Source organism: Ctenocephalides felis, unplaced genomic scaffold (assembly GCF_003426905.1).
Source record: "Ctenocephalides felis isolate EL2017-DRISC unplaced genomic scaffold, ASM342690v1 CF-g0.4_SCAFFOLD_01886, whole genome shotgun sequence".
Taxonomy (NCBI): Eukaryota; Metazoa; Arthropoda; class Insecta; order Siphonaptera; family Pulicidae; genus Ctenocephalides; species Ctenocephalides felis.
Window position 1 is genome coordinate 369,979 of NW_020538040.1, and position 65,933 is coordinate 435,911.

A 65,933-nucleotide genomic window follows, 5' to 3' on the forward strand; every position below is an offset into this window, starting at 1 on the left:
TCATTTTTAATATCCTGTTCTGATAATCTACTCATTTATTTTTATCATTTTCATTTTGATCATATTATCATATTTCTGTACATTATTATTTGTTACAATTAATTTATTATTTAAGAAAAATCTATTTTCTATTCCTAAACATATTGTTTGCTTAAATCTCATCAAGATCATGTTTCTTGACAGATGTCCTGAAGATGGAACGTACTTAGTTCCGAAACGTCAACAGTAAATAAAGAAATAGTTTATTTAAAAAACTTTTTATGTTTGTTTTTTATTACTTTTTGGATTCTTGTTTGAAACTCTACAAAATATGTATATATGTATGTATATGTATATATGTATGTGTATGTATGTATGTATGTGTATGAAATGATTCTCGTTTTACAAAAGATGGACACTGCCCTAAAATCAATTCTGTTAAAAAAAGCTCTACTAACCTCCAAACAAAAATTTATCAGTAAAAAAGTTGAGAACATGATTTATCAAAAATGAACTCTACTGACGAGCAAACTACCTTGGCATATAACTCCTGCAGAAAATTTTAAATATTCTGCAGGCATTTTGGAAATGGAACTTTACTGACGAGCAAACTACCTTGACATCTAATTTAGTAATATATTAAATTAGCACGTAGCCATTCTAGAAAAAAAACTCTACTGACCAGAAAACTATATCTTGATATAAAGAAGTTTCAGTGATAAAATTGAAAACATCAATATTCAAAAATGAACTCTACTGACGAGCAAACTTATTGAACGAAAACATTTTTAATCAGATCGCTGAATGACATCCTAGAAAACTCTACTGACAAGCAAACAAATTTCACATAACTATTAAGAAAATTCTAAATTAGCATTCGACCATTTTAAAAAGGAACTCTACTGACCAGCAAAACATACCTTGATTTAAAAAAACCAACCCAGTTTAAAAAAAATGTAATAAAATTCAGAAAACAATATTTAAATTTAACAATTTAAAAACATTTTAGGAAAGAAACTCAACTGAAGAGCAAATTAACTTGACATCTAATTCAGTAAAATTTCAAATTGGCACAAGTCATTCTAGAAAAAGAACTCTACTGACCAGCAAACTATATTTAAATTAAGGGGGTATTCTAGTGTAGAGCAATGAATTTTAAGTCATTTTTAAAGTGTCGTAAAAGAAAGCAATTAATGTTTTTACCATCCATTTTTTAACCACTTGTTTATTAATATTATTCTCGTTTTACAACAAATGAATGAGTTTCTGACTCAATTTGCATTACCATAAGGGTCATTATTTTTAAAATCGGAAATGAATATGTTTCGGCGCGAAAATCCAAATCAACGAGTTTAGAGATTCATTATTGTTCTGAGTCTCTGAACCTATCGAATTAATAATTCATCTGACGATAATTTGTCTTAAATTGGTCTAATGATTTTCTAATACCTTTTGTCCGATTAGACCCTGCTGAATCAGTTTCAAGACCGGGTTAATAAAATGCCTATATCTTTCTCCTTATCCTTCTCATACCCATATTTTTATATAGTTAAACTTTGCAATTTTTTTTTTTATACTTAGAACTGCGATCAGATCTTATGGGTTCTGTGAGCTGTTGTGACTAATATCTTACAAACTACGTTTGTTTTATTCCAGATGGCAACCCAAACAGTTGTCACATCTCTGTATGATAAATTTTTATTACAATCTCTGTGATATATCACAGAGTTGCCCTATAGGGCAAGTATGGTGCAACAATGCCGGGTGAGGGCTATTTTCACTTGGAAACATATTGCTATTTATATTTTCAAGTGAAAATTGTTGTCACTCCTACCTGACAACAGGCTGATCGAAGTGGGTATCGAACCCGGGACCTCTGAAACAAGTCCCACCGCTTACCTACGAGCGAGCCCTTTGAAAATATGAAACAAAAAAAAAGATTTTTTTGAATTTCTAAACTAGAATGCTCCCTTTAGATAATTAATACTGCATTTAATCCAATTGCTACAACATTATGTTGCTGTGTGATTTTTAAACTAAGAAAATAATCCGTTCGTCCGTCAGTCATCTTATGTACAAGACAACGAAGTAAAATCTTTAATGGATTTCCTTGTTTGTTCAACGTGACGTCTCGAACAAGGATTATCTATTATCTATTATCTAATAGGGTTTACTCATTTTTTCACCGTCAGTGACAAAGTGACAAGATGACACCTAATAGACACGATGCTGGTGATGGCAAACATTGACGATAAATTGCACTTTAAAGTAACTCTTAGAACTATGCAGTATTTTTAACTTCCCGAAGAACAAGTTGAAAATACTTTATATTTTTATCAACAAATCCGATTCGCTAATTTTATGTTTTCTCTTAGACGTCTCAAGCCATTCTGAATCGAATGAGACCAATAATTGGACTTAAAGTGTTTGTGTATATGTGTGTGTGTGAACAGATTTTTTGCCGTAAATCGATTTTTACTCAAAAACGACTGGACCGATTTCTAGAATTTGAAAGTCATTCGGTGTATCTCGATGAGGACTTGGGTTTGTCAATTTTGCGCGACGATCAGCCAAGCCGCTTCTTTGTAAATAGCAGAAAAGTGAAAAAATTTCGTCCACGTGTTTAGCCCGCAAATCGATTTTAAAAATTAAAAAAAGCATCGGAATTGTGCTGATTAGTTTTTGGTAACGATTCGCTGGCACACGTTTTTGAAATTAACTGAAATTTTTTTTTGGTTTTCTAGATCATACCAAAATATTACTGCCCTACGACATGCCGTTTAATTTTAAAAATTCCTCACAGTTTGAAGTAATTTGTAGAGTTATTTTGACAATAAAGTTCATACATTAAACAGATCTACAAAAATTGGTTAAATTATATAAATTAATCAAAGTTTAGATTAATAATCTGCAATTTTAGGACATATAAGCACTAACTTTGTCATTAATATAATTACGGAAAATATAAATGTGTTTGTAAAAACATATAGAAATAGCAATGTTTAGATTTAATTAAAGCGATAACTTTATTTGTAAAATAAACTGTTGAAAATTGTATTAAAATAATTAGGTTAATAAAGTCAATTACTATCACATATTTCGGGATGTTTGTCTGGCAGTAGAGTCCTTTTTTACCTTTTTATGTCCTGCTTGCTCGTCACTAGTGTTTATTTTTAATTTTTTAAATGCATTTTGGTCATCAGTAGAGTCCTTTTTCGATGTTTCAAATCGAGTTTGACCGTCAGTAGCAAATTTTGAGACTTTTCTATTTTTGACGATGTATAATACTTTATCGTCAACGATGAAATATTTATCTTACATTAAGATAACAAAGCAATGTTATCTTAATGCAAAATCTATGAATTTAGTTTTTCAAATGTTTTTGTATAGAAGTATTTATGTGTCAAATGTAACATTCTAAGTCCACTTCATCCTAATACCTATGATCTCCTTATTGAATGGCAGCATTAGTATTAGTATTAGTATTAGTATTAGTATTATTCAGTGGATATATTCAATTATTCTCACTAATTGACTATTAACCCGCCGTACTGTATGTAGTGTACTGTAATCTTAGATCAAATAGTAGTTTAGTTCAGTTCAGTTCCGTTGTCGGACGTTTTGACAAGTGGACATTACAAAGGATATCGAATTATTATATTGTATTGCGATATACATACATACATATGTATACATACATACATACATACCAAAGAGAGAGATAGAGAGCCAAGTTCATCTACCTGTACTTAACTTAAGGGCTACTGTTTATGACATGTCCAGTTAATTGCTTGTCTATATATCTCTACTAAAACGGATTTATGTCGGTATGTATGTATGTATGTATGCATGTGTATGTATGTATGTATGTAATGTAAAATACCAAATTTACGACGTTCACCATATTACCCAATTTAATCTTACAGAAGTAGTAATATTGATAATAAAACAAAAATTAATGCTTAATTTTAATTTCACAAATTTTATATTAAAACTTAATATAATTAGTTGAAAATGGCATTTAGCCTTAATGCAAACCTCAGAATCGATTCAAGATTGCCATATTTAATAATAGAAATATTTATTGAATTAAAAAAAAGTTGTTTTTACAATTTGCTCTTTAGTGAAGTCTTTACACTTTCTTATCAGTAGAGTCCCCTTATTATTATTATTAACTTTCCGTAGGGTAGAGCCAGAAATTAAAAATGAATATTTTTGCATTTTCGACGTTTTGAAGGTTTCTGAACATTTTGGCATACTTCAAAAAACTAATGGATGTGTGTGTATGTGTGTTTTGTATGTCCGCATTTTTTCGTCCATTTTCGGACGCACGGATCAACCAATTTGAATGGTTCAAAAAACATTCGATCCCTATTGATAGGGAGATTTGCTGATTAGTTTTTGGCAAAGGCAGGTCCAGGCGTTACGGAGATACGGAGAAAAGAGTGCAGAAAATACAAATAGAGTTCTTGAGAGAACGGAGCATCCGATTTGAATGATCCAAAAAAACACTCAATTTGTAATGATTGGGAGAAGTGGTGATTAGTTTTTGGCAAAGGTAGGCTCAGCGATTTCGGAGATACAGAGCTAAATGTTAAAAAAATAGTAGTTTTTGAGAGAACTAAGCGTCCGATTTAAATGATTCAAAGAACTTTCTGCTTGTTTTAACAAAATAATTGATTTTGTAAAAAAAAATTTGTTTCAAAATTTTTTTTTCGAATTTTTTTTTTTATATTTTTTTTGTATATCGAAAATAATTCAGATTTCTATTTTAATTCTATTCTAATATACTTTAAACAAATAATTTCAACTTTCCAATTCAGTTTATGTAATTTTTATAAATATTAGACAATGTTACAATATTTATAATAATCTATTTTAAAACATTTAATATTCCTCGATCATCTCGTTACGGTACGGGAAGTTCCAGCAATTTGCCTCTAAACACGATGCCTTAATTGCCTTAATTGCAATTGAATTGCAACAGAATTCCACTTACAGCTAGTTTGCCTTGATTTGAATTTGAATTTTCGCTTTAATTTAGAAAAAATTGCTCGGCCAATCTTTGTTCAAAACTAATCAACACGATTCCAAACCAATATCTTTAACTAGAACGTGGACGAAAAATTTCACTTTTCTGCTATTTACAAAGAAACGGCTCGGCCGATCGCTGCACAAAACTTAGAAACAATAGTCCTTCGCGAGTTACATCAAACGGCTTTTAAATTTTTGAAATCGGTGCAGCCGTTTTTGAGAAAACTTCGACAAAAGTTCAAAATTCTGTTCGCATACAAACATACATACATACACACACAGACACACACACTTTTAGTCCAATTGTCGATCTTATTCAGATTCAGAATGGCTTGAAACGTAGAAACTTCTTCTCCTTCCGGAAGTTGAAAAGGATTCTACTGACGAGCAAAAAAAGCGTTATTTTCCAAATTTGGAACTATTGAAAAATATTAAATTTATTTCTATTGATAGGAAAGGAACTCTACTGACACTTAGAAATTCAAATCTAAGTATGAAGAACTTTTTTGAAAAAGTATTGAATAAAAATGAATCTACTGACAGGAAAGAGCACGATATGCAAAAGGACTCTACTGACAAGCAAATTCACATAAAAATATTAATAAAAATTACTATCGTAGTGATTTATTAAGGAAGTCCTTAATAATCTACTATCACGAAGGACTCTACTATCACGCTGAAGAACTCTACCGATGATAAAAGTCGGTTGAGAGATTTAGCTCGTTAGTAGAGTCCTTTTGTTCGTCAGTAAAGTCCCTTTTAGACTGATTTTGATGTTAATCGTCAGTAGAGTCCAATTTAGACCGAATGTAATTTTGGTCGTAAGTCGTAAGTAGAGTTCTATTTAAATTGATTTTGATTTTGTTTGTCAGTAGAGTCCTTTTCGCTATGATTTTTATTTTTCTCGTCAGTAGAGCCCTTTTTGGACTTTGTTAGTTTTTTTCTCGTCAGTAGTTCCCTTTCAAAATAACCTTTAGGTTGCTCTCAGTAGAGACTGATTTTGATTTTGCTGGTCAGTAGAGTCTGATTTTGATTTTGCTAGTCAGTAGAGTCCATTTTTATACTGATTGCCGTATTTTGTAGTAGAGTCCTATTTAAACTGATTTTTAGTTTTTTCTTCAGTAGAGTCTTTTTGCTAGGATTTTTATTTCGCTCGTCAGTAGAGTCCTTTTCAGTCTGACTTTGTGTTTGCTCGTCAGTAGAGTCCTTTTGAACTAATTTTGATTTTGCTGGTCTGTAGAGTTTTTTTTACTATTATTTTTTTATTTCTTGCCAGTAAAGTCTTTTTTAGACTAATTTAGAAGTTGCTTGTCACTAGAGTTTCTTTTATAATCATTTACAATAATTTTTAGTTTGCTCCTTCATAGAGTCCTTTTTAAAATGATTTTGATTTTGCTCGTCAGTAAAATCCTCTTCAAAAATAGTTTTCTCGTCACTAGGAGTCCTTTCATGTCAATACAGTCCTTATTAGTACGGTTTTGATTTTGCTCGTCAGTAGAGTTCTTTCTAGACTTATTTTGATTTTGCTCGTCAGTAGATCCTTTTTATACTGATTTGAATTTTGCTAGTGAGTAGAGCCCCTTTGTTTGTCAATAATATAGTCCATTTTAGTATTCCATTTTAGATTTTGATTTTGCTCGTCAGTAAAGTCCCTTTTAGCCATGTTTTTAGTTTGCTCGTTAGTAGAGTCCTCTTTAGAGTAATTTTTGATTTAATAGTCAGTAGAGTCCTTTTGAACTTGTTTTCAGTTTTGTTGTCAGTAGAGTCCTTTCTCGACTTATTTTGATTTTGCTCGTCGGTACAGTTCTCTCTAGTCTGATTTTGATCTTGCTCGTCAGAAAAGTCCTTTATATAATGATTCATATATTTCGCGTCAGCGGAGTCCTTTTTAGACTGATTTCGATTATGCTCGTCAGTAGAGTCCCTTTCACTTATTTTTAGTTTGCCCGTCATTAAAGTCCTATTTTTATTTAGTAGAGTCTTTTAATATTATGTTTAAATAAATCAGTAAAGTCTTTTTGGTTATTTAATATCATTTTATTATTTCATACAGTTTTGGAATTTATAATTCGCGCCCATTCGATTCAAGTCATCTGACATAAAGAAAGATGGCGTCCAATAACATCAACGAACGCATTCCGAACGATATCATCGGCGACCAATGACGTTTCAGCATTAGTGCAAAACAAAAGATGTTCCAAGATGGACGCGAACTGACATCGAATTGAAGTCGGTTGTCAAAAATTGAAGTGAAAAAGTTGAATTCTTACCCAAATTTGTAGTGAATTGAAATTGTACAAAATGGAAAGTCAACAGGGATCGAGTAAGATGCCGAAGGCTGCATATTTTCTGGTTGTTGCCAGATCATTAACATATTTTCAACAAATGGTGACGAGTACTGTACATAGAACCTTCATGGTGAACAAACTGGGATTTACATCGGGTGAGACAGCTTCTATATTCAGATGGCGAAGATCTATTATGTATTGGTTGTACCTGTTTGGTTCGTTGGTGGCTGAAAACTATCCCAATAAATTCTATATCGTTATTTTAGAAAGTGTTACCTCTATGATTAGTCTATCTTTACTCAGCCTCAACTCGGCGCCAATTGTACGACACATCGGCAAGGAATTGTATTACTTCAGATTAGGAATCGTTTTTGTGTTCATGTTTATCACAAATACAGTCCTACAGGCATTTGAAGGTAACCAATTTAAACTTCCGGAAGAGAACGATGCATTTGAGAAGTATTTCAGACTTTTCTATGTTATGCGTAATTTTTTGATACTCTTTGGAACTTTTCTGGGACCTTTTCTGAAGACACACGTTACTTGCTTGGGTGAACAGGATTGCTATATGCTTTCATTTCTTGCCAGTCTTATTACGGTGTTTGTTGTTTTATCTGTTTACCTAGCCGGATCCAGATTTTTTATCATTACTAAACCATCACGCCGATTGCCCAATTGATTGCTGGATGCATGTGGTACGGATTCACTCATTGGTTGAAGGAGAGAAAATCTAATCCGAAACCAAATTGGTTGGATCATGCTGAACCAAAGTACGGTGCACAACTTGTTTTGGATATAAGGACAGTGTTGAACATGATGATGATATTTTGTTGTGTGCCGCTTTATAAAGGTGTTTACTATATGTACGAAGACGAATGGTTGTTCCAAGCAAGTAGAACGGACACACAATTTGGATCGTACACGTTTATAGTAGAACACTTTGAACTGGTAAATCCTTTTTTGGCTATAGTTATGTTACCGTTTTGCCAATACGTTATGGATCCTTTACTCGTAAAGTTAAAATTGGATAGAACTTTTAGGAAAATGATATTCGGCGGTATGATGGTAGCACTCGCTTTTTGGATTTCCGGGTTCATCGAAACACGCATCAAGATAAATTTACCAGAAATTGCCGAATGGCGAAGAAGTGCAGATAAGGATATTTAACGGATTCAACTGTCCTGTTGCAATTGATGCATCGAGTATTGATCCTCATACTTTTGTATTGAGCCCTCGTGGAATGTACACAAATAAACACGTCCCTTCGGCATCCTATCAGTCAATAGCGATTTCTATGAAGGGAACGTGTTTTGCACCTGCAAGCAAAACAATAAACGCCGAAGCCGGTACATCGGTTTCGATATTGCTTAAGAATGAAGACGGACAGGCTGTTGTCATATCCTACAAAGAAAGACTGGAAAAATCTGAAGCTGGTGAGCCTATTATCACAGTCGCTGGTGCCAGATTGATGGACAGTGTCATTATCAAGGATTCTAAAGGAGTAGAAGTGGCGATGACTCCAACACCAACTTTTATTGCTGGCGAACCGGTTATAACCGATGGCACCAGATTAAAACAAGTCGTCGTAGAAAAGTACGAATTGTTACTTAACGGCATCAGCATCAAGAAATTCGACATGTACCAAGGGGGTGTTTACTTGGCAACAATATCCGGCAAAACTGCCGACTTTTACGAGATCACAGAACCTAACGTTGTCCATATATCGTGGATGTTGCCGCAGAGCATTTTGCTGATTTTTGGCGAAGTTTACTTTGGAATTACCTTTGAGCAGTTTAGGTACACCGAGGCTCCTGGTTCCTGCAAAGTGTTGGTGATGGCTTTGCAACTTGCGATGAATTCTTTGGGCGAAATGTTTGTCGACAGTGTTCTTCGTATTGAGGGAATTGATCACGATCATAAATTGTATATTGAGGCGACTTGTCTTGCTATCAGTATGGTAATTTTCGGATTTGTGGGCAAGATCTTCAAACCTCTGGCTACGAATAATGTCCTTATCTGAGGAAAAGTAGCCCAATGTTGAAAATTATTTTTTGCAAGAAATCAATTCAGATGTAATTTAATAATATAACGTTTGTAATATGTAAATTTTAATAAATTAAGTACTTAACAGTTTTATCAAACCAAAAATGCTATTTTAGTGTTACAGATAATTTGAAGAATATATTGTAATAATCAGTCAAACTTTACTGACATGCGCAAAAGCAAATGGCAGATAAGATGACCATAGAAGTAAAAGGACACTACTAACAAGTAAACTGAATTTATAAAACTAAAAAAGAATTCTACTGACGTGCAAAATCACCTGAGACCGAATTAGTTAAGTAGATGAAAATTTTGAAACATAAACTTAACAAATTTGGTCTCAGGTAATTTGGTTTTTTGCTCGTCAGTAGAGTTCCTTTTTAATAAAATTATTGCTTCTCTTTTTTAAATTTTCAAATCCCAATTGCTCGTCCCAATTGCTCGTAAGTGTCTTGTCATTTTTTTTTCCAGTTTGTACGTCAGTAGAGTTCTTTCGTATTTTTTTTTTCAAATCCAGTTGCTTGTCAGTAAGTCCTTCTTTATGTTTCTCAAATCCAGTTTGCTCGTTGGTAGAGCAAATTAATTACAGTTTGCTTGTCAGTACTCCTTTTTTTATTTTTCTCAAGTGCAGTTTGATTGTCAGTAGAATCCTTTCGTATTTTTTCACAAATCCAGTTTGCTTGTCAGTAGAGTTCTTGCGTAATTTTTCTCAAATACAGTTTGTTCGTCAGTACAGTTTCTTGACAATTTGTCAAATCCAGTTTGCTCGTCAGTAAAGTCCTTTTTCCATCTTTCCCAAGTACAGTTTGCAGTCAGTAAAGTTTCTTTTTAATTTTGTACTTCAAGTTTGCTTATACGTAAAGTCCTTTTTTAATTTATCAAATGCAGTTTGCTTGTCAGTAGAGTTCTTTTTATATTTTCTCTCAAATTCAGTTTGCTTGTCAGTAAGGTTCTTTTTAATTTATTAAATACAGTTTGCTTGTCAGTAGAGTCCTTTTGTAATTTTTTCTCAAATACAGTTTATTTGTCAGTAGAGTCTTTTTTCGGACTTTTTTTTTAGGTCCAATTTGCTTGTCAGTAGAATTACTTGCAAATTTTTTAAATCCAGTTTGCTCGTCAGTAAAGTCCTTTTTTTAATTTATCAAATATATTTTGCTCGTCAGTAGAGTCCTTTTTATTTTTCTGAAAAACAGTGTGTTCGTTAGTAGATATTATTGTCAGTAGAATCCTTTCGTAATTTATCAAATCCAGTTTGCTCGTCAGTAGAGTCCTTTTTAATTTACCAAATACAGTTTGCTCTGCAGTTGAATCCTTCTTTTAATTTTGCTCTTCAGTAGAGTCCTTTTACAGTTCATTTTTAGGATGGTTAGCTACTTACAAAAAAAATTACTAAATTCGTCCTCGGGTGGTTTTGTCCGTCAGTAGAGTTTTTTGCTTAGAATATCTATCTGTGCTTTAAAACACTATTTTTGTTCAGAAAAGTTTATTATTTATTTATTAACGTTTCATTTACATAAAACAATAAAATATTTTATTAATATCGTTACAGAACTACATTTTCGAATATAACACTACATATATACATACACATACGTATACACCTACATAATATAAAATCGGTCGTAAAATTTTCATTCGAAAACTTTGTAAATCGCGCGCACCGAAAAGAGTATATAGTCGAGTCGAGAGTGGCTCTTTATTTTTCATATTTCTACACTTTTATAGATATATGTACATTTATATATTTCTATACTTTTTCACTACTTTTATGTCTTTATATCGTCTCCATATATGAATGCAGCTATTTGATATCACTCTGACTAGGACGACGTCGACTGTGTCAATTCGAAAATATAAAAGTGTCTCTCTAAAACTCTAAAACTGTCTCTCACACTTTATATTTATAAAATATTTTCACTGTTGCAAAAATTCATCAGCTTTTATACGACCGTCGACAAAGCAGTGGTGGACAAGGAATTTTAGGATTTATTATGTGTCCAAGGATGATACTATTGATCAGGCAAGATTTTTCGTGACCAGAATCAATATAATGACGGTTGCAATAAATATAATTAATTATTTTGTTACAATTCTACAATATGTAGCAGTGGCAGCCAAGAGATTTTAATTAAAATGCGCGTAATGGTCAACAAATTTATTGTCTTGTCTAGAAAAAAACGATATCGACAACGTGCGAAAAATTTAAAATTATTGGTGACGAGCAAAACCACCTCAGATCAAATTAAGTAAATTTTATTGTGAGTCGCTAAAAAGTGAACTGAAAAGGACTCCACTGACAAGCAAAATAAATTTGACAAAATTCAAAAAATGATTCAACTGCAGAGCAAACTAGATTTGAAAAGTTAAAAAAAGACTCTACTGACGAGCAAACTGGATTTAAGAAACATATAAAAAGGACTTTTCTGCCGAACAAATTGGATGTGAGATAAATATAAAAAGGACTCTACTGCTGGGTTTAGATAAATTGAAAAAAAAAACTCTTCTGACGAGCAAACTGGATTTCAAAATTTAAAAAAACGCTACTGACGAGCAAACAGGGTGTAAGAATTTCTTAAAAAAAGCTCTAGTTGCAAACAAATATAAACAAAACTAAATCTAAATAAAAATATTACAGTAATTATAAGTGCATGATTATATTAAAAATAGAACTGTACTGACGAACAAACAGAATCTTCCGGGGATTGTTATAAGTGGGTCTTTCTGCTAAAAAAGAATTCTACTAACAAGCAAAATCACATAAGACCGAATTTAATAATTTTTTTAATAAGAAAATAACGGTTCTGGAAATAAGCGGAACAAATCATAAAAAAGAACTCTACTGGCGAGCAAATTGTAGTTATAAAATAAAAAAGAACTTTACTGACGAGTAAAAGAGGTATAAACAAATTGAGAAAGAACTTTACTGACAAGCAAACTACATTTAAAAAAATGAAAAACGACTTTACTGACGAGCAAACTAAATATAAAGAATCTAAAAAGGGACTCTACTGACGAGCAAACTTGGTTTGACGAACAGAAAAGGACTTTACCGACGAGCAAATTATATTAAAAAAATAATAATTACAACCTTTGTTTGAAAAGTTAAGAGAGATCTCTTAACTGACAAGCAAACTGAATTTACAAAAATAGAAAGGACTATACTGACGAGCAAATGTAATTTGAATATAAAAAATGCATTAAGAATATTAGGGAAGATCATTTATCAAAAATGATGAATCTTGCGAATAAAAGAATCATTTTACATTAGCCAAGAAAATTGAAAAAAAATTCTAGTGACGAGCAAATCAAATTTATAACATTTTATAATAATTTTGAGAGCAGTACTCAATAAAAGTGAACTCTTCAGACGAAAAAACTCGCTTAAAAATATTATCAGTAAATTTTTTACATTAACACATAAATATTTTGAAAAAAGAACTCTATTGACGAGCAATCCGGAGTATATAGCGCAATATTAATATTGTCCCTATTCATAAAATCCATGTTTCTAATCCGTAAAGAGTCTTACTCCAAACGTAGGCATTTATCTAGTTTATGCTCGGATTGCTCGTCGGTAGTGTTCTTTTTCATAGATTTCATATTTTTTTATTCTTACAAAGGGTGTCAAAATGCGTGTGTTGCAAAAGAAGTAGAATCAAATACGACATCAAATTATTTAATTGCCCCAAAATGATAATAATAATAAACTAGTGGTGTATGGCATCGTGCCTTAAGGCAAGTTGCTGGAACTTTCCGTACCGTAATGAAATATTCGAGAAATTTTAAACGTTTTCAAATATATTATTATAAATACTGTAAATTTCATTATTTTTGCTACTTGTTATATCTGAACAAATCAAATGTAAATCATAAATCAATTTATTTCCAGAATAATTAACAATGGTTATTTCATTTCGAATTCAATTTAAAAAATAAATAGTTGCCTAATTTACACAAAATTAAAAAGTGCTCCCGTACAGTCACAGTCTAAACGCACATGCAAATAATTCTGTGCGACATTTTCACTTATACTGTGCTTAGCTTGGCGGCATTTTCACATTTTTCAATAGTTTTCACAAAATTGGAAAAGTGCTCCAACATAAATAGTCTAAACGCACTTGGTTAAACATTTGTACCAGAGTGGCGCTTAGACTGTGCTTAGCCTGGGTAATTTTTTTGAATTTTTAATCCAAAATTACAAAAATATTTTTTGAAAAAAAGAATTAGAAACAAATTTTTTTTTCAATTATTTTGTTAAGCAGAAAGTTATTTGAATCAATAAAATCGGACGGTTAGTTCTCTCAAAAACTGCCATTTTTTTTAACATTTAGCTCTGTATCTCCGAAACCGCTGGACCTGCCTCTGCCAAAAACTAATCACCAGTTCTCCCCGTCATTACGAACTGAATGTTTTTTGGATCAAGGACTTGCCTTCGATCATGTAATAACAATTAATTTACCACTTCTGCCACTTCGATCCTCCTGATCCCTTATTTGGCCCGCGGTCGTTTCGCCCAAAATTCAATACGAAACTGGCTAAATGTAATTTTAGTGAGCGAAAACAGGAAATTAAAGCGGTCAAACGCTTTCATATGGTGAGGGTGACCAGTGGGGTGCGATAGTGTTGGCGTTAATAAAAGGTTTTGATTGCAAATTTGTCAAAGACAGCGTGAACACATCTACACATCTACATCTACAGTCGTGTGATGTGTTTATTGCATCGACACCCGGAATGGAAATCAAATTTTAGACGGTCACGGAAGTCGCCCGGAGTCGTCCGGTTGACCGCCGTAATATCCGGATACAATATAATAATAACTAGCTGTAAGTGGAATTCTGTCTTAAGGCAATTAAGGCATCGTGCCTTAAGGCAAATTGCTGGAACTTCCCGTACCAAAAATTATTATTTTTTTAAAAACAAAAAACATTTTGGAAAAAAAAAATTACTTTGAAAAAATAAGATTTTTGAGAAACTATAAATTGGACAAAAAATTAGTTTTTTTTGAAAAAAAACTTTTTTTAAAAAAAAAAAACTTCATTTTTTTTTTTTTTTTTAAAAAATTTCTTTATTTTGACATATTGTGGAAGATCTGAACTTTTTTTTCAAAGCAATCGTACTGATTGAACTGCATAGGGCAAAATATGAAGCGCGTAAGCGCCGCGTCGCTGTCTAACGCATAAGCATTGGTACGGAACCCATAGGAATGTAAATAAAATTTATACTTATTGTTAAAATCTCTATAAAATATCTGATAATTTGATGTGCATATGCCTAATGATCATTTTTGACTTAAAAACTGAGTTACCGTTTTCGGCACTTTTTGCCCCGTATCTTTGGAACGGCTGGACCTGCCTTCGCCAAAAACTAATCAGCACGTCTCCTTATCAATACGAATCGAATGTTTTTTGAAATATTCAAATCGGTTGATCCGTGTTCCCGAAATCGTCGACGAAAATTTGTATCCGCACGTACATACACACACGCACACACACACACACACACACACACACAGATACATCCATTTTTTCTAAGATATTCCAAAATATTCAGAAACCTTTGAAACGTCGAGAAATGCAAAAATTTTCATTTTCGATTTTTTGCGATTACTATAACTTGCCCTACGGGAAGTTAATAAATATTGAATTGGCCGATATTTAGAAAAAAAAAATTTAAAAAAAAAAATTGGGAATAAAAACCGAATGACGAAAGTTACTTAGAATATTATTACACTTTTTTAAATTTTATGAATATTATTTGTTGGCAGGTCCATAATACTTTTTACTTGTGCTTCCATGCTTCAGTTACGTTAATAATGAACATAAATGATAAAAATTACTTAAGGTGTTTTAGAATAAAAATTTACTACAAGCAACGTACTAAAAAGAACTCTTCTGACGTTCAAATTAAATAGCAATTTAGTAATTTACAGTAAAGTCCCTCTCTATCTGGTTTTTATAGGTTGCTCGTCAGTAGTCTTCTTTTAACTTGTTTCAATAGAGTCAATTTTCATCTAATTATTAGGTTGCTCGTCAGTAGAGTCTATTCCCGTAGGGTAAATTGCATAGAAAATGCAACTTTTTGCATTTCTCGACGTTTTGAAGGTTTTTGAACATTTTTAAAGGGCATACCTCAGAAACTAAATGGATGTGTGTGTGTGTGTGTTTTGTATGTCCGCATTTTTTCGTCCACGTTTTCGGGCGCACGAATCAACCGATTTGAATGGTTTAAAAAACATTCGATCCGTATTGATAGGGAGACATTCTGATTAGTTAGGTCCAACCGTTACGGAGATAAAGAGCAAAGATTGCAGAAAATAAAAATCGAGTTTTTGATAGAGCATCGGATTTGAATGATCTAAAAAACATTCAATTTGTAATGATTGGGAGAAAAGCTGATTAGTTTTTGTCAAAGACAGGTCCTGCCATTTCGGAGATATCGAGCTAAATATGCAAAAATGGCAGTTTTTGAGTGAACTAAACGTCCGATTTGAATGATCTAATAAAAGACTTTCTGCTTGTTTTAACAAAATAATTGATTTTGGAAAATAAATTGTTTCAAAATTTTGTTTTTAAAAAGTTTTTTCGAAAAATAATTTAGGTTTTTATTTTAATTCTGTTCTAATATACTTTAAACAAATAATTTCAACTTTCAAATTCAGTTTATATAATTCTTATAAATATTAGACTTATATATATGTTACAATATTTATAATAGTCTATTTTAAAACATTTAATATTCGTCGATCATTTCGCTACGGTACGGGAAGTTCCAGCAATTTGCTTTAAGACACAATGCCATACACCCCCTAGTTTCAATTTTTAATCCAAATTACAAAAATATTTTATGAAAAATAAAAAAAGATGTAATAATTTTTATCCTCGAAAGCAATTGTTTTGTCAATAAAGGCAGAAAGTTTTTTGAAACATTCAAATCGGACGCTTAGTTCACTCAAAAACTGCCATTTTTTGCACATTTAGCTCTGTATCTCCGTAACGGTTGGACCTGCCTTTGCCAAAAACCATTAGCACAACTCCCTATCAATAGGAATCGAATGTTTTTTGAACCATTCAAACCGGTTGATCCGTGCGCCCGAAAACGTGGCCGAAAAAATGCGGACATACAAAACACACACAAAAACACATCCATTTAGTTTCTGAGGTATGCCCCTTAAAAAAGTTCAGAAACCTTTAAAACGTCGAGAAATGCAAACTACCCTACGGGAAGTTAATAAAAAAGGACTCTACTGACGAGTAAAATAAAGAAAGAACTTAAAAGAAACTTTACTGACAGCCAAAATCAAGAAACAACTTAAAAACGGACTCTACTGACTAGCAAAAAATACAATTTAATAAAAAATTAAATCAGCGACGAAAAATTAGTGTTTTTCACTAAAACTCTACTGGCAACCTGAATATAATCCAATCTGACCATTTTTATTAATTTTCAAAATATTTAATGTTAAAAAAAATATATTTAAAAATCCATTTTCCACTTGACTGTGCTGTTTGATTCCGCCACTTGACTGTAAAAGAAACTGTTCGACCGACCGAAACGAAAAAAAAATACAAGTCCGTCGATTGTCTAACGGACTATAAAAAATTACTTTTGTACGAAATATTATATTTGCTAGAATGGTCAGCGAGTCAATTATACGCTTTTCAGAACATTTTCGAATAATTCGCCCTCGGGACATACACGGATAATACATAGACACATTCGTATACATACACACAAACACAAATATATATATACACATATATATCCCATATTACGTACGGTCAAATTCATCGAAAAGTGTTCCCGACACTCGCCGATATATATTATATTGTATTTTACAAAAGACACGACGATTTTCGACGACGCCTCGGGCTGACCATTGGGGTGCTCTGCTGCTTTCGAAAGTGCTCTCGAAAACACCCGGTTGCTCTGAATTTATTCTAAATAGTGCAAAAATATATCGCATGTCTCGAGTGTTATTATAGTAGGTACTTGTGAAATTATTCGAATGGAAATAAATTGTATAACGTCCAATTTATTTTCGATATATAATATTTATTATATAAGAAATATTTAGCAAATGACATTTTATATAAAAAAGAACTCGATTGAAGTGCGAATGAACTCTACTGACAGACAAATGGGACTCTTCTGAGGTCAGTAGACAGAAAAATCGAAATCAGAAACTCTACTGATAGCATATAAATATAAATATAATTTATAAATATAAATATAAATAAGTCAAATATATACATAAAGCAGAATCAAATTCAGTCTAAAAAGGACTCTACTGACGAAATCAAAATCAGTCTAAAAAGGACTCTACTAACGAGCAAAATCAAAATTAGTCTAAATAATCAAAATCAGTTAGAATCAAAAATAAATCAAAAAAGGACTCTACTGACAAGCAAAATCAAAAATAAGTCTAAAAAGGAATCTACTGACGAGCAAAGTTCAAACAAGTCTAGAAGGGACTCTACTGACGAGCAAAATCAAAATCAGTCTAAAAAAGACCTTACTGACGAGTAAAATGAAAAATAAATCTAAAAATGACTCTACTGACGAGCAAAATCAAAATCAGTCTGAAAAGAACTCTAATGACAGCCAAAATCAAAATCAGTCTAAAAAGGACTCTACTGACGAGCAAAATGCAAATAAATCTAAAAAGGACTCTACTGACGAGCAAAGTTCAAATAAGTCTAGAAGGGACTCTACAGGCGGGCAAAGCAAAAATAAATCTAAAAAAGACTTTACTGACGAGCAAAATGCAAATAAATCTAAAAAGGACTCTACTGACGAGCAAAGTTCAAATAAGTCTAGAAGGGACTCTACAGGCGGGCAAAGCAAAAATAAATCTAAAAAAGACTTTACTGACGAGCAAAATGCAAATAAATCTAAAAAGGACTCTACTGACGAGCAAAGTTCAAATAAGTCTAGAAGGGACTCTACAGGCGGCAAAGCAAAAAATAAATCTAAAAAAGACTTTACTGACGAGCAAAGTCAAAATCAGTCTAAAAAGGACTCTACTGACGAGCAAAATGCAAATAAATCTTAAAAGGACTCTACTGACGAGCAAAGTTCAAATAAGTCTAGAAGGGACTCTACAGGCGGGCAAAGCAAAAATAAATCTAAAAAAGACTTTACTGACGAGCAAAGTCAAAATCAGTCTAAAAAAGGACTCTACTGACGAGCAAAATGCAAATAAATCTTAAAAGGACTCTACTGACGAGCAAAGTTCAAATAAGTCTAGAAGGGACTCTACAGGCGGGCAAAGCAAAAATAAATCTAAAAAAGACTTTACTGACGAGCAAAATGCAAATAAATCTAAAAAGGACTCTACTGACGAGCAAAGTTCAAATAAGTCTAGAAGGGACTCTACAGGCGGGCAAAGCAAAAATAAATCTAAAAAAGACTTTACTGACGAGCAAAGTCAAAATCAGTCTAAAAAGGACTCTACTGACGAGCAAAATGCAAATAAATCTTAAAAGGACTCTACTGACGAGCAAAGTTCAAATAAGTCTAGAAGGGACTCTACAGGCGGGCAAAGCAAAAATAAATCTAAAAAGACTTTACTGACGAGCAAAGTCAAAATCAGTCTAAAAAGGACTCTACTGACGAGCAAAATGCAAATAAATCTTAAAAGGACTCTACTGACGAGCAAGTTCAAATAAGTCTAGAAGGGACTCTACAGGCGGGCAAAGCAAAAATAAATCTAAAAAAGACTTTACTGACGAGCAAAGTCAATAAGTCTAAAAAGGACTCTACTGACGAGAAAATGCAAATAAATCTAAAAGGACTCTACTGACGAGCAAAGTTCAAATAAGTCTAGAAGGGACTCTACAGCGGGCAAAGCAAAAATAAATCTAAAAAAGACTTTACTGACGAGCAAAGTCAAAAATCAGTCTAAAAAGGACTCTACTGACGAGCAAAATGCAAATAAATCTTAAAAGGACTCTACTGACGAGCAAAGTTCAAATAAGTCTAGAAGGGACTCTACAGGCGGGCAAAGCAAAAATAAATCTAAAAAAGACTTTACTGACGAGCAAAGTCAAAATCAGTCTAAAAAGGACTCTACTGACGAGCAAAATGCAAATAAATCTTAAAAGGACTCTACTGACGAGCAAAGTTCAAATAAGTCTAGAAGGGACTCTACAGGCGGGCAAAGCAAAAATAAATCTAAAAAAGACTTTACTGACGAGCAAAGTCAAAATCAGTCTAAAAAGGACTCTACTGACGAGCAAAATGCAAATAAATCTAAAAAAGACTCTACTGACGAGCAAAATCAAAAATAAGTCTAAAAAGGAGTGTAAAAAAACTTTCTTGAGGAGCAAAATTTAAATCAGTATGAAAAGAACTCGGTAAAATCAAAATTAGTCCAAAACGGACTCTACTGACGAGCAAAAGAAAAATTAGTCTAACTAATCAAAATCAGTTAAAATCAAAAATAAATCTAAAAAAGACTCTACTGACGAGCAAAATCAAAATCAATCTAAAAAGACTCTACTGACGAGCAAAATCAAAATCAGTCTAAAAAGGACTCTATTGACGAGCAAAATTAAAATTGTCTAAATAATCAAAGCAGTTAAAATTAAAAATAAATCTGAAAAGGATTTTACGGACGAGTGAAATCAAAAATCAGTCTTGAAAGTACTCTACTGACAAAAAAAAAACTACTCCGACACGAAATGAGACTCTACTGACAAACAAAATCATTTTTACAGACTGTAAAATCAAAAAGAATGATGTTCTGTACCAAAAAAAATCTACTGCATCGCAAAGGACTCTACTGACGAGCAAAATCAAAAATAAGTCTAAAAAGGACTCTTATGACAACCAAAATCAGTCTGAAAAAGACTCTACTGACGAGCAAAATCAAAAATAAGTCTAAAAAGGACTCTTATGACAACCAAAATTAGTCTAAAAAGGACTCTACTGACGAGCAAAATCACTTTTGCCGACTATAAAATCGAAAAGAATAATGTTCTATAATAAAAATTGACTCTACTGATAATAGAGTAAAATGACTCTACTCACCTAAAAAATCATTTTTGTAAATTGTGACATCAAAGAAAATGTTATTATCTAATAAAAAAAAATCTGGGACTCTACTCACAAGCAAAATTATTTTTACTGATTGAAGAGAATTGCGAACACTGATATTTTATAATAAAAAGACTCTACTGTCAGACAAACGGACTCTACTGACGAGCAAAATCATTGCCAAAAATTGTAAAATCGCAGAGAATATTTTCTTGTAATAAAAAAAGGTCTCAACTGGAAGCTAAATGATATTATATGACTTTTCTGACCAGCAAATTAAATTAGAAAATGGTCAAAAAAGAACACTGTGTAAAGATCCTAACAGCAAAAAAAAATTACTGACAAGTAAAATAAATTATCTACACCAGACTAGACTGAATCTAGAATAAATATAGACTACTCACAAGGATCTGAAATTAAATAAAAAAAGGACTTTACGACCAGAAGAAAGAACTCTACTGACACTAAAAAACAGCCAACTGGCCATGAAAATAATTTTCACAGATTGTAAAATCGGAAACAACGTTCTTTTATAATAAAAGTTTGACAAATTGTAGAATTAAAGTAGGTAATATTTTTAATACAAAAGGACTCTACAGTCGATCAAAATCATTTTCGTAGATAGTAAAATTAAGTATAATGATAGCATATAATAAAAAAGATATTATATACAACAGATACGCCAACTCATTTTAATAGGCTAGATAATAGAAAAAAATAATATTTTTTAAATAAATTGTTTTAAGTCATATACAAAGGGACTCTAGTACTGAGGAGAAAAATCATTGTTGCAGATTGTAAAAACAGGAAGAATGATACTTCATAAAGAAAAGGACACTACATACTGACAAGCAAAATCAGTTTGACAATGTATATATATATATATATATATATATATATATATATAACTAGCTGACCCGACAGACTTTGTCCTGTCAAAAAAAAATCTATCAAATCGGTTCTGATTGCTCTGTTGATCTTTAAAGGTTCTGCCCAAAAGCCTCAAAAGATTTTGTATGTGCCATCGTACATTCATCCCAAACAATCAATTGATATTGCTGCAAAACCTTAGCCATTGCACAGTTCTTCGAAATGTTGCAAGTTGGAGTTTCATTGTTTCATTGTTGGAGCTGAATGGGCTGTTCGACCACTTTTGAGTAAAGAAGCTGCGATTCCCGATGAAGCAAGTGCAAGTGCAATTTTGTTTTGTGAGCGAATTGTTGCTAATATTAATAAAATCTAAAAAGCTTTTCCTGTAGCTCCAGGCGCATCTAAGAAGTAAATCCCCCCAGTTTCATCATTTGTTACTTTCATAAGAATATCAAATACATACCTCTGTTGTTCATTCAACAGTGGAACATTTATTTCGATTAATTCTTTCAAATTGTTGAGCTCATACAGTTTTTCTCGATGCAACTCTTGGTTAAAAGCATCATGCATTGGACGATTGGGCGCGGCCAGGCCTAAGTAAATTAATACTTTGTTTGACATCATCAAGCACATGTCTTCAATTGAAATCAACGCTTCGTTGTAAATTTCTTAACTGATTTGCATATTTGACTTGCGTTCACTGCTGTAAAGTACACCCTTTGCCCATTTTCTAAATGCACAGCTAATTGAATAACAGAAGGGTGTCTCTTATGAATTGGAAAACAAAATATTCGCCAAATTGCTTTATTACTACTAACATAGCGGCGCATTTGGTATTGAGTAACTTCATCATTGAAATTCTCTGCACCAATTCCAATTGACACATCGTAACTGAAAGCAGTTCGATTCAAACTTGCTCGATTATTAGTTGAATTCTAATTCTTTCATGTTCATTTTTGGTTGTCATGTTCTTGTGCAGTACGATTAGATCGGTAATTAGCTTGGTTTGTATCATTTCGTGTTCTTCTACTTAAATTGCCTCGTCTTATAGAAGGCATTATTAAAATATTGTGTCACGTGCAATAACTATTTATTCATAGGTAGATAACAAAACACTACAAACAAAACAAAAGCACACTCAGTAAAGTATAACAGAAAATGCTAGAAGAAGAAGAAACACCACCGGCAAAGGCGGCAAATGGACATTGACATTGATTGTTTTAATCCTATATGACTTGAAGTCAAATTCTTTAAAGCCATACCAATTTTATCGCCTGCCGAAAATAAAACAAAAAAAATAATATTGAGAAGCTGACTACGATTATTTGTATTAGTTAGAAAAGGGCTGTTTTTAGGGTTTTCCCGACGATTATTCGATTTTTTCTCGCCGTAAAAACCATCCTTGGACATAAACAAATATTTTAAAAAAAGAATTGGCCAAATTGGTCCAGGCGTTGTTGAGTTATGCGCTTACCAACACATTTTGCGATCCATTTTTATATATAAGATATACAATATATTAATAATTAGTTGTGTAATAATATCGATATGCATGCATGACCTACATTAAATTGTATATTGAAGTAATCCATTTGCTTTGCAACATATGTCACTATACATACATATGTATGTATATATGTATATATACATATGTATATAAATAGGTGTGTAATGCGTAATGTGTGTAAAATACGTGTAATGTATACATTATGGAGATTATGGCTAATTTGATATTTGATTGATCATTCATGCAAATGCAACATAATCTATGCGACTTAGTAATAATCTCATGTATAAATTATATATCTATACACACTAATATATATATATATATATATATATATATATATATATATATATAAAAATCATTTTCATGTTCTTGAAGTTGTTCTAAATAATCTGCAAACATATTTTGCAAACGTTTTGCAAAAATTTCTAGGTAGCCTGAAAACTTTCCAGATTGCGTTCTAGCTTTCAAAACGTTCTAGATAGTCTGGAAATGGACTAGAAAGTTTAAAATGTTTTACACAATCTGAAATTTTTCTAGATAATCTGAAAATATTTTAAAAGCATTAAAATATTCTAAATAGCCTGAAAACGTCATAGAAAGCTTGACAATGTTCTGACTCAGAAAATGTTTTTAATAGCCTGAAAATAGCCTAGATAATCCAAAAACGTTGAAGATAGCCTGAAAAAGTTATATATTTATAGCATAAAACTGTTCTGTATAGTTAGCTTTGCTTGTCTGCAAAGTCCATGTTTTTTATTGTCGGTAGAGTCCTCTCCTTTTCTAAAGCAGAGTCCTTTTTTTCTGTGTAATCTGTACAAATAATTTTGCTCGATAGTAGAATCCTTTTGCTTATCAATAGATAAGAGATAATTATTAAATATTATTCTCTTTGATCTGACAGTTTGTAATATGATTTTGATGGTTAGTAGAGTTCCTTTTTGGTCAAAAAATATTATTTTCTATTTAACCTGTATTTTTATTCGCTCGTGAAAATAGACTTTTTGCCTGTCAGTAGAGTCATTTTGATTGTTAAATATTGTTAAATGATTTTGATCGTCAGTAGAGTCCGTTTTTGTTATAAAATATATTTTTTTATGATATTTGCACTTTCATATGCTTGTCAGTAAAGTTCTTAAACATTTTTAACTTCCCGTAGGGCAAGTTATAGTAATCGCAAAAAAATCGAAAATGAAAATTTTTATATATCTTTACGTTTCAGAGGTTTCTGAATATTTTGGCATACCTCACAAAAAATGGATGTATGTGTGTGTGTGTGTATGTGTGTGTGCGTGTGTGTATGTAAGTGCGGATACAAATTTTCGTCGACGATTTCGAGAACACCGATCAACCGATTTAAATAATTCAGAAAACATTCGATTCGTATTGATAAGGAGACGTGCTGATTAGTTTTTGGCAAAGGCAGGTCTAGCCGTTCCAAAGATATAGGGCAAAAAGTGCCAAAAACTGTAACTCCGTTTTTGAGAGAACGGAGAGTCCGATTTGAATAATTCAAAAAACATTTTACTTGTATTGACTAAATGAAGACCTGATCAAATTTTTGGAAAGGCAGGTCCAACGACTTTGGAGCTATGGAGGAAAAAGTAAAAAGATAAGCCATGTGGCGGTCAAAAAGATCATTAGACATATGCACATCAGAGTATCAAATATTTTATAGAGATTTTAACAATAAGTATAAATTTTGTTTACATTCCTATGGGTTCCGTACCAATGTTTATCCTGTAGACGGCGACGCGGCGCTTACGCGCTTAGATATTTCGTCTTTATGTAGTTAAAGCAGTACGATTGCTTTGAAAAAAAGTTCAGAAGTTCCAAAATACTTCAAAATTAATGATTTAAGATAGAATGATTTAATATGGTTCGAAATTCTATTGAAAGTTTCAAATCATTGATCAACTTTTATTGATTATTATTATTGATTATTTTTAATTACTCGAATTTTGAATTGCGGTACGGGAAGTTCCAGCAATTTGCCTTAAGGCACGATGCCTTACGAATGACAGAATTCCACTTACAGCTAGTTATCAATAGAGTCCTTTCATTTTATTGTCGATAGAGTCATTTTGCTTGACACCAAAGTCCTTTTTTATTGTCAGTAATATGCTATTGCCTGTATATTTTGTCTATATATTTTTTAACCTTTTCTTAAATTATAAAATCTGTACAAATGATTTTATTTCTCAAAAATGTCATTTTGCATGCCAGTACAGACCTTCATTATTCGGACATATAAAATATAAACACAATAAATTATAATAAATCCGAAAAGTATAGAAATATATAAATTAATTGAAATAAATTTCTATGTTTTAAAAAATGTATTAAAATTTATCATTATCAAAACTATACAAAATGTCAAAAAATTAAACATTTCTAGGCTAAAACTTACCCATTCTCTCGCCGTGACGAATGACAGTCCCGAAACGTCTCACGCTATCCTTTATCCTGCTCCCCGATCCGGCCCTGTATTCAATTAAAAGTGTTTTTAATTCATCTAAAATTCAATTGTCGTGGGCCGTATGGCAAAAGCTCATAAAACTGGCAACGACTCGACTACTGTGCGAATGCAAAAGTGCATTTCAATTTATCGAATTTTCGCGAAATTGACTTTTTAACGGGACGCACATTTTTGTAGAGGAGAAAGGGGCACAGGACATATATTGAGTTGTATAACTCTACTACTTTTTTTTAAATATTGTAATCAATCTTCTTTTAATTTTAATTTGATGCATTATTTGACTTGAAGATTTTTTTGAGTATATGAAAATGCTCAAATGTTACTCATAAAATATAAATAAAAACAAGTACTAAATTCGTATTCTACTCTTCGAGCCCTTTTCAATGATATGTCACATGCAAAATAGTGTTTGAGATTTGCCTTAAGGCAAGTTGCACATTATTATTTTTAGTAATAACATTATTGTGAGAGAGAAAGAGATAAAAGATGCGTCACTAACGAGCGAGTGAGCGAGAAAACAATACAATTTCACATTGTTAGCCATTATTACAGACTAGTCAATCAAATTCATTTTAGTTGAAGTTGAATTTTAAGATACTATATGTCTTTTTTTACTTATGAGTTTTGGAAAATACACTTGCTTAAAGAAAATTGTTGGCATTATTTATGAATAGTATCAAAGTTTTGAATAGTATTTTTAACTATTATAGTATAAATAAAGACAAATACTAAATTCGTATTCCTATCTTCAAGCTCTATTCAATGATATGTCACATGCAAAATGTCGTTCGAGATTTGCCTTAAGGCATGTTGCAATTTTAGCAATTTAGCCACAAATTTAATTTAAAAATAATTGCGATTTGAATTGTTATATAATATAAATAAAAACAAGTACTAAATTCGTGTTCCTCTCTTCGAGCCCATTTAATTGATGTGTCACACAAAGATTGAGTTTTGCCTATCGGCAAGTTGTTCCTTTAGCAATTTGGCCATAAATTCAATTTAAACATTATGGCTATTTAATTTAAATAAAAATATGATATATAATATAAATAAAAATAAGTACTGAATTTGTGTTCCTCTCTTCGAGACCTTTTCAACGATATGTCACATGCAAAATGTCGTTCGAGATTTGCCTTGAGGCAAGTTGCTGTCTTAGTATTTAGTTCAAGTAAGGTATCCCTAAGTCTTAATTATTTTGATTTTTCCTAAAGTTTAGGAATATTGTTGAACATGTTTTAGAAAACCTGTTTTTGTTTCAGACGGCACATATTTTTGAACATAGGTGTTTTTGAACATATTTTTGAAGTAAAACTTCTTAGGACTTTCGATAAACAAAAAATGAAGGAGCACAAAAATGACTTGAAACTAGTAATAAATTCGTATTCCTCTCTTCGAGCCCTATTGATTGATATGTCGCATGCTATTTGTTTGAAATTTGCCTATTGGCTAGTTGTTATTCTACTATATTTCAAGTGTAATTTTTTGTTATTTTGATATGCTTATAGGATGTAGGTAAAATGTGAATGAAACAAATAATAAATTTGTATTCCTTTCTTCAAGCCCTTTTCAACGATATGTCACATGCAAAATAGTGTTCGAGAATTGCCTAGAGGCAAGTTGCACATTTTTATTCTTACAATTAGTAGTAACATTATTCTTTTAACTATTATAAATTTTTAAAAATTATAGTATAAATAAAAATATATACTAAATTCGTATTTCTCTCTTCGAGCCCTTTTTAACGATATGTCACATGCAAAATAGTGTTCTAGTTTTGCCTATTGGCAACTTGCACTCTATTCTTTTAATTAGCCCTAATTTTTTACTATGACAATATAAATAAAAACAAATACTGAATTCGTGTTCTTCTCTTTAAGCCCTTTTAAATGATATGTTACATGCAAAATGTTGTTCGAGATTTGCCTTGAGGCAAGTTGCTATTTCGATTACAAGAAAAGGTTCTAGAAAATTAATTGACAGACTGGAAGACGAAAATGGGACTCTGCTGACGAGCTAAATTAATGATTTTAAAATAGCAATTTGAATTTTAAAAAAGGACTCTACTGGCTAGTAAATAGAGTCAAAACGTGTGAAAAGAGAAAGGACTCTACTGACGAGCAAACTAAATATAGCAATCTATAAAATAAAAAACGGATTCTATTGACAAAAAAATAAAGGGTAATCCAGATAATAAGAAAATGACTCTACTGACGAGCAAATCAGTTAAGAAAAAAAAATTCTGTGGACGTTAAATAAATTACAAAAGAATCCATTTGCTTGTCAGTGGAGTCCTTTTTTCAAAAAAACCTATATTTAGTTTGCTTGTCAGTAGAGTTGTTTTGATGATGAAATTTGGATTCAGTTTGTATGTCAGTAAAGTCTTTTTGAGAAACTTAAAATCAGTTTACTTATTAGTAGAGTATTTTTTGTTAAAATCTATATTTAGTTTGCTCGTCAGTAGAGTCCTATAAATCAATGGCTATTCTGTAAAGTTTTCTTTAAAAATCTTAAAATTTTACTTTTTTTGAAAAAATCTATATTCAGAATGATTATCAGTAGACTTTTTTGGTTGATGAAGTTGGGATTCAGTTTGTACATCAGTAGAGTCTTTTTGAGAAACTTAAAATCAGTTTACTTATTAGTGGAGTATTTTTTGTTAAAATCTATATTTAGTTTGCTCGTCAGTAGAGTCCTTATTTTGACAAAATCTCTGCTGTTCAGTGTTTTGACTTGTTTTTGCAGCTCAGTGTTTGACTTGTCTGCATATCTTTTTTTAAAATCTAGAATCAGTTTGGTTGTCAGTAGAGTCCGTTTTATGAGAAACTTAAAATCAGTTTACTTCATGTTCACACAAATTTGAATAGTGTTCTTTTATGATTCTTAAAACTTTTTTTAAAATATTTCTCTCAACGGTTTCCCCTACAATTCCAACGTCATAGTTTATACTTTGTACTAGTATTACCTTCTCGAATGAAATTCACGCACAAAATAAGAGGAGACGAACGCATATGCGTAACGCAACGCACGAAAATAAAAAATGCGATAAAAGTGCGAAACGCGAAAAATACGATTTCATTTCTTTCGAATCGAATTTAACGGATTAAACTGGGAAAATGGGCAAGCGAATAAAGAATATAATGGATATAAAATGTATAAAAGATAATAAATAAATATATTTTTAACTTCTCCAGATATAGTAATCGAAAGAACATCGAAATTGAAAATTTTTATATATCTTTACGTTTCAAAGGTTTCTGAATATTTTACTGGCATACCTTAGAAAAAATTGATGTATGAATGTGTGTGTGCGGATACAAATTTTCGTGTGTGCGGTTTCGTGTGTGTGCGGATACAAATTACGATTTCGGGAACACGGATGAAGCAATTTGAATAATTCAAAAAACATTCGAATCGTATTGATAAGTAGACGTGCTGATTAGTTTTTGGCGAAGGCAGGTCTAGCCGCTCCGAAGATACGGGGCAAAAAGTACCAAAAACGGTAACTCAGTTTTTAAGAGGACGAAGCGTCCGATTTGAATAATTCAAAAAAACCTTTTGCTTGTTGGTTTGGTTTTACAAAAAAATTCGTAGATTTGAAAATTCCAAAAAATCAAAATTTTCAAAAAAAATCACAGTTTTAAAGAACTAAAATTATCAAATTTTTTTATCATTTTTAAAAAACATCTGAATTTCAAAAAATATCGATATTTAAAAAAAATTATTTTTTAAAAAAAATTGAGAATATTTCGAAATTTCAAATAAAATCGGATATTTTCTAAAATTTCCAAATTCTCAACAAATTTAAAAAAAAAGGTTCTCTTCAGAAATTAAAAAAAAATCGAACTTTCAAAACAAAAAATTAACTTTCCGAAGGAGTAGTTAATGTTTTCATCAAAAAATTCGATTCGCTAATTTTATGTTTTCTCGACGTTTCAAGCCATTCTGAATCGAATGAGACCAAATTTAAGGAAAAAGTATGTGTGTGTGTATGCGAACAGATTTTTTGCCAAAAATCGATGTTCCTCAAAAATGGCTGGACCGATTTCAAAAATTTAAAAGCCATTCGATGTATCTCGATGATGAATATCGTTTTGCGCAGCGATCGGCCGAGCCGTTTCTTTGTAAATTGCAGAAAAGTGAAAAATTTTTTGTTCACCTTTTAGCCCGCAATTCTGTTTCGATCTTAAAAATTTAAAAACCGTTCGAAAGATATTGGTTGGGTATCGACCTGATTAGTTCTTGGTAAAGATCGGTCGGGCCGTTTTCTTGTAATACAGTGTTGGAAAAAACTTTTTTCGCCGATTTTAATTATTATTTTTTTGGCGGTAGATACCATAGTTTTCTAGGTCATACTAAAATATTACGGCCCTACGACAACTCGTTTAGCTTTAAAAATTCATCAAAGTTTGCAAAAATTAGTATCGTTTTTTTGGCATTTGTCACAATTAAAACTTTCATCGACGTTTGCCCAAAAACGCCTGAACCGATTTCAGAAATTTAAAATCCATTTAATGTATCTCGATGGGAATTATCGTTTCTTAGCTTTGTGCGACGATCGGCCGAGCCGTTGCTTAGTAATTTTGAAAAAAGTGTTAAACTTCAAATATTTAAAATTAGCAATTTTTCGTACAACAAAAAATAATTTACAACTTGATCAATATTTATTGCATATAATATTCAACAGTTTGTTACTTTGTTAGCTAAAGTATAATACATGGTCATCTTCCTTACCCTCAGATAAGCACATTGTTCGTAGCCAGTGGTTTAAAGAACTTGCCTACAAATCCGAAAATCACCATGCTGATAGCAAGACAAGTCGCTTCAATATACAATTTGTGATCATGATCAAGTCCCTCAATACGAAGAACAGTGTCGACAAACATTTCGCCCCAAGAGTCCATTGCAAGTTGCAAAGCCATCACTAACACTTTGCAGGAACCAGGAGCCTCGGTATACGTGAACTGCGCCAAGGTAAGAGTAAAGTAAATTTCGCCAAAAATTAGCAAAATGCTCTGCGGCAACATCCACGATATATGGACAACGTTGGGTTCTGTGATTTCGTAAAAGTCGGCAGTGTTGCCAGATATTGTAGCCAAGTAAACACCGCCCTGGTACATGTCGAACTTCTTGATGCTGATGCCGTTCAGTAACAATTCGTACTTTTCTACAACAACTTGTTTCAATCTGATGCCATCGGCTATAACCGATTCGCCGGCAATAAAAGTCGGTGTTGGAGCCATCGCCACTTCCACTCCTTTAGAATCCTTGATAATGACACTGTCCATCAATCTAGCACCTGCGACTGTGATAATAGGCTCGCCAGCTTCAGATTTTTTCAATCTTTCTTCGTAGGATACGATAACAGCCTGTCCATCTTCATTCTTAAGCAATATTGATACTGATGTACCGGCTTCGGCGTTTATTGTTTTGCTTGTAGGTGCAAAGCATGTTCCCTTCATAGAAATCGCTATTGACTGATAGGATGCCGAAGGGACGTGTTTATTTGTGTACATTCCACGAGGACTCAAGACAAAAGTATGAGGATCAATACTCGATGCATCAATTGCAACTGGACAGTTGAATCCGTTGAATATCCTCACCTGCACTTCTTCCCCATTCGGCAATTCTGGTAAATTCATCTTGATGCGTGTTTCGATGAACCCGGAGATCCAAAAGGCGATCGCTACCATCATACCGCCGAATATCATTTTCCTAAAAGTTCTATCCAATTTGAACTTAACCAGCAAAGGATCCACAACGTATTGACAAAGAGGTAACATAACGGCAGCCAAAAGTGGATTCACTAGTTCAAAATGTTCTATTATAAAAGTGTACGATCCAAATTGTGTGTCCATTCTGCTCGCTTGAAACAACCATTCGTCTTGGGACATATTGGAAACACCCTTATAAAGAGGGACACAGCAAAATATCATCATCATATTCAACACTGTTCTTATATCCAAAACCAGCTGTGCTCCATACTTTGGTTCAGCATGATCCAACCAATTTGGTTTTGGGTTAGACTTTCTCTCCTTCAACCAATGGGTGAATCCGTACCACATACAACCAGCAATCAATTGGGCAATCCGGCGTGATGGTTTGGTTATGATAAAAAATTTAGATCCAGCCAGGTAAACAGGTAAAATAACAAACACAGCAATCAGACTGACACTAAATGCTAGCATGTAGCAATCCTGTTCGCCCAAACAAGTGACGTGTGTTTTCAGAAAAGGTCCCAAAAAATTTCCGAAAACTACCACAAAGTTGCCGATCACATAGGTATATCTGAAAAACTTCATAAAGGCGTCGGTCTCTTCCGGAAGTTTGAATTGGTTTCCTTCGAATGCTGACACAACTGTATTTATAGCAAACAAAAACACAAAAGTGACTGCTAATCTGACAAAATACAATTCCTTGCCGATGTGTCGTACAACTGGCGCCGAGATGAATGCCAATAAAGAAACAGCTGCAATTGCTCCAACGCATTCTACAATAACGATGTGGAATTTATTAGGATAGTTTTCGGCGATCAATGAACCAAACAGGTACAACCAATATATAATCGATCTGCGCCATCTGATTATAGAAGTGGTCTCACCTGTTGTGAATTCCAGTTTGTTCACCATGAAAGTTTTCATTACAGAATTGGTAACCATTACTTGAAAAGCTGTTAACGATTTGGTAACAATCAGAAAGTATGCTGCCTTCGGCATCTTACTCGATCTCTGTTGACCTTCCATTTTGTACAATTTCACTTTACGACAAATTTCAGAAAGAATTCAACGTCATTTGCACTTTGATTTTTGACAACCGACTTCAATTCGATGTCAGTTCGCGTCCATCTTGCAACTACTTTTTTGTTTCGCACAAACGCTGAAACGTCATTGGTCGTCGATGATATCATTTGGAATGCGTTCGTTGATGTGATTGGACGCGATCGTTCCTTATGTCAGACGACTTGAATCGACTGTTCGCAAATAAAAAATTCCAAAAGCATATCAAACTATAAAATAATATTTCATAACAAAAATAATGACTCTTCTGACTATTAAACCGAATCTAGAATAGAAAACGACTCTGCTGACAATACAACTTGAAATTATTCTAAAAAGAACTGAACTGAAAGGCAAACTTAAAAATCAGTCAAAAAAGGACTCTACTGACGAGCAAAGTCGAAATCGGTCAAAGAAGGACACTACTCACAAGCAAAATTGGAATCATTCTGAAAAAAGACTCTACTGACAAGCAAAATCGAAATCAGTCAAAAAAAGACTACTGACGAGCAAAATCAAAATTTGTCTAAAATGGACTCTACTGACTAACAAAATCAAAATCAGTCGACAAAAGACTCTACTGATGAGCAAAAGTAGAATCATTCTAAAAAAGATTCTATCCCAAAAGGGACTCTACTGACGAGCAAAATTGAAATCAGTCAAAAAAAGACTCTACTGACGAGCAAAGTCGAAATTAGTCAAAAAAGGACTCTACTCACAAGCAAAATTAGAATCATTCTAAAAAAGACTACTGACAAGCAAAATCGGAATCAGTCAAAAGAGACTACTGACAAGCAAAATCAAAATCAGTCAAAAAAAGACTACTGACGAGCAGAATCAAAATCAGTCTAAAAGGGACTACTGACAAAGTCAAATCAGTCAAATAAGGACTCTACTCACAAGCAAAATTAGAATCATTCTGAAAAAGACTCTACTGACAAGCAAAATCGAAATCAGTCAAAAAAAGACTACTGACGAGCAAAATCAAAATTTGTCTAAAATGGACTCTATTGACTAACAAAATCAAAATCAGTCGACAAAAGACTCTACTGATGAGCAAAATTAGAATCAGTCTAAAAATGACTCTACTGACTAGCAAAATCAAAATCGGTCTAAAAAGGACTCTACTGACCAGCAATAGGTCTCTACTACCAGGCTAAAGGACCTTACTAACAGGAAATAAAACTTTAGTGACAGACAAAGACACCCGACTAATAGGCAAAAGGATCCTACTAATGGACAAAAGGACGCAAAGGACTCTACTAACGAGCAAAATCAAAATGATCCTGAAAGAGACTCTACTGACAAGCAATTTAAACAACAGTCTGAAAAGGACTCTACTGACAAACAAAAGAACTCTACTGACGAGCAAAAACAATGTAAATTCTAAAATCAACTAGTCCTTGAGGCAATTATGGCATCGTGCCTTAAGGCAAATTGCTGGAACTTCCCGTACCGTAACGAAATGTTCGTGAAATACTGAATGTTTTCAAATAGATTATTATAAATATTGTAACATTGTCTAATATTGATAAGAATTATATAAACTGAATTGCAGAGTTGAAATTATTTGCATTTTGCAGAGTTGAAAGTATATTAGTACTATAGTCAGAATTAAAAATAAAATCTGAAATATTTTTGATATACAAAAAACTAAATAAAAAAAAAAAAAAAAAATGGAACAAAATTTTTTTTTCAAAATCAATTATTTTGTTAAGACAAGCAGAAAGTTCTTAGAATCATTTAAATCGGACGCTTAGTTCTCTCAAAAATTGCCATTTTTTACATATTTAGCTCCGTATCTTCAAAATGGCTGGGCCTGCCTTTGCCAAAAACTAATAAACACTTCTCCCAATCATTACTAATTGAATGTTTTTTAGATCATTCAAATCGGATACTCCGTTCTCTCAAAAATTCGATTTCTATTTTCTGCACTCTTTGCTCCGTATCTCCGAAACGGCTGGACCTGCCTTTGCCAAAAACTAATCAGCTCTTTTCCCTATCAATAGGAATCGAATGTTTTTTGAACCATTCAAATCGGTTGATCCGTACGCCCGAAAACGTGGACGAAAATTTGTATCCATACATACATACACACTCACACACACACACACACACACACACACACACACACACACGCACACACACACACACACACACACACACATCCATTTTTTCTGAGGTATGCCAAAACGTTCAGAAACCTTCAAAACGTCGAGAAATGTAAAAATTTTCAATTCCGATTTTCGGCCCATTACAATAACTTACCCTACGGGAAGTTAAAAATATTAATATTTTGTGATAAAAAAGAACTCTCCTGACACGCAAAAGGACTGATGACCAAATTTGTTTTTACAAAATGCAAAATCAAAAAAACTAAATGTAATTTAGAATAGAAAAAGGATTCTACTGACGAGCAAAGTCAACCCTTTATACAATTTAGAGCTCTATTTTCAGTTAAACTAAAAAAAATCAGCCAAAACGGACTCTACTGACGAGCAAATCAATTTAACACGATGTAAAATTAGAAAGATTGAAATTTTATAATAAAAAAGGATTCTACTGACGAGCAAAAGAAGCAAATGATTCTACATAAAATGTACATATAACGTAAGTCAAATGTGGAATAAAAAGGAACGCTACTGACAAGCAAATGGACTTTAAAAACAAACAAAATTATATTTGCAGATTGCAAAATTAGAGAAAATAACATTTCTATTGAATAACAACATTATTGATAAAAAAAAATTTAAAACAGTAAAAAGGACTCTACTAACAAGCAAAATGCCTATTGGCAGACACGAAGATTCCACTTATGGGGAAAAGGACTCTACTGACATATTAATTCGTCACATTTTGCATGTGACATATCATTAAAAAGGGCTAGAAAAGAAAAATACAAATTTAGTACTTGTATTTAGAATTTTTTTATAATAAAACTAATATTCAATACTAATTAAATTAGTCAAATTACTAAATTGGCAACTTGCCAATAGTCAATTATCGTGTGACATATCATTGAAAATGGCTTGAAGAGATAAATACGGATTCAATATTTGTTTTTGTTCATATTATAATGATCAAAATTCTATATAATACTATCTAACATTTTGATAATTGACGCAACAATATTTTTAAGCATATGTACTTCTTCAAGATTTGTTAGGGAAAACAAAAACAGACAGATAGTATCTTAAAATTTAAATTAAACCAAAATTAATTTAATTAACTAGTGCGTAAGGGCCAACAATGTGAAATTGTATTGTTTTCTCGCTCACTCGCTCGTCAGTGACGCATCTTTTATCTCTTTCTCCCCCACAATAATGTTACCAATTAAAATAATAATGTGCAACTTGCCTCAAGGCAAATCTCGTACACTATTTTGCATGTGACATATCATTTGAAAGGGCTCGAAGAGAAGAATACGAATTTAGTATTTATTTTTAGTTTTACTACAATAGTTCAAAAATTGTACTAATCAAGGTAATAATGTCACTACTTAATATGCGAATGGCAATGCGCAACTTGCCTCAAGGCAAATCTAGAACACTATTTTGCATGTGACATATCATTTGAAAGGGCTCGAAGAGAAGAATACGAATTTAGTATTTGTTTTAATAACAAATCCAATAACTAGATATAAGTGGCATTTACCTTGTGGCAAGTTGCATGAACCCGATTATGTAATAATTGATTTGATCAACTTGATCGGGATTTGGCTATTTGGAGACAATTAGTTGTCTGTCAGTAGAGTCCTTTTTTATTTTATATACAGATTATAGTTAGAGATAGAAATATAATTTGCAAATCAAAAAAATGCCTGGGATCGACAGTAGAGTCCTTTTCTATGTCAGTAGAGTCTTTGGTAGAGTTCTTATCTGTTTAATTGTAAGTAGAGTTTTGAATTGTATACAAAGTTGACTTTGCTCTTCTGTAGAGTCCCTTTTTAGGCTAATTTTAAGTTTGCTCATCAGTAGAGTCCCTTTTTAGGCTAATTTTAAGTTTGCTCATCAGTAGAGTCCCTTTTAAGACTGATTTTTAGTTTCGTCGTCAGTAGCGTCATTTTTAGACTGTTTTGGTTATTGCATTGCAGAGTCCTTTTAGGCTAATTTTTGGTTTGCTCGTCAGTAGAGTCCCTTTTAGGTTGCCCGCCAGTAAAACCTCTTTTTGACTGAATTTTAGTTTGCTCGTTAGTAGAGCCCTTTTTTAGTTGATTTTTAGTCTGCTTGTCACTAGATTTTTTTTGAGATTGATTTTGATTCTGCCCATCAGTAGAGTTTCTTTTGAGTCTGAATTTTAATTTGCTTGTCAGTAGATTTTCTTTTGAAACTGATTTTTAATTTGCTAGTCAGTAAAGTTATTTTTTGACTGATTTTAATTTTGTTCGTTAGTCAAGTCCTTTTTAGATTTATTTTTGATTTTAACTGTTTTGATTATTTCGACTAGTTTTGATTTTGCTCGTCAGTAGAGTCCTTTTTAGACTGATTTTGATTTTGCACGTCAGTAGAGTCTTTTTTAGACTAATTTTGATTTTGCTCGTCAGTAGACTCCTTTTTATAAAATTTGACATATCAAATTTAAAAATCCATATTTGCACGTCAGTACAGTTCTTTATTCAAGTCAAATTATTTAAGTCTGTTTGTTAGTAGACTCTCTTTTAGACTGATTTTGATTTGACCTCGTCAGTATAGTTTTCTTTAAACTTTTTTTAGTTTGCTTGTCAGTGACCCATGCTAAGCACAGTCTAAGCGCCACTCTGGTACAAATGTTTACCCAAGTGCGTTTAGACTTTTTATGTATTGGAGCACTTTTCCAATTTTGTGAAAACGAAAACAAACTATTGAAAAATGTGAAAATGCCGCCAAGCTAAGCACAGTATATGTGAACATGTCGCACAGAAATATTCGCAAATGCGTTTAGACTGTGACTGTACGGGAGCACTTTTTCGATTTTGTGCAAATTAGGCAACTATTTTTTTAAATTGAATTCGAAATGAAATGACGATTGTTAAAGTTCTGGAGATAAATTGATTTATGATTTATGATTTACATTTGATTTGCTCAGATATAACAATATAGCAAAAATAATAAAAAGTACAGTATTGGTAATAATATATTTGAGAACGTTTAAAATTTATGAATATTTCATTACGGTAGGGAAGTTCCAGCAATTTGCCTTAAGGCACGATGCCATACACTACTAGTTGTTTTTTGGTGAATGAAAAGTGTTAGTAATAAAACAAATATTTAAATGATTCAATTTTACTGAATTCAGCAAAAAAACTGATGTAGTTTTTATCAAAATCTATTAGCTATTACATTATAATACATAGTATACAACTCAACCAATGCGGCTGAAGAATAAAAATTATGCATCTCTTTTTCCTTAGATCAGGACATTGTTGGTTGCCAGAGGTTTGAAGATCTTGCCCACAAATCCAAAAATCACCATGCTGATAGCAAGACAGGTCGCCTCAATATACAATTTGTGATCGTGATCAAGACCTTCGATGCGAAGGATACTGTCAACAAACATTTCGCCCCAGGAGTTCATCGCAAGTTGCAGAGCCATCACCAACACTTTGCAGGTTGCAGGAGCCTCGGTATACGTAAACTGCCACAAGTTAATGTCAAAGTAAATTTCGCCAAAAATTAGCAAAATGCTCTGCGGCAACATCCACGATATATGGACAACGTTCGGTTCTGTGATCTCGTAAAAGTCGGCAGTGTTGCCAGATATTGTTGCCAAGTAAACACCACCCTGGTACATGTCGAATTTCTTGATGCTGATGCCGTTAAGTAACAATTCGTACTTTTCGACGACAACTTGTTTCAATCTGGTCCCATCAGTCATAACCGGTTCGCCAGCAATAAAAGTGGGTGTTGGAGCCATCGCCACTTCTACTCCTTTAGAATCCTTCAAAATGACACTGTCCATCATTCTGGCACCGGCGACTGTGATAATAGGCTCGCCAGCTTCAGATTTTTCCAGTCTTTGCTCGTAGGATATGATAACAGCCTGTCCGTCTTCATTTTTCAGCAATATCGATACAGATGTACCGGCTTCGGCGTTTATTGTTTTGCTTGCAGGTGCAAAACACGTTCCCTTCATAGAAATCGTTATTGACTGATAGGATGCCGAAGGGACGTGTTTATTTGTGTACATTCCACGAGGGCTCAATACAAAAGTATGAGGATCAATACTCGATGCATCAATTGCAACCGGACAGTTGAAACCGTTAATTATCCTTACCTGCACTTCTTCGCCATTCGGCAATTCTGGTAAATTCACCTTGATGCGTGTTTCGATGAACCCGGAGATCCAAAAAGCGATCGCTACCATCATACCGCCAAATATCATTTTCCTAAAAGTTCTATCCATTTTGAACTTTACCAGCAACGGGTCCATAACGTATTGGCAAAATGGTAACATAACAACCGCCAAAAGAGGATTTACCAGTTCAAAATGTTCCAAAATGAACGTGTACGATCCAAATTGAGTGTCCATTCTGCTTGCTTGGAATAACCATTCGTCTTGGTACTGGTAATGGTCTCTCTTCCGGAAGTTTAAATTGGTTTCCCTCAAATGCCGGTGCGACTGTATTGGAAATAAAGTAGAAGACAAAACACAACCCGTATCTGAAGTAGAACATTTCCTTGGCGATGTGTCGAACAGCTGGCGCCGACATTAATACGAGTAGAGCAAGTCCGACAATCGTCATTACACATTCCAAGAGAACAATATAGTATTTATTGGGATAGTTTTCGGCCACCAACGAACCAAACAGAAACATCCAATATATAACAACTCTGCGCCACCTAAATATTGAACTGGTCTCACCTGACCCGAATTCCAGTTTGTTCACCATGAAAGTTTTCATTACAGAATTAGAAACCATTACTTGAAAAGCTGTTAATGAGTTGGCAACAATCAGAAAATATGCCGCCTTCGGCATCTTACTCGATCCCTGTTGACCTTCCATTCTGTCCAAATTCACTTCACTACAAATCTAAGAAAGAATTCGACTTTTTCTCTTTGATTTTTGACAACCGACTTCAATTCGATGTCAGTTCGCGTCCATCTTGGGACTATTTTTTGTTTCGCACAAACGCTGAAACGTCATTGGTCGTCGATGATATCATTCGAAATGCGTTCGTTGATGTGATTGGACGCCATCTTTCTTTTATGTCAGATGACTCGAATCGATTGGGCGCGAATAATGAATTACAAATTTCAAATTCCAAATTTCGAATAATAATTTTTCATAACAAAAAACTACTCTACTGACTTTTAAACAGAATCTAGAATAGAAATGGACTATACTGACTCTACTGACAATAAAACTTGAAATTATTGAACTGACAAGCAAACTAAAAATTAGGTAAAAAAAGACTCTACTGACGATCAAAATTGAAATCAGTCAAAATGGGACTCTACTGACGATCAAAATTAGAATCTGTCTAAAAAGGACTCTACCGACGAGCAAAATAAAAATCTAACTAGTTGGTATTAGTATTTTGCCTTGAGGCAAGTTACATGAACTTCCCGAAATGTGTGAATAATCGACTTAATCCATGATAGATAAATTAATTCATGAGTAGGTAAAAGTATTCGAAGTGGATTTATTACACATTATTAAAAATCGAACACGTCAACCCGGTCGAAATACTTTTTAAAAGCAAATTTTCAAAAATCAATAATTTTGATAATTGAGCCAGTTTTTTGTAAGACTTTAATTGTTTATCATGTTCATTAAGACCAAGTACTCTATTGTTGTACCAAGTAAATCGTCTAATTTCGACAAATGCAAAAAAAAACATACTAATTTTTGCAAACACTGACGAATTTTTAAAGCTAAACGAGTTGTCGTCGGGCCGTAATATTTTAGTATGATCTAAAAGACTATGGTATCTACCGTCAAAAAAATAATAAAAATCGTCGAAATTTTTTTTAAAAAACTTTATTACAAGAAAACGGCCCGGCCGATCTTTACCAAAAACTAAACCAATGTCTTTCAAACAGTCTTTGAATTTTCAAAATCGATTCAGAATTGCGGGCTAAAACGTGGACGAAAATTTTTTCACTTTTCTGCAATTTACAAAGAAACGGCTTGGCCGATCGTCGCACAAAACTCACAAACGCTAGTCTTTATCGAAATACATCGAAAGGCTTTTAAATTTTTGAAATTGGTCTAACCGTTTTTGAGTCAACGTCGATTTACGGCAAAAATCTGTTCACATACACGCGCACACACACACACATACAAACACACATACTTTTCTCTTAAATTTGGTCTCATTCGATTCAGAATGGCTTGAAACGTCGAGAAAACAAAATTAGCGAATCGGATTTTTTTATGAAAACATAAACTTCTCCTTCGGGAAGTTAAAAAGGACTCTACTGACAAGCAAAATCGAAATCAGTCAAAAAATGATTCTACTGACGAGCAAAATTAGAATCATTCTAAAAAGGACTCTACTAACGACCAAAATCAAAATGATCCTGAAAGAGACTGTACTGACAAGCAATTTAAACATCATTCTGAAAAGGACTCTACTGACCAGCAAAAGAACTCTACTGACGAGCAAAAACATTGTAAATTCTAAAATCAAAAGTATTAATATTTTGTAATAAAAAATAACTCTCCTGATACGCAAAAGGACTATACCGACAAGCAAATTAATTTTTTCAAAATGCAAAATCGCAAAAAAAACTGTTTATTTACATATATACATTATTTTCATATCTCAGTCAGACAGAGGTGCCTGGTATGAGAGATTATAAAAAACAATTTTCATATTTTATTTTACAACTAATGAAATTTAGAATAGAAAAAGGACTATACTGACAAGAAAAGTCAAATATGTATACAATTTAGAACTCTACTTACAATTAAACTAAAAATCAGCCAAAACGGACTCTACTGACGAGCAAATCAATTTGACACGATGTTAAATTAGAAAGATTGAAATTCTACTGACGAGCAAAAATATTTTTAAATATCATAAAATAGAATAAAACGATAATTTTTAATAAAACAGCTACAGGACTCTACTGCCAAACAAGCCAAAGAACTCTACAGAGGCAAAAAAAAGGGACTCTACTAACGAGCAAAATTGTTTATAAAATCAAATCAGATAATAACTCTGCCAAGGACTCTATCGACATAGAAAAGGACTCCACTGTCGATCCCAGGGATTTTTATTGATTTGCAAAATATATCTGTACCTCTGACAAGAATCAGAATCTAGAATAAAAAAAGGACTCTACTGACAGATAACTAATTGTTTCCGAATAGCCAAAGCTCAATTAAATTGATCAAATCAATTATTACAAGTTCGAGATTTGCCTTGAGGCAAGTTGCACATTATATATATTTTGTGAGGTAGAAAGAGAAAAAGATGCATCACTAACAAGCGAGTGAGCGAGAAAACAATACAAATTCACATTGTTAGCCCTTACAGACAAGTCAAACAAATTCATTTTGGTATTAATTTTAATTTTTAGATACTGTCCATCTAATTTCTACGTTACATACATACATGCGTACATTTGCTTAAAAAAATTGTTGCAATAATTATCAAAGTGTTAAATAGTGTAAAATTTGTATCATTATAGTATGAACCAAAACAAATATTAAATCCGTATTCCACTCTTCGAGCCCTTTTCAATGTTATGTCGCATTATAATTAAGATTCGACTATCGGCAAGTTGCCACTTTAGTAATTTGACAGATTTAATTTGTATTTATTATTAGTTTTGTTATAAAATATGAATAGAAACAAATACTAAATTCGTATTCATCTCTTCGAGCCCTTTTCAACGATATATCACACGCGAAATAGTGTTCGAGATTTGCCTGGAGGCAAGTTGCACATTATATATATTTATATTAATGTGAGGTAGAAAGAGATAAAAGATGCTTCACTAATTAACGAGTGAGTGAGAAAACAATACATATTCACATTGTCAGCTCTCGGCTTGTCAATAAAATACATTTCGGTTTGAAATTTAATTTTAGGATACTGTCTTTGTTTTTTCTGATAAATTTTTAGGAAGTACTTTTGCTTAAAAAAATTGTTTGCATTAATTATGAATAGCATCAAAATCTCAAATAGTATCAATTTTTAACTATTTTAGTATAAACAAAAACAAATACTAAATTCGTATTCCTCTCTTCGAACCCTTTTCAACGATATGTCACATGCAAAATAGTGTTCGAGATTTGCCTTGAGGCAAGTTGCACATTCTTATTTTAAGTAGTAATATTAATGTGAGGGAGAAAGAGAAAAAAGATGCATCACTAACAAGCGAGTGAGCGAGAAAACAATACAAATTCACATTGTTAGCCCTTACAGACAAGTCAAACAAATTCATTTTGGTATTAATTTTAATTTTTAGATACTGTCCATCTAATTTCTACGTTACATACATACATGCGCACATTTGCTTAAAAAAATTGTTGCAATAATTATCAAAGTGTTAAATAGTGTAAAATTTGTATCATTATAGTATGAACCAAAACAAATATTAAATCCGTATTCCACTCTTCGAGCCCTTTTCAATGTTATGTCGCATTATAATTAAGATTCGACTATCGGCAAGTTGCCACTTTAGTAATTTGACAGATTTAATTTGTATTTATTATTAGTTTTGTTATAAAATAGTACTAAATACAAATACTAAATTTGCAATGGTCTCTTGAAGCCCTTTCAATGCTATGCCACATGAAAAATGTTTATACTGGCACAGTATAAGTGAAAATGTCGCACAGAATTATTTGCAGAAGCGTTTAGACTGTGACTTCGAATTGAAATGACGATTGTTAAGTTATGATTTACATTTGATATAACAAGATAGCCAAAAATAATTAAAGTTACAGTATTTGTAATAATATATTTGAAAACGTTTAACATTTTTCGAATATTTCATTACGGTACGGGAAGTTCCAGCAATTGGCCTTAAGGCACGATGCCATACACCACTAGTTTCTGTTTGCTTGTCAGTAGAGTCCTCGTGTATGTTAAATCTGTAACCAGTTTGTTCGTCAGTTTTATATTCTTTATTATTTTAGTGCTGTAACAAAATTATTGTTTTCTGGTTAAAGAAAAGTGTTAGTAATAAAACAAATATTAAAAAGATTCAATTTTACTGAATTCAGCAAAAAAAAACTGATGCAGTTTTTATCAAAATCAACTAGCTATAACATTATTATACACAGTTTACAACTCAACCAATGCGGCTATAAATTAAAAACTATACTCCATTTTTACCTCAGATAAGGACATTGTTCGTAGCCAAAGGTTTGAAGATCTTGCCCACAAATCCAAAAATCACCATGCTGATAGCAAGACAAGTAGCCTCAATATACAATTTGTGATCGTGATCAAGACCTTCGATGCGAAGGATACTGTCGACAAACAATTCGCCCCAGGAGTTCATCGCAAATTGCAGAGCTACCACCAGCACTTTGCAGGTTGCAGGAGCTTCGGTATACGTGAACTGCCACACATTAATGTCAAAGTAAATTTCGCCAAAAATCAGCAAAATGCTCTGAGGCAACATCCACGATATATGGACAACGTTCGGTTCTGTGATCTCGTAAAAGTCGGCAGTGTTGCCAGATATTGTTAACAAGTAAACACCGCCTTGGTACATGTCGAACTTCTTGATGCTGATGCCGTTCAGTAACAATTCGTACTTTTCGACAACAACTTGTTTCAATCTGATGCCATCTGTTACAACCGGTTCGCCGGCAATCAAAGTGGGTGTTGGAGTCATCACCACTTCCACTCCTTTAGAATCCTTGATAATGACACTGTCCGTTATTTTGGCACCGGCGACTGTGATAATAGGCTCGCCAGCTTCAGATTTTTCCAGTCTTTCTTCGTAGGATATGACAACAGCCTGTCCATCTTCATTTTGGAGCAATATTGATATTGATGTACCGGCTTCGGCGTTTATTGTTTTGCTCGCAGGTGCAAAACACGTTCCCTTCATAGAAATCGCTATTGACTGATAGGATGCCGAAGGGACGTGTTTATTTGTGTACATTCCACGAGGGCTCAATACAAAAGTTTGAGGATCAATACTCGCTGCATCAATTGCAACCGGACAGTTGAATCCGTTAAATATCCTTACCTGCACTTCTTCGCCATTCGGTAATTCTGGTAAATTTACCTTGATGCGTGTTTCGATGAACCCGGAGATCCAAAAAGCGATTGCTACCATCATACCGCCGAATATCATTTTCCTAAAAGTTCTATCCAATTTCAACTTTACCAGCAACGGGTCCATAACGTATTGGCAAAATGGTAACATAACAACTGCTAGAAGAGGATTTATCAGTTCAAAATGTTCCAAAATAAACGTGTACGATCCAAATTGTGTGTCCATTCTGCTTGCTTGAAACAACCATTCGTCTTGGTACAAATTGTAGACACCGGTAAATAAAGGTACACAGCAAAATATCATCATCATATTCAACACTGTTCTTATATCCAAAACAAGTTGTGCTCCGTACTTTGGTTCAGCATGATCCAACCAATTTGGTTTTGGGTTAGACTTTCTCTCCTTCAACCAATGGGTGAATCCGTACCACATGCATCCAGCAATCAATTGGGCAATTCTGTGTGATGGTTTGGTAATGATATAAAATCTGGATCCGGATATGTAAACACCCAAAATAACAAACATGGTGATGAGACTGACGCTATATGTAAGCATGAAGCAATCCTGTTCGCCCAAGCAAGTAACGTGAGTCTTTACAAAAGGTCCCAGAAAAGTTCCAAAAAGTACCAAAAAGTTACGGACGACATAGAAAATTCTGAAATACTTCGTGTAAGCAGCACTCTCTTCCGGAAGTTTAAATTGGTTTCCCTCAAATGCCTGTATTACTGTATTGGAAATGAAATAGAAGACAAAACACAACCCGTATCTGAAGTAGAACATTTCCTTGGCGATGTGTCGAACAGCTGGCGCCGACATTAATACGAGTAGAGCAAGACCGACAATCGTCATTACACATTCCAAGAGAACAATATAGTATTTATTGGGATAGTTTTCGGCCACCAACGAACCAAACAGGAACATCCAATATATAACAGCTCTGCGCCACCTTAATATTGAACTGGTCTCACCTGACCCGAATTCCAGTTTGTTCACCATGAAAGTTTTCATTACAGAATTGGTAACCATTACTTGAAAAGCTGTTAATGATCTGGCAACAATCAGAAAATATGCCGCCTTCGGCATCTTACTCGATCCCTGTTGACCTTCCATTTTGTCCAAATTCACTTCACTTCAATTTTAGACAACCGATTTCGTTTCGCGATCAACTTGGAACTGGCTTTTGTTTTTGCACAAATGCTGAAACGTCATTGATCATTCGGGCGAATTCGACGACGTGATTGGTTGCGTTCATATTTTCTTTGAAAGTTTCTAGATTGTTCGAATCGAGTAAATCGATGAATACCCCGTGTTCATGTAGACGAAGGCTCCTCCGCTCGACGTGATGGCGCAGCTTTTGGCATTCAAATTAATAGCGCAAAATTTGAAAAGAAAATTAATGAATTTTAGTAATCGGGTATTTGAAACTAAATTTAGTATTGCAATCGTATTATGTTTTGTAATAATACAATAATAACAAAAATATACTAAATAATATTATATTATAATGAATATACAATCAAATCAAAATATAAATCAACAAATACACTGCCGGTTTATATATAATAGATATCACATCTAATCTACTGGAATAACTTCTACACTTTGTCTATTTATTAATATAAATATTTAGTGAAATTTAGTGAATAATGCATTTTAGTATTAGTTCATTACATCGTCTGTCATTTTTAACTCTCATTAACTAATAATCATCGCATGCAAAATTTGTCATTATTAAGCAATTCATTTTCTTCTAATTATAAGTAGGTTTATTCAGATCGGTGAGAAGTCGTAATCCAAATTTAAGCAGCTGGAAGATTTCTATTTGTGTAATATGTCTTTCTTGTAGAAGCTTATACTTGAATGCTTACATAATTTCCTAGAACTGGCCTCTTTTCTTAATGTGCATTATGATTACACGTGACTAATGTTTCATTTCATTACGTAGTAATTAAGTCCTCTACATGAGTTTGAAGCTGTTCTATTCATATTGTCAAAGGGCTATGCATTTGAGAACAATTCTTAATGAAATATTTATTAACAAATGTACAAACACAAATGAACAAAAATCACCATCACCAAACATAACACTGACCTTTCTTACTAATTAATATAAAATATTTGATAATACTTTTTCATCGGCTCACTAGAGCCAAATTTGCGACTACAAATGGACCCCTAAGTAGCCCTTCTGAACGAGGATTTTGTTTTAAGATAATAAGCCCTGGTAATCGATCAAGACTTTACTGACAAGCAACTTTAAAATTAGTAAAAAAGAAACTCTAATGACGAACTAAACACTAGTCTGAAAGGACTCTACTGACAAACACAATCAGAATCAGTCTGAAAAGGACTCTACTGACGAATAACTTCGAAACCAATCTAAAAGGGAATCTTTTGACAAACACCTTCGAAGTCAATCTAAAAAGGACTCTACTGACGAGCAAACTACAAATGAGTCTGAAAAGAACTCTACTGGCAGCCAAAATCAAAATCAATCTAAAAAGAGCTCTTCTGACAAGCAACATCAAAATCAATCTAAAAGAAACCCTACTTCTAAACAACTTGGAAATCAGTCTAAAAAGGACTCTACTGACAAGCAACATCACAATAAATCTAAAAAGGACTCTACTGACGAGCAAACTAAATATGAGCCTGGAAAGGACTCTAGCGACGAGCAAACTAAAACCTAGACTGAAAAGAACTCTATTGACGAACAACTTCGGAATCAATCTAAAAAGAATTCTACTGACTAGCAAATTAAAAATTAGTTTATCAGGACTCTACTAACGAGCGAACGAAAAACTAGCCCAAAAGAGACTCTATTGACGAGCAACTTTGAAATCAATCTAAAAAGGACTCTACTGACGAGCAAACTAAATATGAGCCTGGAAAGGACTCTACCGACGAGCAAACTAAAACCTAAACTGAAAAAGACTTCTGACGAGCAAACTGATATTTAGTCTAAAAAGGACTCTACTGACGAACAACTTCGAAATCAATCTAAAAAGGACTCTACTGACGAGCAAACTAAAACCTAGACTGACAAAGAACTTCGAAACCAAATTGAAAATCCATCTAAAAAACTCTACTGACGAGCAAACTGATAATAGCTCCAAAAAGAACTCTACTGACTACTGAAAACTAGTCTGGAAAGGACTCTACTGACAGCTAAAATCAAAATAAGTCTAAAAGGGACTCTACTGATTAGCAGATTAAAAATCAATCCAAAAAGGACTGTACTGACAAGCAAACCAATTTGACAGGTTGTGAAATTAAAAAAATCGTTATCAAGAAATAATGGCATCAGTAATAAAACTAAAAATAAAAAGTATTTTAATTGCAATATTTCGAACTTCAACCAAATTCTTCATACAAGTGAGACAATATATATTAATAACAATATAGATAATAAATAACAATAATAGATTTTACGTGTTGAGAAAAAGAGATGGATTGCTATAAAATCATAGTGAGCGAAAGAGAGCGACGTATACACAACGGAGCGGAGCGACAAAGTAAGATAGCAACTTGCCTCAAGGCAAATCTCGAACACCATTTTGCATGTGACATATCATTAAAAAGGGCTTGAAGAGAGGAATACGAATTTGGTACTCGCTTTTGTTTATATTTTATACCAAAACTAATTGTTGATAATTCTTAAATTGAATTTATGACTGAACTAGAATGCAGAATCTCATATTGCCAGTAGGAAAAACTCAAAACATGTGGCATATCCATTAAGAAAGGAATTCGAATTCAGTATGTATTAGTTTTACTTATACTTAAATTTTAAAATCACAAATTATTAAACCTAGAATGTAGTAGAACAGCAACTTGCCAATAGGCGAATCTCGAACACTATGTTGCCTGTGACATATCAATGAAAAGGGCTTGAAGAGAGGAATACAAATTTAGTGCTTGTTTTTATTTATACTTTATATGAAAAACATTCAAAAATACTGGGAAATTTTAATAAGACAGATTTTTTTTAACAATGCTACAAATTTTACATGTTTTTTTTTTAATATCTATGGTATAATAACAGTATGCAATATAACAATAGTATAATAATAGTATTATTATTAAGTTAAGACTATGCAACTTTGCAAAAAACCCTTCTTAGACAGTTCAATAAGAAAAAATAATTTATTTTTTATTTCAGCTAGACTATAAATGTACAACTATCAATAATATATTATTGAATCACATTCTTGAAAAATAATAATTTTACACATTAATAACGCGAATGAAAACCCATATAATTCTTTTGGAATATAAATGAAAACATATACTAAATTCATGTTCCTCTCTTTAAGCCCTTTTCAATGATATGTCACATGCAAAATAGTGTTCGAGATTTGCCTTGAGGCAAGTTGCACATTGCCATTCGCTTATTAAGTAGTGACATTATTACCTCAATTAGTACAAATTTTGAACTATTGTAGTAAAACTAAAAATAAATACTAAATTCGTATTCTTCTCTTTGAGCCCTTTTCAACGATATGTCACATGCAAAATAGTGTTCGAGATTTGCCTTGAGGCAAGTTGCACATTTATAATTTTACGTAGTAACATTATTTTGAGGGGAAAAGAGATAAAAGATGCGTCACTAACGAGCGAGTGAGTGAGAAAACGATACAATTTCACATTGTTGGCCCTTACGCACTAGTTAATTAAATTAATTTTGGTTTAATTTAAATTTAAAGATACTATCTGTCTATTTTTGTTTTCCCTAACGAATCTTGAAGAAGTACATATGCTTATAAATATTGTTGCATTAATTATCAAAATGTTAGATAGTATAAATTTTTGATCATTATAGTATGAACAAAATCAAATATTGAATCCGTATTTATCTCTTCATGCCCTTTTCAATGATATGTCACACGATAATTGAGATTCGACTTTTGGCAAGTTGCCAATTTAGTAATTTCGCTAAATTAATTAGTATTGATTATTGATTAGTATTGATTATTAGTAAAAACAAATATCAAATTAGTATTCATCTCTTCGAGCCCTTTTCAACGATATGTCACATGAAAAATAGTGTTCTAGTTTTGCCTTGAGGCAAGTTGCACATTACTATTTTAAGTAGTATCAATATTAGTATAAATTTTTACCCAATATAGTATAAACCAATACAAATACTAAATTCGTATTCATATGTTCAAGCTGTTTTAAATATGTCACATAATAGAGATTCGACTATCGGCAAGTTGCCACTTTAGTAGTTTGACTAATTTCATTTGTATTGAATATTAGTTTTATTATAAAAAAATACTAAATACAAGTACTAAATTCGTATTCTACTCTTCGAGCCCTTTTCAATGATATGTCACATGCAAAATGTGATGAATTAATATGTCAGTAGAGTCCTTTTCCTCTGTTCTGTGTCTTCGTGTCTGCCAATAGGCATTTTGCTTGTTAGTAGAATCATTTTTCTGTTTTAAATTTCGTCTTATCAGTAATGTTGTTATTCATTAGAAATGTTATTTTCTATAATTTTGCAAATTGCAAATATAATTTTGTTTGTTTTTAGAGTCCATTTGCTTGTCAGTAGAGTCCTTTTCAGAATGATGTTTAAATTGCTTGTCAGTACAGTCTCTTTCAGAATCATTTGGATTTTGCTCGTTAGTAGAGTCCTTTGCGTCCTACACTAGTAAGGTCCCTTTGCCTGTCAGTCGAGTTTCTTTGTCTGTCACTAAAGTTTTATTTTCTGTTAGTAGAGTTCTTAAGTCTGCTAGTAGAGTCTTTTTGCTTGTCAGTAGAGTTTCTTGTTGACCGCTTTTGAGTCTTTTTTTGACTGATTGTGACTTTGCTCGTCAGTAGTGTTCCTTTAAGTATAATCTCTAATTTGTTAGTAGACTCTCTTTGTAATTTAGTAGGATACCTTTTGTTCTGTTCAAATGTCGGTAGAGTCCAGGGCCTTTTATCTCAGAACGAGATCCTCGTTCAAAAGGGCTACTTAGGGGCCCAATTGTAGTCGCAAATTTGTAAGAAATGTCAGTGATATTTTTGTGTAAGTTTACAAAATGGCGATTCTTGTTCGTTTGTGTTTGTATATTTGTTAATAAAGATTTCATTAGGAATTGCTCTCAAATGCATAGCCCTTTGACAATATGAAGAGAACATCTTCAAACTCATATGGAGGACATAAATGCTGTTCGCGCCAAATCAAAACGTGCAATTATATTGATAAACTAGCTGTAAGTGGAATTCTGTCTTAAGGCAATTAAGGCATCGTGCCTTAAGGCAAATTGCTGGAACTTCCCGTACCAATAATTATTATTTTTTTAAAAACGATTAACATTTCTGAAAAATATTTACTTTGAAAAAATTAGATTTTTGAGATACTATAAATTTGACAAAAAATTACTTTTTTTTGAAACAAAAATTAAAAAAAAAAATTTTTTTTCTTGAAGAAAAAATTTTTTCTTTATTTTGACATATTGGGGAAGATCTGAACTTTTTTCTCAAAGCAATCGTACTGCTTTAACTGCATAGGGACAAAATATAAAGCGCGTAAGCGCCGCGTCGCTGTCTAACGCATAAGCATTGGTACGGAACCCATAGGAATGTTAACAAAATGTATACTTATTGTTAAAATCTCTATAAAATATCTGATAATTTGATGTGCATATGTCTAATGATCATTTTTCACCACCAATTGGCTCATTTTTTTACTTTTTCCTCCATATCTTCGAAACCGCTAGACCTACCTTCATGAAAATTTTAGCGATTCTTCATCTTGTCAATACAAGTGAAATGTTTTTTGAATTTTTCAAATCGGTTAATCCGTGTTTTCGAAATCCTCGACGAAAATTTGTATCCGTACATACATACACACACGACATACATACATACATACATACATACATACATACATACATACACACACACACACACACACACACATACATCCATTTTTTCTAAGGTATGCCAAAATGTTCAGAAACCTCTGAAATGTAAAGATATATAAAAAATTTCATTTTTGATTTTTTTGCGATTACTTGCCCTACGGGAAGTTAAAATAAAGCAATAAATACCAAATCACATAAAAAATCAATAATTACAATATTTGAAAATATTGAAATTATTGTAAATACAATTATAATTTGTAATTATTATAAAATAAATACATAAAGTTATAATCAAAGTCATTTACAACAAATTGGTCCTTCAAAATTCAATCAACCAAACAACAATAAAAAACCGGATTTGACCTTCAGTAAGATCTAATACAACTAGTGATATATGGCATCGTGCCTGAACGCAAATTGCTGGAACTTCCCGTACCGTAATGAAATATTCGAGAAATTTTAAACTTTGTTTTCAAATTTGAATGCCAAAAGCAGCGCCATCACGTCGAGCGGAGGACACTTTAAGTATCCCTTCTGAACGTAAATATCGGGAGAGAGAAACGTCTATATGAACACAGGGTATTCTAATATTGCCTAGGACAGAGACTTTTCTTTGCTGAAAAATATCATCACGACTTTGCAATTTATTATTCGCGGCCGATCGCTTCGAGCCATCTGACATCGCGACCAATTGCGTCAATGACGTTTCAGCATTAATGCAAAACAAAAGAGAGCTCCTAGTCGAACGGGGACTGACATCGAATTGAAGTCAATTGTCAAAAATCTAAGTGAAAATTGCGAATTCTTTCTTAAATTTGTAGTTAGGGGAAATTGTACAAAATGGAAGGCCAACAGGGACCAAGTAAGATGCCGACGGCGGCATATTTTCTGATTGTTGCCAGATCATTAACAGCTTTCCAACTAATGGTCACAAATACTGTGCATAGAACCTTCATGGTGAACAAACTGGGATTCACAACAGGTGAGACAGCTTCTATATTCAGATGGCGCAGATCCACTATGTATTGGTTGTACCTGTTTGGTTCGTTGGTGGCCGAAAACTATCCCAATAAATTCCACGTCATCATTGTAGATTGCGTTGCAACAATTGCAGGTGCTTCTGTACTGACATTCATCTCGGCGCCAGTTGTACGACACATCGGCAAGGAATTGTATTTTGTCAGATTAGCAGTCACTTTTGTGTTCATGTTTGTTACAAATACAGTTATAGCTGCATTTGAAGGAAACCAGTTCAAACTTCCGGAAGAGAACGACGCCTTTATGAAGTATTTCAGATATTCCTATGTGATACGCAACTTGGTGGTACTTTTCGGAAATTTTCTGGGACCTTTTCTAAAAACACACGTTACTTGCTTGGGCGAACAGGATTGCTACATGCTTACATTTAGTGTCAGTCTGATTACTATGTTTGTAGTTTTATCTGTTTATCTAGCCGGATCCAGATTTTTTATCATTACCAAACCATCACGCCGGATTGCTCAATTGATTGCTGGTTGTATGTGGTACGGATTCACCCATTGGTTGAAGGAGAGAAAGTCTAACCCAAAACCAAATTGGTTAGATCACGCTGAACCAAAGTATGAAGCACAACTTATTTTGGATATAAGAACAGTGTTGAATATGATGATGATATTTTGCTGTGTACCACTTTATAAGGGTGTTTACTTTATGTACCAAGACGAATGGGTGTTTCAAGCAAGTAGAACGGACACGCAATTTGGATCGTACACTTTTATAATAGAACATTTTGAACTAGTAAATCCACTTTTGGCTGCTGTTATGTTACCTCTTTGTCAGTACGTTGTGGACCCGTTGCTGGTAAAGTTCAAAATGGATAGAACTTTTAGGAAAATGATATTCGGCGGTATGATGGTAGCAATCGCTTTTTGGATATCCGGGTTCATAGAAACACGCATCAAGGTAAATTTACCAGAATTGCCGAGTGGCGAAGAAGTGCAGATAAGGATAACTAACGGATTCAACTGTCCGGTTGCAATTGATGCATCGAGTATTGATCCTCATACTTTTGTACTGAGCCCTCGTGGAATGTACACAAATAAACACGTCCCTTCGGCATCCTATCAGTCAATAGCGATTTCTATGAAGGGAACGTGTTTTGCACCTGCAAGCAAAACAATAAACGCCGAAGCCGGTACATCTGTATCGATATTGCTGAAAAATGAAGACGGACAGGCTGTTATCATATCCTACGAACAAAGACTGGAAAAATCTGAAGCTGGCGAACCTATTATCACAGTCGCCGGTGCCAGATTGATGGACAGTGTCATTTTGAAGGATTCTAAAGGAGTGGAAGTGGCAATGACTCCAACACCAACTTTTATTGCCGGCGAACCGGTTGTAACCGATGGCACCAGGTTGAAACAAGTTGTTGTGGAAAAGTATGAGCTGATTCTGAACGGTATCAGCATCAAGAAGTTCGACATGTACCAGGGCGGTGTTTACTTGGCAACAATATCTGGCAACACTGCCGACTTTTACGAGATCACAGAACCCAACGTTGTCCATATATCATGGATGTTGCCGCAGAGCGCTTTGCTGATTTTTGGAGAAATTTACTTTAGTCTTACATTTGAGCAGTTTAGGTACACCGAGGCACCACGTTCCTGCAAAGTGCTGGTCGTGGCTTTGCAACTTGCGATGGACTCTTGGGGCGAAATGTTTGTTGACAGTGTTTTTCGTATTGAGGGACTTGATCACGATCACAAATTGTATATTGAAGCGACTTGTCTCGCCATCAGCATGGTGATTTTTGGATTTGTGGGCAAGATCTTTAAACCACTGGCTACAAACAATGTGCTTATCTGAGGGTAAGGAAAATGACCATGTATTGTATTCTTGTTCAGTAACATCACTGTTGAATATTATATGTAATAAATATTGATTGAGTTGTGAATTATTTGTGACAAATTGTTTTTTTTTTTTAAAAAATATAAAGTGTAATATCCGATAACCCAAGAGGATATTGGTTTGTATATATCTACTTGAATATGATCTTGAACAGTTAACATTAACCTCAAATTTTTAATATAATTTAAAGTTATTGGTAACTAGCCAAAACGTGAAGATGTCTAATTACGTGTGAAAAGTCAAATCAAGAGAAGGACAGCATATTTTAGGAGATTTCAAATATTCCGCCTAAAGCATTAGATTTATCTGATGAGAGTAAGACTTTAAAGGAGAGTGATTTGAATTCAGCAGATACTGTTATTGTTGTAAAAAATATCGATAATGTTAATGAATGTGCAATTAGTCAATAAAAATCTGTTCCTGGTGTGCTGATAATTCTTGTCTTTTTACTAACATTGGTTTGTATTGTTTTTATTTTTAGAACAGTTATATACTTAATTTATTTTCAATGAATTTTAATTATGTAGTTTTAATTAATTTTAGATACATATATAATGGTTTATTATCTTTGCTTGATTTCTAATTGGCTTCAATTGATTGCTATTATTTTGACTAATTTAATCGTGTTGCAATTTTAAACATTGCAAATCGCTTCAGGCTGACACAAATTGTGCTTATAGTTTATATATTTTATTTAGACTTATTTCTTTTCATTTGTGCGTGAATTTCATTCGAGAAGTACAAAGTATAAACTATAACGTTGAAATTGAAAGTAAAACTAGGGCAAATGGTGAGAGAAATATTTTGAAAAAAGTTTTAAAAATCATAAAAGAACACTATTCAAATTTGTGTGAATATGAAGTAAACTGATTTTAAGTTTCTCATAAAAAGAACTCTACTGACAACCAAATTTATTCTAGATTTTCAAAGAGAACTTTACAAACCAGCCATTGATTTTAGATTTTAGATTTAGAAAAGGACTCTACTGACGAGCAAATTAAATATGACTTAACTAAAAGACTATGAACATGTAAACTGATTTTAAATTTCTCAAAAAGACTCTACTGACTGAATCAAAATTTCATCATAAAAAGAACTCTACTGATAAGCATTCTGAATACAGATTTTTTAAAAAAAGTCAAGATTCCAAATTTTTAAATAGAACTTTGTAGAATAGCCATTGATTTAAAGGACTCTACTGACGAGCAAACTAAATATAGATTTTAACAAAAAAGACTCTTCTAACAATTAAACTGATTTTAAGCTTTCGATAAAGACTCTACTGACAACCAAACTGAATCCCAATTTCATCAACTAAATATTAGGTTTCTTCAAAAAAGGACTCTACTGCCAAACAATTTGATTCTAGATTTTCAAAGAGAACTTTACAAACCAGCCATTGATTTTAGATTTCATTAAAAAAAGGACTTTACTGACGAGCAAATTAAATCTGAATTTTAACTAAAAGACTTTACTAACATGTAAATTGATTTTAAGTTTCTCAAAAAAACTCTACTGACATACAAACTGAATCCAAATTTTATCATCAAAAGTACTCTACTGACAAGCAAACTAAATATAGGTTTCTTCAAAAAAATGACTCTAGTGACAAGCAAATTGATTTTATTGTAATTTATTTAATGTCCACAGATTTTTTTCTGAACTGATTTGTTCGCAGAGTAGAGTATTTTTCTTATTATCTAGATTACTCTTTATTTTTTTAGTCAATAGAATTCATTTTTTTTTATAGATTGCTATATTTAGTTTGCTCGTCAGTAGAGTCCTTCCTCTTTTCACACGTTTTGGCTCTATTTACTAGCCGGTAGAGTCCTTTTTTTAAATTCTAATGGCTACTTTAAAATCATTAATTTAGCTCGTCAGCAGAGTCCCATTTTCGTCTTCCAGTCTGTCAATTAATTTTCTAGAATCTTCTCTTGTAATCGAAATAGCAACTTGCCTGAAGGCAAATCTCGAACACTATTTTGCATGTAACATATCATTGAAAAGGGCTCGAAGAGTAGAATACGAATCTAGTAATTATTTTTGTTTATACTGTAACAATTACTTATAACTAGTTATTGGATTTGTTATGAAAACAAATACTAAATTCGTATTCATCTCTTCGAGCCCTTTTCAGTAATATGCCACACGATAAAAGTTGTTCGAGATTTGTTCTAGTGTCAAGTTGCACAGTTAAGTAGTGACATTATTTCCTTTTTTAGTATCAACTTTTAACTGTTATAGTATAAACAAAAACAAATACTAAATTCGTATTCTTCTCTTCGAGCCCTTTTCAATGATATGTCACATGCAAAATAGTGTTCGAGATTTGCCTTGAGGCAAGTTGCACACTATTATTTTTAGTAGTAACATTATTGTGAGAGAGAAAGAGATAAAAGATACGTTACTAACGAGCGAGTGAGTGAGAAAACGATACAATTTTACATTGTTAGCCCTTATTATAGACTAGTCAATCAAAATCATTTTGGTTTAATTTAAATTTTAAGTTTTTTTCTTAATAAATTATATGAAGTACATTTGCTCAACGAAAATTGTTAGCATTAATTATGAATAGTATCAAAGTGTCAAATAGTAATAAATATTAACTATTATAGTATAAGTAAAAACAAATACTAAAATCGTATTGGTCTCTTTAAGACCTATTCATTGATATGTCACATGCAAAATGTTGTTCGAGATTTGCCTTGAGGCAAGTTACTGTTTTACAATTAATAAATATGAAAATATAATAACTAATATATATAAAAGTAGGCCAGTATATATATATATATATATATATATATATATAAAATTCGCCAATTACTTAAAATCTAGAGTTCCGTATCAAATAAACCGTAAAGAAACATTTATTACATGGAACTGTATAGAAAATTTATTTGCAATAAATAAATAATTGCACACGGCGAAATTTTAGTCGCACAATATTTAAAACAGTCGTAAAGTTTCTTTTTTAAATAAATTGCATCCAATTTTTAAAAAAAAACTTTAGTTTTGTTGAAATGAAATGCAAAAATGTTAAATTTATATTATTTGTTATTGTGTTTTCGCTTTTGCAGGTAGGTATAAAAATTTGAATATTTTATTTTAGTAATAAATTGAAATATGGCTATAAAAATATATTAAAGCCAAGTACTTACAAATTCAAATTAAAAATTATGAATAATGAAAATAGAAATTGTAAATTAAAATCTGGAACTTTTTAACTTAACTTGTTGTGTGAACTTAAATTGTTTTCAATTTTTGTTAAATTTTTAATTACACTTCTAATTTAGTTATACTAAGTAATTGTGTTATCAACTTAATATACTGCTACTAACGAATTTAGTTCTAATTCACTGAATCGTAAATTCTCAGTTTTTATCAAAAATTTACCAAATTTATCGAATATCTTTATTTTTTTGAGATTAATTAAAATTGCGATTAAATCTAAGTTTCCGATGCTATTCAATTTTAATAAAATTTAGAAGTATTTATGAAAAATCGAGTTCCATCGAACTCGATAAATGTTTAAAATCGGTTCAGCTGTTTTCAGAAAGTCGTTAAAATATTAAAAATAGACAAACATACACACACATTCATATATATCAAATTTTTAGTTGGATTTAATTACTAAATGTTTTTCTATATAGACAGATTGCAATTTATAAGAAAACAAAAAAAAAAAAATCAGAATGAACGTCGGATTTTTGGAAACTAGTGGTGTATGGCATCGTGCCTTAAGACAAATTGCTGGAACTTTCCGTATATATTATATATTCTTACAAATACTGTAACTTTAATTATTTTTGCTATCTTGTTATATCTGAGCAAATCAAATGTAAATCATAAATCATAAATCAATTTATCTCCAAAACATTAACAATCGTCATTTCATTTCAAATTCAATAACAAAAAAATAGTTGCCTAATTTACACAAATTCGAAAAAGTGCTCCCGTATAGTCACAGTCTAAACGCATTTGCAAATAATTCTGTGGGACATTTTCACTTATACTGTGCTAAGCTTTCGCGGCATTTTCACATTTTTCAATTTTTCAATAGTTTTACAAAAATTGGAGACTATTGAAAAATGTGAAAATGTCGTCAAGCTAAGCACAGTATGAGTGAAAATGTCGCACAGAATTATTTTCAAATGCGTTTAGACTGTGACTATACGGGAGCACTTTTTCAATTTTGTGTAAATTAAGGCAACTATTTGTATTTTTTTAAATTGAATTCGAAATGAAATTACGATTGTTAATATTCTGGAGATAAATTAATTTATTTATGATTTACATTTGATTTTGCTCGGATATAACAAACAAGATAGTAAAAATAATGAAAGTTACAGTATTTGTAATAATAGATTTGAAAAACGTTTAAAATTTCTCGGATATTTCATTACGGTACGGAAAGTTCCAGCAATTAACTAGCTGTAAGTGGAATTCTGTCTTGAGGCAATTATGGCATCGTGCCTTAAGGCAAATTGCTGGAACTTCCCGTACCGTAACAAAATGTTCGAGGAATACTGAATGTTTTCAAATAGATTATTATAAATATTGTAACATTGTCTAATATTTATAAGAATTATATAAACTGAATTGCAATGTTGAAATTATTTGTTTAAAGTACATTAAAACTATAGTCAGAATTAAAAATAAAATCTGAATTATTTTCGATATACAAAAAATTAAAAAAAAAAAAAAGAAAGTTGAAACAAAATTTTTTTTTCCAAAATCAATTATTTTGTTAAGACAAGCAGAAAGTTCTTTGAATCATTTAAATCGGACGCTCAGTTCTCTCAAAAACTGCCATTTTTTACATATTTAGCTCCGTATCTTCGAAATGGCTGGGCCTGCCTTTGCCAAAAACTAATAAACACTTCTCCCAATCATTACTAATTGAATGTTTTTTAGATCATTCAAATCGGATACTCCGTTCTCTCAAAAAGTCGATGTCTATTTTCTGCATTCTTTGCTCCGTATCTCCGAAACGGCTGGACCTGCCTTTGTAAAAAACTAATCAGTTCTTTTCCCTATCAATAGGAATCGAATGTTTTTTGAACCATTCAAATCAGTTGATCCGTGCGCCCGAAAACGTGACTGGAAATTTGTATCCATACATACCTACACACACACAAACGCATCCATTTTTTCTGAGGTATGCCAAAATGTTTAGAAACCTTCAAAACGTCGAGAAATGTAAAAATTTTCAATTCCGATTTTCGGCCCATTACAATAACTTACCCTACGGGAAGTTAATAACCGAGAAACAATTTAGATGATCAGCACGAATCAGTTGAATAATCAAAATCGGTTCAGCAATTTCACTTACTAATTTATATCATTTTTTTTCCTTCTAGCATCAAACCGACGCCCTCGCCCAATTCATATATTAGGTTGTCAAATATCTACCTTCCGCTTTTTTGCTCTTGGTTTATAATACAAAAAGGCGGAAGGGAGATATTTGACAACCTTATATGAACTGGGAAAAGTTTTGTGCTTTGAGTCTTATAGTATATTTTGTTTCCCAAAAAACAATTATTGAGACACGATTCAGCTGGTCAGCACGAATCATTTGAATTATCAAAATCGGTTCAGCATTTTCACTTACTAATTTATATAATTTTTTCTCCTTCTAGCATCAAACCGACGCCCTCGCCCAATTCATATATGAATTCGGCAAAGTTTTGTGCTACAGCTACGAATTCGGCAAATATCTTTTGCTGTCAGCTGCTTTAGCTGATCTGACACCAGGATGCTCCCACAATTATATTCAAGTCGAAGAACCAGAAGCAGTTTTGCCTGGACCTTTTCTACCATACCAGCCTTATTATCCGAATTACCAGCATTCAGAGGGTTACCCGATGGTGCCTCTACAGCAACCCGGTTATCCGTCTTATGGTTATCAGCAACCACATTATCCTGAGATGCAACCAGGTGGTTATCAGCAACCTGGTTATCAGCAACCAGGTTACCAACAACCTGGTTATCAATATCCCGATTACCAGCAACCTGGTTACCAGCAATCTGGTTACCACCAGCCATTGGGAAAAGTATCAGATAATCAGCAACATATCGATGATGATGTTTCCCAAGAAAATTCCATAGAAGATTTGCCAGATCCTGCTGATTCTGCTGATCCTGCTGATACTGATCAGCAAGATTAGATTCAAAGTCACAAAGTATCTTGATTGGGATCAGTAGGACTGCTGGTTTGTTCAGCATAATTTGTAGAAATAGTTCTTAACTATCAGATAATCAGCAACATATCAATGAAGATGTTTCCCAAGAAAATTCCATAGAAGATTTGCCAGATCCTGCTGATCCTGCTGATCCTGCTGATCCTGATCAGCAAGATTAGATTCACCAAGTATCTTGATTGGGATCAGTAGGACTGCTGGTTTGTTCAGCATAATTTGTAGAAATAGTTCTTAAGATGCTGATTGTATTATTGTTAAATATTATTAAATTTAAATAAAGAAAATATACATAATTATTATTATTAACATACAACACAATAACATAACATGGCTTTTATAATTTATTTTTTGAAATATAGGGCAACTTTAAATGATCTAATCAATTTAGCGAAGATCAAATTCAACGAAAACTTAATTTTTAATTCAGCAAATAAACAGAAAACAATTTGGTCCTTAATTAACTCGGAAATCAACACGAAAACTAAATCTTCGCAGATTGATTGTCTTACAATTAACGGATACGATCTGTCCAAAGATTTTGATAGTATTTCTCATCAAAGACTTCTTGACAAATTAGAAAATTGTGGTATTCGCGGACGTTCGCTTAAACTGTTTGAATCTTACCTGTCTTATCGAACACAAAGCGTTTACTTAAATAACGATCACGAGCAAATAATTTCGGATAAATTGACAAGTACATTGGGCGTGCCCCAAGGATCAATTTTAGGGCCTCTCTTATTTCTCATATATATTAATGATTTACCTCATTGTACAAATCTTTGTGATTTTATTCTTTTTGCGAATGATACCAGCGTTATCATCAAGGCCAAATCACTTAATGAATTACAACATAAATTAAGCGTGGTTATGTCAGAAATAACGAAATGGTTTTGTGAAAATAATCTAGTCATCAATAATGATAAGACCCAAATCATATCTTTTTGTGCAAAAAATCGTTTATCCAATAATATTACTTGTATAACCATCAATAATTCAACACATAATTTTTCGCAAGTATCAAAGTTTCTTGGTATCCATATTAAAAATAATTTAAAGTGGTCTGATCATATCTCTATCACCAACTTTATCTAGAACATGTTTCATGTTGCGCACCCTAAAACCCAAACTTGGTTTAAATTGCTTACTTGCAGTTTCTTATAGCAACTTTTATTCTCACGTTTCATACGGCATCCAATTCTGGGGTTTTTCATCCGAACTAATTAAAATATTTAAGCTTCAGAAAAGAGCTATTCGAATAATTTTTTCCTTGCCCAATAAAGCCTCCTGCAGACCTATATTTAAAAAATACAATATTCTAACTGTCCCATGCATTTTTCTGCTCGTAACATTAACTTTCATCAAAAACAATTCGAAACTTTTTGATATGGCTTCGTCCTTCTCAAACTACAATACTAGACACAAACTTATTAAGGCGCGCACATATAAATTAGCCCAACTCTTTCAATTCGATCGACGGTTTAGATATTCAGAATTATGAATAAACTCAATATCCGAAACTTAGACAGCAAAAAATTTCATGCTTTCCTAGTTAAACTTTTTAAAGACATAGCTTTTTATAACATTACTGAATTTTCTCAATTTGAATTCAATAACTATTATCTTGCATAATCCTTATCCTGTATTTATGTAGTCTGACCATTTGATCGCCTGTAAAACCATATTTTTTTTAAATTTTTTTTATTGCTATGTTATTAATTTAATTTTTTTAATTTTGAGCTTGACTGGTGGTCAAATAGACTTTAATATGATGAACTTGATGATGAACATTGTATTTAATGTTCGAATGCTCTTTTTTTTCAGAAGCGAAATTCGTGCAGCTACTATGATTATTATGAAATTACTATCCTTTTAATATTAATTATGAATAAGCTTGACAAGAGCCTGAAATAATATCTATTATTATTGATTACGGCTTGCTTATGAATAAATAAATAAATAAATAAAAGTATCTTGATTGGTATCAGTAGGACTGTTGATTTGTTCAGCATAATTTGTAGAAATAGTTCTTAAGATGCTGATTGTATTATTGTTAAATATTATTAAATTTAAATAAAGAAAATATAGATAGTTATTATTAATGTTATTTGCAGGAAAAAATGTGTCGATTTTTTTTTTATTTTGTTATTAATATTAGTGACCCGCAAGGACCACAAATAGTTCGTAAGTATTGTTCTTGTTCTCTTATTTCTATTAGCTCGTCAATAAAGTCCCTTTTTATATGATTTGAATTTGCTTGTCATTAGAGTCTTTTTCATAATATTTCAGTTCGTTCGTCAGTAGAGTTCCTTTCTATTTTTTGTTTTAGTTAGCTCAGCTTTCAGTAGAGTTCCATTTTACTAGTAGTTTGATTCGCTCGTCAGTATCCCTTTTATATGATTTGCTTGTCAGTAGAGTCCTTTTTTTATAATATTTCTGTTAGCTCGTCAATAAAGTCTCTTTTATATGATTTTAATTAGCTTGGCACCAGAGTCTTTTTAATAGTATTCCAGTTCGTTCGTCAGTAGAGTCCCTTTTTTATATCATTTTTAAATATAAGAGTCTATTTTATTTATCAGTTCATTTTGCTCGTCAGTTAAGTCCTTTTTCATATGATTTTAATTTGCTTGTCATCAGAGTCCTTTTTATAATATTCCAGTTCGTTCGTCAGTAGAGTTTCTTCCTATTTTTTGTTTCAGTTAGCTCATCAGTAGAGTACAATTTTACTAGTAGTTTGATTCGCTTGTCAGTAGAGTCCCTTTTTATATGATTTTACTTTGCTTGTCAGTAGAGTCCCTTTTTATAATATTTCTGTTAGCTCGTCATTAAAGCCTCTTTTTATATAATTTTAATTTGGTTGTCAGTAGAGTCTTTTTTATAATATTCCAGTTCGTTCGTCGGTAGTTATATTATTTCTAAATAAGTAGAACCTATTTTATTTCAGTTCAGTTTGCTCGCCAGTATAGTCCTTTTTTATATTATTTCAGTTATAACTTGTCAGTAAAGTTCCTTTTTACTGTTATTTCTGAGTGTGAAATTGTGTGTATATTAATATATATATATATATATATATATATATATATATCTTCTATATATATATAAAAATAAGTCGGGTTTTCTTTCCTGACGAAATAACTCCAGAACGCACGAACCGATTTCGACAATTTTGCATTCGTGGGAAAGGTCTCGGGCTCCGCAAGGTTTATAGCTAAGAAAATTAGTTGTGCATGGCATCGTGCCTTAATGCAAGCTGCTGGAACTTCACGCACCGTAATTAAAAATTCGAGTAATAAAAATAATCAATAACTGTTTTAAATAATTTCAAATAGATTATCTTCTATATATAAAAATAAGTCGGGTTTTGCTTCCTGCGATATAACTCCAGAACGCACAACCGATTTCGTTTCGTTATAGCTAAGAAATTAGTTGAAAATTTGCGGATTAATTTAGGATTCACTTTCATTTACTTAGAGAAGTTCAACTAAAAAATACTTCATTTTTGTAATCGAAATAAATCATTACTGTTGTTGTAAATAAAATTAAATTTTTCCTTTCAAATATAAAACAAACAAAAAATTTCTTCATCTTTCTCACGAAACCATCTGGTGGCGAAACGGAGTTCGTCGGGTTTGCTAGTATATATATATATATATATATATATTATATATATATACACATAAAACAGATAAAATAATTATCTATCGCAAAACTAATAAAAATAATCAAAATCCATGTTAAGGATTTCACTGAAGCAAAAAATATAAAACAGCAATATTTTTTGTGTTTTTCTTCATTTTAAGGTCAGCAAGTGGACGAAAAAGTTTGTTAAAAAGATAAATAAATAAAATTATTATTATTAATAGTTGAAAATTGATAAAATGAAGCTAATCAATGTGGTCCGTGCTTTTGTTTTTGTCGCTATTTTTGCTAATTTGCAGGTAGTAGATTAATTTTTATTTATTTTTATTATTTTGTGGGTTTCTGAAGAATTTTGGTAATCTGTGAGATTTCCTAACAGAAAAATCTACGATAGTTTTTAGAATATTAAAAAAAAACTCAACTCATTTCAAGTTGGTCCAATTCGGAAGAAAAATCTCAATTCTAATTAAACAGATTTCAATATTCTTTCCAAAATTCTCTAAAATTATTCAAATACTTTCGAAACTTATCGTAACAATTTTAAAATGTTTTCAAAACATCTTAAAACTAGCTGTAAGTGGAATTCTGTCTTAAGGCAATTGGGGCATCGTGCCTTAAGGCAAATTGCTGGAACTTCCCGTACCCAAAATTATTATTTTTTTTAAAAACGATTAACATTTTTGAAAAAAAATTACTTCGAAAAAATTAGATTTTTGAAAAACTATAAATTTAATAAAAAATTACTATTTTTTGAAAAAAAAATTTTTATTCGAAAAAAAATTTATTTTTTGAAAGAAAAATTTTTTTGGAAACAAAAAATTTTTTGAAAAGAAAAATGTTTTCTTCATTTTGACATATTTTGGAAATTCTGAACTTTTTTTTTTCAATGCAATCGTACTGCTTGAACTGCATATAGAGACGAATTGTCACAGCGCAAGTGCCGCGCCGCCGCCTAACGCATAAGCATTGGTACGGAACCCATAGAAATGTGAAAAAAAATTATACTTACTGTTAAAATCTCTAATAATATCTGATAATTTGATGTGCATATGTCTAATGATCATTTTAACCGCCGAATAGCATTTTTTTTTACTTTTTTCATTAGATCCCTGAAACCGCTAGACCTGCCTTCATGAAAATTTGATCAATTTTTCATCTTGTCAATACAAGTAAAATGTTTTTTGAATTATTCAAATCGGACGCTCCGTTCTCTTAAAAAACGATGTACCGTTTTGGCACTTTTTGCCCCGTATCTTCGGAACGGCTAGACCTGCCTTCGCCAAAACTAATCAGCACGTCTCCTTTCAATACGAATCGAATGTTTTTTGAATTATTCAAATCGGTGATTCGTGTTCCCGAAATCGTCGACGAAAATTTGTATCCGCACATACATACACACACGACACACACCTACATACATACTACATACATACATACTACATACATACACACACACACACACACACACATACATCCATTTTTTCTAGGTATGCCAAAATGTTCAGAAACCTCTGAAACGTAAAGATATATAAAAATTTTCATTTTCGATTTTTTTGCGATTACTATAACTTGCCCTACGGGAAGTTAATAATAAAAAAAAATCTAAAATTTCCCTGAATCTTGGAACTACTTGAAACAATCCTTAACCATTTTTTAAAAATTTTAGAAATTTATTTAACAGTTTTCATCATTAGTATTTTTAAAATAAGTTAAATGGCAATGCACGTGATTAGTTTTACCAAAAAAAAATGAACTCATTTGTCATGTTGGTTGTTGAGAATTGTGTTCTTTATAATTATAAATAATAGTTATGACTATTCATTATAACGAATTCATTTTAACGAATCCCAAGTAATGTTGCGAATATTTTGTACATCAGCAAAACAACCCTTAATAAAAGTTTATAATAGCTCATGTACCCTCGGCGAGCAATCATAAAACTGAAAATATTAAAAATATTTCAAAAATGTAGAATATTAAGGTTAGTTAGTCCTGAACTGTTGAAGAAGTAACAACTAAAATATTATAATAAAGCGCCAAATAAATTTTTGTATCTAAATGAATTCTTTGATTTCACACACTTCCAGAAGAGCTACAAATGTTCCAATTCTCGTCGTTATGTATTCCAAATAAAACTCTAATCTACTCAAGATGTTATTAAAAA

The 65,933-nt window shown here is 32.4% G+C and overlaps 5 protein-coding genes across 5 annotated transcripts; 2 read left to right on the top strand and 3 right to left on the bottom strand.

Annotated features, from left to right (window-relative positions):
• The first annotated feature begins 8,541 nt into the window (after positions 1–8,541).
• Positions 8,542–9,321, top strand: LOC113378270 (peptide transporter family 1-like). Its single transcript, XM_026618796.1, has one exon. It carries the CDS (start codon positions 8,542–8,544, stop codon positions 9,319–9,321), a length of 780 nt encoding a protein of 259 aa, XP_026474581.1.
• A 20,652-nt stretch (positions 9,322–29,973) lies between these two features.
• LOC113378272 (peptide transporter family 1-like) lies at positions 29,974–31,980 on the bottom strand. Its single transcript, XM_026618798.1, has one exon. It carries the CDS (start codon positions 31,978–31,980, stop codon positions 29,974–29,976), a length of 2,007 nt encoding a protein of 668 aa, XP_026474583.1.
• Positions 31,981–37,398: 5,418 nt separating this feature from the next.
• Positions 37,399–38,394, bottom strand: LOC113378274 (solute carrier family 15 member 2-like). The gene has a single exon (XM_026618801.1). The coding sequence runs from the start codon at positions 38,392–38,394 to the stop codon at positions 37,399–37,401; it is 996 nt and encodes a 331-aa protein (XP_026474586.1).
• Positions 38,395–43,287: 4,893 nt separating this feature from the next.
• On the bottom strand, positions 43,288–45,294 carry LOC113378275 (peptide transporter family 1-like). The gene has a single exon (XM_026618802.1). It carries the CDS (start codon positions 45,292–45,294, stop codon positions 43,288–43,290), a length of 2,007 nt encoding a protein of 668 aa, XP_026474587.1.
• A 6,590-nt stretch (positions 45,295–51,884) lies between these two features.
• On the top strand, positions 51,885–60,100 carry LOC113378278 (peptide transporter family 1-like). The gene is made up of 2 exons (XM_026618804.1): positions 51,885–53,828; positions 59,573–60,100. The coding sequence occupies exons 1-2, from the start codon at positions 51,885–51,887 to the stop codon at positions 60,098–60,100; spliced, it is 2,472 nt and encodes an 823-aa protein (XP_026474589.1).
• Positions 60,101–65,933: the final 5,833 nt, after the last annotated feature.

Excerpts from the sequence above, each read along its gene's own strand:
- LOC113378272 (XM_026618798.1), bottom strand. The coding sequence starts at position 31,980 with ATGGAAGGTCAACAGAGATCGAGTAAGATGCCGAAGGCAGCATACTTT.
- LOC113378275 (XM_026618802.1), bottom strand. The coding sequence starts at position 45,294 with ATGGAAGGTCAACAGGGATCGAGTAAGATGCCGAAGGCGGCATATTTT.
- LOC113378278 (XM_026618804.1), top strand. The coding sequence starts at position 51,885 with ATGGAAGGCCAACAGGGACCAAGTAAGATGCCGACGGCGGCATATTTT. Across the intron at positions 53,829-59,572 it reads CTTGTCTCGCCATCAGCATG|CATCAAACCGACGCCCTCGC; the intron begins GTGATTTTTGGA and ends TTCTCCTTCTAG.
- LOC113378270 (XM_026618796.1), top strand. The coding sequence starts at position 8,542 with ATGTACACAAATAAACACGTCCCTTCGGCATCCTATCAGTCAATAGCG.
- LOC113378274 (XM_026618801.1), bottom strand. The coding sequence starts at position 38,394 with ATGGATAGAACTTTTAGGAAAATGATATTTGGCGGTATGATGGTAGCG.